Below are 61,225 nucleotides of genomic sequence, written 5' to 3'. Positions count from 1 at the left end.
AAACAAAACCAACCACAACTACCAACAGTCACAGCCCTTCCACTCTGGACTAATATGTTATCACATGTTAATTTATCAAAGTTAGAAAAATAAGGGCTTTAATCCCTGAGGAGCTACGTTAGCTGCAGCTGCAGCTGCATTCACCAGCAGCCTATGCAGTTATCACATCAATGTATAAACGTGTTTTACTTTGTTTTGGACATGTCTCAGAAGTGTAGCCAGCCCCAGGCTAATGTTACTTACCATGTCTGCCTCCACTCGCTCATCATGTCGGGTCCTCCTCGCTCGTCTCCCGGCGCAGCAGCACCTGTGGCTGCTGGGGGGGTGGCGGTGGTGATCCCCAGCACTAAAGATCCGTCAATTTAGCAGCCTCCACCTCCAGAGACTCCGGCTTTTTAATCGCTGTTTCTCAGCGCCACCCGGGCGTTTCTTACACTAAATACATTTTCAAGTTAGGGAACAGTTTCGAAGACGTTCACTATTTAACTGGCTCAGCAGCAGCAGCAGCAGCAGCAGCAGCCCGTCCACCGGCCCATTGAGGTCCCGCCCCACCCTGGTTCGTGTAACTTAGTGATTGACAGCACTGTCAGGGCTCTCTGAGCCTGTCAGCCCATGATTGATTGACAATGACAAACAATAGACCAATAATATGTGTCGATGCTGGCACACACGGCTAGCCCTCTGTAGCCTGGCCCAATTGGAAAGAATTTAGAAAAAAAAAAAAAACACAGCGGACCGGCCAGGCCGGCCCACATTGGGTCAACGGCCCACCGGGCATTGCCCGGTATGCCCGATGGCCAGTCCAGCCCTGCTCTCTCCTGTCAGGATGTCCAAAAAACTCTCTAAAGAGTCTCCAGCTGGTCCAGAACACTGCAACGAGGGTTTTGACAGGAGTTAGGAAGAGAGATCACATCTCTCCCACTTTAGCTTCTCTCCACTGGCTTCCTGTAGGATTTAGAATAGACTTCAAAATCCTTCTGCTGATTTATAAGGCTCTTAATGATAAAGCTCCAACCTATCTGAAAGAACTAATCATTCCTTACTGTCCTACCAGAGCACTCCGCTCCCAGAACGCAGGTCTGTTAGTGACTCCCAGTATCTCTAAAAACAGACTGGGAGGTAGAGCCTTCAGTTACCGGGCTCCTTTACTGTGGAACCAGCTCTCTCCATGGGTCAAAGAGGCAGACACTAACTACATTTAAGTCTAGGCTTAAAGGGATAGTTCACCCAAAATTGAAATTGCACTCATTATCTCCTCCCCCTCATGTGGACTAAGGGCTGGGAGAAGTTTCAGAGTTATCCGTGCCTTCTCTGAGTTACAGGGGGTCTTGGCGTAGCAGTGCATGTCCATATAACGGTTGCAAATGGATACCAACTGTCTTCGTAACAAAAAGACACACCAAAAAACATCCAACTACCTCCATGCTGCTCGTATGTAATGTCCGTCTTGTATTGAAGCCCCGAAATGCGAAATTGTCCCGAAAAAAATTAAATAAGTCTATATTTCAAGCTTGTTTTGTAGCGGAAGCTTCTCGAAGCTCCTGTTCCCGGTTCGTCAAATTTGGACGAACTGGGAAGAGGACGGACCCTGGTTCGTCCAAATGTGACGAACCGGGAAGAGGAGCTTCCGCTACAAAACAAGCTTGAAATAACTCTGAAACTTCTCCCAGCCCTTAGTCGACATGAGGGTGAGTAGATAATGAGTGCAATTTGAATTTTGGGTGAACTATCCCTTTAAACCAGCCTGCCCTCCCTTCCTATGAACCAGTCTGCCATCCAGTCCTCCCATTGAGCTGGCCTGCTCTCCCTGCCTCCCTTGCCTAACAGAAGCTTCCTTCTTCAGCTTAACATTTCCATGTTTCTCACATTCTCTGTTGTAAACTGTTTTCTTGTCTGTAACAACATCTATGTCACGTCTGTCCGTCCTGGGTGAGGGATCCCTCCTCTGTTTCTCACCCTGAGGTTTCTCAGATTTTTCCCTGTTAAAAGGGTTTTCCATGGAGTTTTTACTCAGTCGATGTGAGGGTCTAAGGGCAGAGGATGTTGCTACGATGCCATGTAAAGCCCTTTGAGACAAACTGTTTGTAAAAACGGGCTATACAAATAACATTGCCTTGCCTTGCCTTATACGCGGCTCTCGGCTGGAGCTAATTTCATCAACAACTTGTAATGACACCAAAGTTATCTGGGTGAGTAAATGATCGTATTTCATGCTAGAAATAAGGTCCAGATTGTAAAAAACGGCAATTACCCTTTAAATGACTACACTGGACTTTAAGTTAAGGAAACAGACGTAATAAAAGTCAATAATTTTCAAATTACGCGTTTCAAATGTCCTCACCTTTATGCCTTTTAGTTACATTTCTAAATACTGAGTTGCTGTAAACAAATATGGATCCATAGTGTTTGACAATCTGAGTCCAGAGTGACTAGAAATCAAGAACTTTCACTGCATCGATTTGGACATTTTCCAAAAGAAATCCCACATTTAAAAAACAACCTCTGAACAGACTGAGCGTGGCTGTAGGTCTTGGTTGTAGTTAAATAAGTTATCCTGAATATAATGCAAATGTACAAAATGAGGAAACGTGTCTCTGAGTTTTACACAGAATTGTTTTTGTTGCTTTTTGACTAAATCACAAACCAACAGAGATCGACTCACTTCTCTTTGTTGAATCACAGTAAATATTCTCAGCTCTACTCACCAGTATCAGAGCAAAATCCTGATGAACTTTATGTTATTTGTCTTCAGACAGAAACACAGAGGGAGATGTGCCACGAGGCTCTGCTGTCGCTCTCAAACACTTTCACTTTCAATTCAATTTTAGTTTAAAGCAGAAGTAAGTGGTCCGGTCGTTTTCGCTAATGCTGCGTTCCAGGCAGGCTTTTGAAATCGTAAATTACAGCTTCAAGTCACAACTTACGACTTTGTAGCGTTTCACGCAACCCACTCGTGTTTTTCCGACCTGTTTTACCGGTGAAAGTCACTATAACGGCCACTCGTAACTTCTGACCGGTGAACTCGTACCAGATCGAACTGGTACCACTTCACGGTCGGAAAAATACGAGTTTCCTTGAACGCACCATAACAGTCCTCGTCGCTACGTCACCACATTCACGGCGTTCCTTGGCTGCACACACAGCCCTGCATGCCGTTCTCTCTCCTCATTGGATAAAAACTGTAGGATACGAGAAAAGTTTTCTCCTCGGCTCAGTGCAGAGCAGAGTGACTGAGAGACCCGTGTTTCAGACCAAACACTCTATGTAAGTGATTGCTGTCGGAAGATATAACTATTTAAGACTTATATTAACACAAATATATCACTTACTTCTGCTTTAAGTTTCTATTGTTGTTCTGATCTGACTCACTGGTCTCTGGTGTGTGATGTCATACTGACCTCTACTGGACTCAGGGAGGAATCACATCTGACTGGCACAAACCTCAAGGAAGGGGATGACTCCACTTTCAAAATAAAACACAAAGTAGAAGGGACTGGAGCTGATGTTAGGTTGAATTTTCTGCCTGGTTGAAACACTGATTATTATTTCTACTGATTAATGATTGACATTATATCTACTGATTAAAGTCTTACATCTATGTTTTACACTGAGATTATGTTTACACTGAAGATTCTTAATGAGCACTGAACATTTATCCGTAAACTGATGATTACTGGTTAGAACTTGACACTTAATGTTTACTGAATAAAGTTCTCCTCCATAGATTAAGGTACCCTTTAAATAATGTGATGACTATTGAACAAATGTGATAACTGAGCTGAAATGTCCTGGTGAGAGCTGATGGAGCAGTGGAGAGAAAGGCCAGGATGTTTAGAGTGTTTTATTACTTTTATATTATGAAGAAACAAAGATAATCAGATGTTTTTTTTTACTATGATTATGTGTTATGTAGAAAACAAGTTTATTCAAGCCAATCTTTTAAATTTGTTGAGTAATTATAACTGGTAACTAAATACTAAAGTATGTTATGTGTGATAGACTTGTGTATTAGGCCCCACTCTTAGATGTTAAGGGGAGACACTGGAGATCTTGTTTGTGAGAAGAAAACATTCCTTTGTAACAGTTTTATGACCAGAGAGGCCCAAAGCTGATACAAACCAGGGAGGATAGGGCGAAGAACGATGCAGGTGTCCTTGAAAGTGTCAGAAGTGAGAAAATTATAGCTACCCGAGTAGGGCCGGTGATAGAATAGGGAGGTTTCTCTTTTCAGGGCGCTTGGATGATTCGCGGCCCAAGAGGCTGGGACCAGTCTGTGCACCAACGATGGGTGGGCTAAGTTTAAACCAAAGTTCCTCCCCACCAGGTTTTGACCAATAGAATTAATTCCACACACATAGTTCGAAAAAATTATGCGTCTGTAACAGTTTTGTTTCATCTTCTTTTTTTAAAATGATCCAATTCAATAAATAGTTAACTAGAACGTTGTTGTTTGTCCTCTCTCAAATAAACCAACACGCCTGACACTGACAAGAATCCTAATCATGATCACGTTTGGTCAATATCGATCAGCCACTAAGCTAATGGGGAACAACTCAGTCTGAACTGACTTTACTTATTCTTTAAGCATTATAATGTATAGTTTATAGTCTACATGACATTTAAACTGGGGCTCGTGCTCTCTCAAAGCCCTTTGAGACAAACTGTTTGTAAAAACGGGCTATACAAATAAAATTGCCTTGCCTCTAGTAAAAGGTCTGGTGACGCCCCTGATATCAATAACATTCATTCATTTATTCATTCATTCATATCTTTATTGCAGACTCATGGTCCATTTAACAGAAGTTACAATGAAAGACAAAAAATAGACTAATTACTAAAATAGCATTTTAAAAAGTACAAATAATTTCAAAACAAATTAAAATACAGGTTTTTATGCCAGTGCTCCCTGAGAATTGATGTGTAGCTGTTATGCTGTTCTATTTAAATTGTTTTAATGGTCTTTATGTAAAGCACATTAAGTTGCCTTGTTATGAAATGCGCTATATAAATAAAGATGCCTTGCCTTACAGAAAGAAAAGTATAAAAGTATTGTCACTCATTTTACAAAATGTCATTATTTATGAGATACAAAGTATTTTATTATTATTAGTGTTATTCACTGCAGCTGCTGGATTAGACTTTTTAGTATGTGTTCATACTCAGCATGCGTTCAGTTGATGTATAAGTTGATTAGTGCATGTTATTCATGTGGATATAGATATATAGAAAAATTAATTATTGTTGAAATATTTTTATTTGATATGTTCTGATGTTGTCATTCAGTGTATACATTTCATTGTTTTTCTGGCAGCAGAAGATGGAAGAAGTGATCAGATGATGGGAGAAGAGAAGAGAAGAGAAGAGAAGAGAAGAGAAGAGAAGAGAAGAGAAGAGAAGAGAAGAGAAGAGAAGAGAAGAGAAGAGAAGAGACATAGTTCCACTATGACACATTATTTACATTATTGATGATTACATTTGAAATTAAACAAATGAAGTATATGTTGCAGTATTTGGCTGAAGACAAGGTCAAGAAAGCAAGGCAGAGCTCTTTTTTCCAGGTAGGATTTTCTCAAACTTCCCTACAAGGGTCTGGGCCCCCGATGTTCCCAGGTCCAGGAAACGCACCTGGCAGTCACCACAGCAGAAACCAATTTTTTTTTATTATTGTTCAGTATTGACATGAAATATTTACATTTGTTCCCTGAATTAAAAATTATTCAAGACCTGCAAAGAACTAGATGTTTTGATCTAAACAGTTTGATTGACAGGACAGATGATCAGAGGGGCAGAGTTTTTACCTCCACCATTAGGATAAGGACTGAAGTATGGGTGTAGTTTGTCAGTGAAGCAGCAGCCAGTGAAGGAGTAGATGAGAGCTGCAGCATCTACGTCATAAAAGGAGACCAGACCCTCCTCATAATCCATAAACACCCCCACCTTCTTAGGACCAGACCTCAGATTGAGAGCGACTGAAGGGACATCAAGAGCTTCATACTCATTTCCATTTCTCAACCATATCGTCCAGTAACCATCCTCAGGACTCAGTCTGATTTCTCCCTTCCTGTTGATTGCCTCTCTGGCCACTCCCACATCCCAGTCAGTTTTTCCTTTAACCTGAACCTCAAAATAAAATCTGGCTGAAGAGAATCTCTGTTTTCCTAAAACACCGGCACATGTATCAAATCTCTCTGGGTTGTCTGGGAGTTTCTTCCACACATCACCACAGTGAACTTGTTTTCCATCATCAGACAGGATGAGCCAGGGATTTGCTGTATCAGGATCCAGAGTCACATCCACTGCAAACTGCTGGACCCTCTTCATCTCAGCCTCCTTCACCTCCTTCATCTGTCCACTGAGCGTCTCCTCCAGCTGAGACACAGCTCTCACCACAGTCCCCTCATATGATGATGGACGGACTCTGACCTGTGTCCAGTCCTTGGTGGGTGGAGCAGCTTTCAGGGATGGGAAGCTTTGGAGGAGGTGGAGGTGGTCTTCAGAGAGTGAGAGCTGCTCCACCTCAGTGCTTCTCTTCTCCAGCTCAGAGATTTCCTGTTCCAGCTCTGTGATGAAGTCTTCAGCCTGTTTCTCTGAGCTTTTCTGTTTCTCTTCGATCTCCTTGATGAGCTGCTTCAGGCCTCTGTCAACAGACTCCTTCAGAGCAGTGAAGACCTCAACACCTTCTGCTTTCTCTCTGTCTGCAGCAGCTTTACTGATCTTCACTGACTGTTTCATCTCCTCAATCTTCAGTCGTCTCTTCTGGATCATCTGCTGAGTTTCAGCCTCTGTCTTCTGCAGCTCTGCCTTCTTTCCTTCATATCCTTCTCTCAGAGGAACAAACTCATGAGTCTTGTGGTCTAAAACAGGGCAGAGCATGCAGACACATGTCTGGTCGGTCTGACAGAACAGCTCCAGAGGTTTATCGTGCTTCCTACACATCCTGTCCTCCAGGTTCTCCACAGGCTCCATCAGCTGATGTCTCCTCAGACCTGACAGTGTCAGATGAGGCTCCAGGTGAGTCTCACAGTAGGAGGTCAGACACACCAGGCAGGACTTCAGGGCCTTCAGTTTGGTTCCAGTGCAGACGTGACAGGGAACTTCTCCTGGTTTGGAAACTTGTTGCTCTGAGCTGCTGCTGCTGCTGGTTTTCTGTTGAGCTTCACGTCTGAACTGAGCAAACATCTCGGAGAAGAGAGTGTTGACATGCAGCTCAGGTCTTATTTTGAAAACCTTATTACACATTGGACACCGACACCCGTCACTAACGTCCCAGTGCTGAGTGATGCAGCTCTTACAGAAGTTGTGTCCACATGGTGTAGTGACTGGATCTGTGAAGACATCCAGACAGATGGAGCACAGGAACTGATCTTCAGACCTCAGGTTGCTGACAGCAGACATGTCTACACACTGAGGACAAAGGTCAAAGTGAGAAAAAAATGCCTAATAAAAAACACCTAAATAAAACCTAAATAATCATTTTGTGGCTTTGACCAAATCTTGGTACAATCATCAGTTTGGAGACTAAAAAAAGAAAAAACAAAACAGGTTTGTACTGTTGGCATCTACTTCTCTGAAACTATCAGTGCTGTAAAGGATAATTACCGTTTTTTACAATCTGGACCTTATTTCTAGCATAAAATACGATCATTTACTCACCCAGATAACTTTGGTGTCATTACAAGTTGTTGTGATGAAATGAGCTCCAGCCAAGAGCCACGTATATCCGTATAATGGAGTCTACAGGGCAGCAGAATGCAGCCTCTAAATAACACATTATCTGCTGCGAAACTCCTTCATTTCACCAATATTTAGTTCTGATAGGCTAGTGCTATTCCCCTCTGAGTCCGGGGTTAGCTGTTATCAACATCCAGGGTCTGTAGGTTGACCTACTAACCTCTAACCTGGATGATGTCATCTCTGAGCGCCACGCGGCTCATTCTAATAATATGAAAATCTGAAAGAACTAATCATTCCTTACTGTCCTACCAGAGCACTCCGCTCCCAGAATGCAGGTCTGTTAGTGACTCCCAGTATCTCTAAAAACAGACTGGGAGGTAGAGCCTTCAGTTACCGGGCTCCTTTACTGTGGAACCAGCTCTCTCCATGGGTCAAAGAGGCAGACACTAACGAAAGTTACAGTTGTAACTACGGTTCTATGAGTCCCGGATGACCGCCAGAGGCGGTGCTTTAAGCACTGGATAACTCCGCCCGCGCTAGCGCATGTCGAGTACGAATAACAACAATGTCACCTGTGACCCCTGCATGACCCCCGGGAGGCTATATCTTCCGGTGTCAGCAGGCAATCGGCTCCCAAAATCTGCTCGTGAACGCGCGAGGATTCTGAGTGACAGAGCGCTCTGGCGGTCATCCGGGACTCATAGAACCGTAGTTACAACTGTAACTTTCGTTCTATTTCGTCCCTCCTGACCGCCAGAGGCGGTGCTTTAAACACTGGATGACATATACCAACAGTGTCATGAAGAATCCCACAACCCACCTTACTGAAGAGAGGTCGAAGGCCCAGGGCAAAGGACCACGCCCAACGGGTGGGGAGCAGCAACATTAAGCCGGTAAAAGCGGTGGAAAGTACCCGGCGACGACCAAGAGGCTGCAGAACAGATGTCATCCAGGGGTACGCCCCTCAGGGCAGCCCAGGATGTGGAGACACCGCGTGTGGAGTGGCATCTGACCCCCGCCGGCAATGCCCGACCGTTGATCCTGTAAGCACAAGAGATGGCGTCCACAATCCAATGAGAAAGGCGCTGTTTGGAGAGGGCACAACCTCTGGTACGACCCCCATAACAAACAAACAACTGTTCCGTCTGCCGCACATGTGCAGTGGCACTGACATAGGCAGCCAGGGCCCGCACAGGACACAAAACACGCAACTCATCAGCCGCTGGGGGATCAAACCGCGCCAGGTGAATAGGGCGGTTGACATGGCCACGGGGCAGGGTTTTCGGCAGAAACGCAACATTAGGCCACAGGGTCACACTCGCACCCTCAGGCCCCCAACGCTGGCAGGACTCGCCAACAGACAAAGCCTGCAACTCCCCCACCCGCTTCGCTGAGGTGATAGCCAGAAGAAAGGCCGTCTTCAACGACAGCCACTTATGGTCAGCCTGGGCGAGAGGTTCAAAGGGTGAAGAAGCCAGGGCCTTCAGCACCAGGGAGAGGTCCCACGCTGGAACCCTCGGGGACACAGTGGGCCGCAGCCTCAATGCCCCCCTCAGAAATAGAGACACCAACCGCTGGCACCCGACGGTAGCACTGTCAATGAGATCATGCCGCCCTGAAATGGCAGCCACATACACCCTCAAAGTGGAAGGTGCACGACCGTCGTCCAGGAGAGACTGAAGAAAGTCCAGAACGGTGGTCACTGGACAAGAAGTGGGGTCCTCCCCCCTGTCAGCACACCAGGCAGAGAACCTCCTCCACTTGCACTCATACTGGAGGCGGGTGGACGGTGCACGAGCATGTGAGATGGTTCGTCGGACAGGCTCAGTGCAACCGGTCAGAAGTGTGTCGGGCCCTGCAGCGGCCAAGCCCACAACTGGAGACGGCAGGGGTCGGGGTGCCAAATCCGGCCCCCTAGCTGGGACAGGAGATCCCTCCTCCCTGGGAGACGCCATGGCGAGCTGCAGCAGAGCTTCCGCAGCAGAGGAAACCAGGGCCTCCCTGGCCAGAATGGGGCCACCAGGAGGAGGCGATGTCCCCGAAGAAGGACCCGCTGCAGCGTCGGGAGGATCAGAGGCAGCGGTGGAAAGGCGTACAGGAAGACGCTGGGCCACTCGTGCCCCAAGGCATCCTGTCCTAGAGGACTGTCCTCCTCCGTCCAGGAAAACCATAGGGGACAATGGGTTGACGCCCTCGAGGCAAAGAGATCCACCTCCGCCCTGCCGAAAACGCCCCAGATCAGCTCGACCACCTCTGGGTGTAGCCTCCACTCCCCCGGCGGGGGCTTGCGCCGAGAAAGGAAATCCGCCACCTGATTCCGATCCCCCGGGAGCCACATCGCTCGCAAGCTCAACAGATGGGGCGTGGCCCATGTCGGCAGGCGCTGGGACACCTGCAACACCCTGATGGTTGATCTGGGAGACCACTGCCCTGTTGTCTGACCGAACCAGCACATGTTTCCCCTGCAGGTGCGGAAGAAAATGGCGGAGAGCCAGGTGGACAGCCCGCAGCTCCAACACATTGACGTGCTGCGTGCGGTCCTGAGGAGACCACCGTCCCTGGGCGGACCTGCCATGCCAGACTGCACCCCAGCCTAACTGGGATGCATCTGTTGCAACCGTCTCTCGGAAGGAAGGAAGGACCCCCAGAGGAGCGCCCCCCAGTAGGAACGCCCTGTCCTGCCATGGCGCCAGGGCGTGGACACACACCCGAGACACCCTGAGCAGCTTGTGCTTGTGAGACCTCGGGTCCAGATGGAAGCTGTTCAGCCACATCTGAAGCGGACGCAGCAGCAGCAGGCCGGAAGGTATAGCAGTCGATGCGGCCGTCAGTTTGCCCAGGAGCTGCAGGAACTGAACGAAAGGCGGCCGCCTGCCCCTCTTGAAGAAAGGAAGGAGTCGGAGGATGTCGTCCACGCGTCTCTCCGACAGGTAGGCCTTCATGGCGACGGAGTCCAGAACCAGACCCAAATAGGCAGCCCGCTGAGTGGGAACCAGACAACTCTTTGCAACGTTGACCTTGAGGCCCAGTCGAGACACATGCAACAGTAGACGGTTGGTATCCCGCATCACCTGGGCCCGGGATGGCGCGCACACCAGCCAGTCGTCCAGATAAGGCAGGACCTTCATGCCCCCTGCCTGCAGAGGCGCCAAGGCCGCCGCAACACAGCGGGTAAACACCCTGGGGGACAGGGAGAGCCCAAAGGGGAGCACCCTGAATTGATAATGGTGGCCCTGGAAGGCAAACCTGAGGAAGGGCTGATGATGAGCCGCGATCGGGACATGAAAGTATGCATCTTTCAAATCTATGGTTGTGAACCACTCGCCGGGGCAGACCACACGCTGAACAACTGCTGTAGTCAGCATGTGGAACGGCAGAACTTTCAAATACCTGTTCAGGCCACGCAGGTCCAGGATGGGTCGCAGTCCGCCGTCCTTCTTGCTGACCAGGAAGTACGTGGAATAAAAACCCCCGGGATGAAGGAGGGGGTCCACCGGTAGGATGGCACCCTTGTCCAGGAGGGTGGACAGCTCCTGGGCTAGAGCTTGGGCCTTGGCCGGGTCGTCGATAGACGTGATCTTCACCCGGCCAAAGGAAGGGGGCCGGCGTCGGAATTGCAATTCGTACCCCTGGGTCAAGGTGGACACAACCCAGGGGTCCGGACAGCAGGCAGCCCAGTGACTGAGCTGCTGCTGGGAAAAGCATCCGACGACCGGCCCCGTGGCCCTAGCGCCGCTGCCCCCGGGCCCTGAAGGAACCGGAGGAACGGCGGTCGGGCTTAGAGGCCTGCTGCTGACGCGGCGAGCGGCGCACGGTGGCACGAAAGTCGCCTGTCGGCTTCCCGGTGTCCCGCTGCGACGGCCGCTGAGCAGCCTGGGGAGGCATCTGTGGAGGACGTGGAGGGGCAGATGGGAAAGCCCTCGGCCTGCTGGAGGTAGGCGTCCTCTTGTGGAGACCTGCCAGTCGCCTCCTGGTCTCACCCGCCTCAGCTGTGCGGTCCAAGGCCTCCAGGGCTGCGGAGCCAAACAGCTCACCAGGCGCCGCCGGCACCCCACGAAGGACCCTGCGAGTCGCCTCCGTCAGGGGCGATTGGGCCAGCCAGACGTGACGGCGAGTGTGGACCAGAGTGGACATGAGCCGACCCAATTCCCTCGACACCTTTGAGGAGAGCTGGTCGTCCGTCTTCCTGCGCCGTTTCCCTGCGGGGACAGCACCCACGTCTCGTGAGGCAGGCCTCTTCTGTGCAGCATCCCGACAGGAATCCGCCCCCCCAGACTGGAATGAAGGCAGACAGGAGAGTGGATCCAGTTGGGCTAGCCTGGCCAGCCTTATCGACCTCGGCATAATGCTGCAATTTATACAGGCTTCATCGGTGATGGCCTCCCGCAGGTGATCCACACCAAGGCAGGACACACACCGGTCATGGCCATCCTCAGGCTCCAGGGACGCCATACAGCTGCTACAGGCGTGCGCCATCCGGAACCAGGTGGCAAAAAAACACAAAAAAGAGACCAGTCCCTTGTATCCCAATACAAGGGACTGGAGCTATGACAAGAACCCTAATCATGATCACGTTTGGTCAATATCGATCAGGGTCGCTTCCAGCCACTAAGCTCTAATGGGCCACAACTCAGTCTGAACTGACTTTACTTATTCTTTGAGCATTAAAGTGTATAGTTTATAGTCTATGACATTTACACTGGGGCTCATGCTCTAGTAAAAGGTCTGGTGAAGTGTAGATAATACTTTAAAATAATAATACTTTTGGTATCTTGCAAATTAAACTGAAATAGTGAAAAACAACAATTCTTCATACCAGCTTGTACATTTTTTATTCACTGCAATTATGTTATTATTTAGCGGATTATAGCGTAGCATGTTGGCTGCATTTTATTTTGCATAAATCAAAATCATTGATAAGATTACATTGTTATGAACAAATAAATATGATCATGGTATGTATACCATGTATGCAAAATTAAACCAAAAGGGAAGGACAAAAAATCAACAGCACCATCAACAAACAAAAACAACAACAACAACGAAACACAACAAAGGTGAAAATTATGTATATCTTTTTTTTATTTTTATTTTATTGGTTGCATTTGATTTTTTTGTTTGTTTGTTTTATTGGCAGGGGCTGGGGGGTGTGGGGCATAGATATATAAACGTAGATGCCGCGTTCCATACTGCCGAACAGCGCCACCATGCGTCTGCTGGCCGCCATGTTGTGCAGGGCATAAGTTCTAAAGGACTGCCGTTCTAAACGCTGTAACCATGGTTGTAACCCCAGATTTTGATTAAATCTATTCACAGGCGTCATTTACGCTGGGGACGTTAACTACATTATCCTAGAAGCAGCTGAAACACTGAGCACGGCGCAGAGCTTCCTGTACGCCGCAGCCAACTCGCAACAATGTAGCTTCAATTAAGTAGTTCTCTGACTCTTTCTGTCATCTCCCGCTTTGGACAAAGAGGGATTTCAAGACGCACCCATAGACTGTATAAAAAAGACGCACCACGGTGATATGGGTGCAACAAAGTCCCTGTTAACAAAATCAACATCTAATCTGTCCCTTCAAATTAAAGTTAGTGACTGTTTGGAGCAGCAGCTGACAGTGACAGTTTCCTCATCACTAAACCTGAGCCATCAGATCCACTCACGTCGTGACGACGGGACAAAGTCTCTTATTGTATAGCCTATTCTGTGTTTTTCCTCTCTTTAACCGTCTCGTTTGAGTTTTTGCCCGGTCAACCTGCATCTGGTGCATCTGCTGTTTCTCTCGCGCTTGCTCACTCGCTCACTCTTGATCCGCATATGAATATTATATAAAAAATAAAAAGGAAAACACACAGACGCGCAAATTGAAATGGCTACTGTAGTGTAGTCTAACAATTCAGTGACCTAGAGCTGTAGACCTGTAGATATCCCCAAAGAAATTTAAATCAAACGCAACTGGACTCGGTTATTTTGTCTAGGAAGACGTTTCACCTCTCATCTAAGAGGCTTCATCAGTTCATGTAGCATCTCTGATGAAGCCTCTTGTACCTGGACAAATGAGAATGTTCTGTGTCCTGCACAATATGGCGGCCCCGCTGACGTATCGCCAGATATAGAACGCGGCATCTATGTTTATATATCTATGGTGTGGGGTGTTACACATTATTCCCAACACTACTTACAAAAAGTGGACTAGCTACTTACAGAAAGAAAAGTATAAAAGTATTGTCACTCCATCCATCCATCCATCCATTGTCCGCCGCATTATCCGAGTCCGGGTCGCGGGGGCAGCAGTCGGAGCAGGGATCCCTAGACTTCCCTCTCCCCGGACACTTCCTCCAGCTCTTCCGGGGGGACCCCAAGGCGTTCCCAGGCCAGCTGAGTGACGTAGTCACTCCAGCGTGTCCTGGGTCTTCCCCGGGGCCTCCTCCCGGTGGGACATGCCCGGAACACCTCACGAGGGAGGCGTCCAGGGGGCATCCTATACAGGTGCCCGAGCCACCTCAGCTGGCTCCTCTCGATGTGGCACTCATTTTAAAAAATATCATTATTTATGAGATACAAAGTATTTTATTATTATTAGTGTTATTCACTGCAGCTGCTGGATTAGACTTTTTAGTATGTGTTCATACTCAGCATGCATTCAGTTGATGTGTAAGTTGATTAGTGCATGTTATTCATGTGGATATAGATACATAGAAAAATTAATTATTGTTGAAATATTTTTATTTGATATGTTCTGATGTTGTCATTCAGTGTATACATTTCATTGTTTTTCTGGCAGCAGAAGATGGAAGAAGTGATCAGATGATGGGAGAAGAGAAGAGAAGAGAAGAGAAGAGAAGAGAAGAGAAGAGAAGAGAAGAGAAGAGAAGAGAAGAGAAGAGACAGAGTTCCACTACGACACATTATTTACATTATTGATGATTACATTTGAAATTAAACAAATGAAGTACATGTTGCAGTATTTGGCTGTAGACAAGGTCAAGAAAGCATAAAGGCAGAGTTCTTTTTTCCAGTTAGGATTCTCTCAAACTTCCCTACAAGGGTCTGGGCCCCTGATGTTCCCAGGTCCTGGAAACGCACCTGGCAGTCACCACAGCAGAAACCTTTTTTTTTTATTGTTCAGTATTGACATTAAATATTTACATTGGTCCCCTGAATCAGGGCCGGACTGGGAGACTTTTTCAGGCCAGGAGTCAGTCATGTAACCAGGCCACCCTGGCCTTGCCCACACGCGCACGTTCACGCCCACACCTACATGCATTGGCACGCATGTACACGCACATGCACGCACGAACACACACACACACACAGTGCATTCCAAATAGACGTTCAAATATGGGATCTATGTACAAACTAAGTTAGGAATATACAGTAACTTTTGTGTTTAGGGCTGGGGCTGGTAAATACAGTAACACAACAATCCTCAGCAAAATCCACTAACACACTTACTAGAAGAGAATAAAGGTTTAACGCAGTGCCAAGGTTACATAAAAGTCCTATCACGTGGAATGTCAACTGCCTCTTTGGCATATATTTTTATAGCCTACAATATAACCTAATAAACAAAGACAACAAAGTACAAATCAAACAATTAATCAGCTATGAGGGGACAGCCTTTGAATACATGTTCACAGAACATGCACGTGTAACATAGTTAAAGGGATAGTTCACCCTAGAATGATATTTCGCTCATTATCTACTCACCCTCATGTTGACTAAGGGCTGGAAGAATTATCAGAGTCCTCCGTCCCTTCTCTTAGTTACAGGGGGTCTTGGCGTAGCAGTGCATTTCAATGCAACGGTTGCAAAGGGACACCAGAGCTCTTCGTAAAAAAAACACACAAAAAAACATCCAAATACCTCCATGATGCTCGTATGTAATGTCCGTCTTGTGCTGAAGCCCCAAATTGCGTAATTGTCCCGAAAAAAATTAAATAAGTCTATATTTTAAGCTTGTTTGTAGCGGAAGCTTCTCGAAGCTCCTCTTCCTGGTCCATCCAAATCTCGCTTGATTCGCAGTAACCGCACTGATGCCGGCGCAAATTCCAGCCCTTAGTCAACATGATATTTTGTGGTTATTTTATACAACTACTGGTTTGTTGAGTATAAAAATATTTGAAAAAGGTAATAGCCAGATGCCAAAAACATAGCATGTATTTTATTTTAAAATGCATTCTTCTGAACTTGCATTTATAGCACATACACTCTTTTATTTTTATTTTATACACATTCTCTTTTATTTTATTCACAGATATTTCAGTACAAAAAACCACTATACGATCAACCTGAAAGTATTGTGTTTTGTTTTATTTTATTTTATTTGAACTGTAACTCTATCTCATTTATGATTGTCAATGGAAATGAGGATTTGAACGAAAGAGACTGACTGTGCCCACGAGAGGGAGAACAGCGTTACTTACTTCTTACTTCTGTCCCTTTTTGTCATACATGCAGAATAAACCGGCTGTTACTCCAACCAGCAGCTTCAAGTGTTTATTTACAGAGAAGACACACCAACACAGGGGTTACACACGCACTGATAGACGCAATGTATAATACAGTCCGAGAGTATAGTTCCTAATAAGCAATCACATAATATTGACTCGTATTCTAATACATGGCTGGGATAAATAACAGCAAGTCAGCAACAGACAGCAAAATTCAACACCACTAGTGCTTAATAGAATGGCAGCTATTACCGTATTACAAATGAGAGCCATTTATGTCAAATGACTGTGCCTGTTGGTGTTATGTCTGCAACTTGCATGTTGTTGCTCTAGAAATGATTCTGTACCTTCTGCCAACTGCTCTGCACTGTCTTCTCCTGAAGTACCTCCAGCGCTTTTCTTTTTTTTTTTACCCGGGTTGGGGTCCATGGTTTAATAGTCGAAGCCTCGACTCTCCCTCTCTGCTCGGCGCTCGCTACACACACACACCGCGACTGCAGCAAGTACCAGACACACCACACACACACCCCTTCCTCCGCACGCTGTCTGTGTGGTTGATACGGACTGTTGGGGCGGGTGTTAATCAAAACAAACCAATCGCCTTGTCCTCCTCACATGCTGCTGAGTGGCCTCTGATTGGCCAGGCCTCTCTTAGAAAAAAAAAGTCAGATAGCCGCGGCGGACTTAAAAAAAAAAAAAAAAAAGAGAGAGAGAGAGAGAGAGAGAGAGAGAGAGAGACGCAGGCCAGCAGGCCAATCATAGTCCGGCGCTTCGGGAAACCTCCCGGTTCTCCCGATGGCCAGTCCGGGCCTGCCCTGAATTAAAAATCATTCAAGTCCTGCAAAGAACTAGATGTTTTGACCTGCACAGTTTGATTGACAGGACAGATGATCAGAGGGGCAGAGTTTTTACCTCCATCATTAGGACAAGGACTGAAGAATGGGTGTAGTTTGTCAGTGAAGCAGCAGCCAGTGAAGGAGTAGATGAGAGCTGCAGCATCTACGTCATAAAAGGAGACCAGACCCTCCTCATAATCCACAAACACCCCCACCTTCTCAGGACCAGACCTCGGAGTGAGAGGGACTGGGGGGTCATCAAGAGCTTTGTACTCATTTCCATTTCTCAACCATATCGTCCTGTAACCTCTCTGAGGACTCGCTGTGATGTCTCCCTTCCTGTCAATCGACCCTCTGGCCACTCCCATATCCCAGTCAGTTTTTCCTTTAACCTGAACCTCAAAGTAAAATCTGCCTGAAGAGAAACTCTGTTTTCCTAAGACACAGACACATTCATCAAATCTCTCTGGGTTGTCTGGGAGTTTCTTCTTCACATCACCACAGTGAACTTGTTTTCCATCATCAGACAGGATGAGATGAGCATTTGCTGTATCAGGATCCAGAGTCACATCCACTGCAAACTGCTGGACCCTCTTCACCTCAGCCTCCTTCATCTTCTTCTTCTGTCCACGGATCGTCTCCTGCAGCTGAGACACAGCTCTCACCACAGTCCCCTCATATGATGGTGGACGGACTCTGACCTGTGTCCAGTCCTTGGTGGGTGGACCAGCTTTCAGGGATGGGAAGCTTTGGAGGAGGTGGAGGTGGTCTTCAGAGAGTGAGAGCTGCTTCACCTCAGTGCTTCTCTTCTCCAGCTCAGAGATTTCCTGTTCCAGCTCTGTGATGAAGTCTTCAGCCTGTTTCTCTGAGCTTTTCTGTTTCTCTTCAATCTCCTTGATGAGCTGCTTCAGGCCTCTGTCAACAGACTCCTTCAGAGCAGTGAAGACCTCAACACCTTCTGCTTTCTCTCTGTCTGCAGTATCTTTACTGATCTTCACTGACTGTTTCATCTCCTCAATCTTCAGTCGTCTCTTCTGGATCATCTGCTGAGTTTCAGCCTCTGTCTTCTGCAGCTCTGCCTTCTTTCCTTAATATCCTTCTCTCAGAGGAACAACCTCATGAGTCTTGTGGTCTAAAACAGGGCAGAGCATGCAGACACATGTCTGGTCGGTCTGACAGAACAGCTCCAGAGGTTTATCGTGCTTCCTACACATCCTGTCCTCCAGGTTCTCCACAGGCTCCATCAGCTGATGTCTCTTCAGACCTGACAGTGTCAGATGAGGCTCCAGGTGAGTCTCACAGTAGGAGGCCAGACACACCAGGCAGGACTTCAGGGCCTTCAGTTTGGTTCCAGTGCAGACGTCACAGGGAACTTCTCCTGGTTTGGAAACTTGTTGCTCTGAGCTGCTGCTGCTGGTTTTCTGTTGAGCTTCACCCCTGAACTGAGCAACAACCTCGGACAGCAGAGTGTTGATCTTCAACTGAGGCCTTGAGTAGAAAATCTCTTTACACATTGGACACTGACACCTGTCACTAACGTCCCAGTGCTGAGTGATGCAGCTCTGACAGAAGTTGTGTCCACATGGTGTACTGACTGGATCAGTGAAGACATCCAGACAGATGGAGCACAGGAACTGATCTTCAGACCTCAGGTAGCTGGCAGCAGACATGTCTACACACTGAGGAAAAAGGTCAAAGTGAGAAAAAATGCCTAATAAAAAATACCTATCTAAAACCTAATTAATCATTTTGTGGTTTTGACCAAATCTTGGTACAACAGTTTGGAGACTAAAAAAACAAAAAACAAAACAGGGGCCAGATCATAGACTGTAAAAAGAATGGACGTAGCACCCGTGACGTCACCCATTGGTTTTGGGGAGTCGTTTTTGTGACTCCAATATGGCGGCCTGAACAGCGCCATGTTGGATTGGCCGGCCGAGAACCCGCCCACTGGCCTCGAAGCAGCTGTCCACGGAGCTGCTCGGACCTGTCACTCAACGTTTCCGCGCCCTAATTGGCCAGAGTTTTAACCTAATAACAGCGAAACGGTAGAGTTAAAAAAAAATCACCCCCCTCAGAGTGTGTGCGGGGGTAGAAACTATCGATTGAGACAAAAAAACGTTCTGACACCAGGCTTTTAACATGTTTATTGAGGATGTAAAATCGGCGATTTTAACATGGGGGTCTATGGAGAATGCTGCTTTCTGACACCAGCCCCCAGAGGAAGCCGAGGGGATTGCAGTTTTTTGAACGCGGAAGTGAGCTTCACTTCTCAGACCGACAACTGCCCCCTTGGGCCAGATTCACAAAACGTTCTTAAGAAAAAAACCTTCTTAAAGGGATAGTTCACCCTAGAATGATATTTCGCTCATTATCTACTCACCCTCATGTTGACTAAGGGCTGGAAGAATTATCAGAGTCCACCGTCCCTTCTCTTAGTTACAGGGGGTCTCGGCGTAGCAGTGCATTTCAATACAACGGTTGCAAAGGGACACCGGAGCTCTTCGTAAAAAAACACACACAAAAAAACATCCAAATACCTCCATGATGCTCGTATGTAATGTCCGTCTTGTGCTGAAGCCTCAAATTGCGTAATTGTCCCGAAAAAAAATTAAATAAGTCTATATTTTAAGCTTGTTTGTAGCGGAAGCTTCTAGTCTTCTTCTTCTTCTCCTCTTCCTGGTCCGTCTAAATATCGCGTGATTCGCAGTAACCGCACTGACGCCGGCGCAAATCACGCGATATTTGGACGGACCAGGAAGAGGAGAAGAAGAAGAAGACGAGAAGCTTCCGCTACAAACAAGCTTAAAATATAGACTTATTTAATTTTTTTTCGGGACAATTACGCAATTTGAGGCTTCAGCACAAGACGGACATTACATACGAGCATCATGGAGGTATTTGGATGTTTTTTTGTGTGTGTTTTTTTACGAAGAGCTCCGGTGTCCCTTTGCAACCGTTGCATTGAAATTCACTGCTACGCCGAGACCCCCTGTAACTAAGAGAAGGGACGGTGGACTCTGATAATTCTTCCAGCCCTTAGTCAACATGAGGGTGAGTAGATAATGAGCGAAATATCATTCTAGGGTGAACTATCCCTTTAAGTGTCATTTTTTTCTTAACTTCTGTCTTAAGAAGAAAAAAGAGAAGAAGTCATATTCTCCAAAAAAGTTCTTAAGTATTTTCTCAACTTTGTTCTTAAGTTTCTTCTTAAGAAAAATCTTAAGAACAAATGGTATTCTTGAAATCAAAGTTCTCAAATTTGTTCTTTACTTTTTTCTTAACTTTAAGACAACCTTGACCTGTCTTAAATTCCTACTGTAAATGACCTTTAATATGAGCATAGTATTTTTATAAATGTGTTTTTATGTTTACTTAGTAACATTCTTTAAAGCCAGGCTTTTATTTTTTATATATTAAGCAGACGGATATTCAGGGCTTTTATTTTGAAAGCGTCTCGCCGAGACCTCGTACACATCCGGTGCTTCGGACTTTACCGGCAGAAGGAAAAGTGTGTCTGCAAGGCTAAAAGAGTGTCTTCAATGCTAAAAGCAAGCAAAGTGTGTCTAACCCACATGAAACGCCCTAGCACCTGGCTAATAAGGGGCACAAGGTTTGTTTTGTTACCATTTCATGCTATATTTGTGTCCGGCTCGAGTTTGGTTGCCGTGGATATTTTCATGCATAAAACGTATTGTGGTTAGCGGTAGCTACTATTAGCATCGGCGAGCTGCCGTGTCGGTCTGTATTGAAGTGAGATTAAGCTATAAGCTAACTGGTTGGTTGTTTTATTAATGCAACAGGACGTATTTTGTCTGTTTTATATGCGGTCTGCTAAGGTTAAAAACTGTTTATTGGGTTAAAAACGAACGGTTAAAAATGCTAATTTCATGTCAAATATTGTTTTATATTGCACTCTATGTGAGGTTGTCTTTCAGTTAAAATGTGAATTTTCCCTCATGACTGTAACATCAATCGTAGCAGTTAAAACATATATTTAAATTCATGGAGTAAAACCTGTGAGTCTACAATAAGTTTATTAGATAAAAAGAGAGTTAACTTAACTTACATAATTGTTTGTGATAAAGGCAGTTAAAGGTAATTTCAAGTAAGAGTAAAGGTAACTGTATTTTGTTTTCTTCTTTTCATAGCTCTTACGGTGTGTTTGCATTGAATACGGTCCAAGGAATAAACCATTGTGAACCATCAGTTTGAGAGTCCGACCATCATTTAGCCGGGGATGCTACAGTAAGAGCTTCACCTCATCCGTCACATCACGCCGCTGACCAAGGACAACTGTAGAGGGACCTGATGTGATGGTCAAGGATTGTGGTACCTGCTCACAACATGGAAGCATCAGTAAAGACGCCTCCAGACGACAGAGACTCCGAACAGATGAAGGATAAGGATACTGAAGAGGAGGATCTCCGTCGCTCTGGTCGCCTACGGAATCCCACGGAAAAGATGCTTGCATTTCATGAGGAGGAGGCCCACAAAAAGGAGAAAAGGTTGACTCACATTTATGAACAATGGAAGATCCAGGCACGTAAGGCTAGAGAACAGTTAAAGTTAAACATTCCTGAAAGTGACATTGCAACTCTTATAGACACACTAGAAGAAGGAAAAAACTGTGTTATAAACCTGTACATAGACATCAGAGCTCACCTCACTCCATCTAATGAGACAAGACGTCGTATTGATGCCTGTGAGGCAGTTACAAGGGACATTGTTAAAATTGCTCTTGAAAGGATATCAGGCATAGATGAAGAATTTGATAGTGAAGCAGTAAAGCAGCGTCTTCATGAGCTTCTTAACAGAGACTATGCTCACTCCATCTACGGATCCACAGCTTCACCTCCAAGTCAACACTCAAGTAAAGGTTCAAGTCAACACTCTGTTATAGCAGCAAAAAGAGCAGACGCTGCAGCAGAATTAGCAGCAAAGGAAGCAGAGTATGAAGTGTTATTGAAGGAGGAGAAACAAAAAGAAAAGATTCAAGTCTTAGAGGAGAAACAAAAAGAAAAGATTCAACTCCTAGAGGGACAACAAAGGAAAGAACTTGAAGCTCAAAAACGTGAGTTGGAAAGATTAAAGGCAGAGAAGGACATTAAAGCTGCACGAGCTAGGTTCACAACTTATGATTAGGAAGTAATGCAGGAAGCAAGTGTTCATTCTGTAGATCAGATGAGAACGAGAGAACATCAGTTTGTGTATCCTCCTCCTTCAGCTCTCATCCAGCAGCCCACTGATATCACAGTGACAGCATCACCTGCAAGGACAGATGTAAGTTATCTGGCTCAGGCAGTCCAAGATAGCATAGCTCTGAACAGGCTCCCAATGCCAGAACCGTCTGTATTCACTGGTGACCCTATCCAGTTCATTGAGTGGAAGGCTTCCTTCACATCCCTCATAGACAAAAAGAACATTGCTTCAGCTGACAAATTACATTATTTGAAAAAATATGTAGGAGGTCCAGCTCGAAAGACACTTGATGGCATATTTTATAGAAATGATGATGACGCCTACAAAGATGGATGGAACCGTCTCAACCACAGGTATGGTCAGCCGTTTGTTATACAAAAAGCATTCAGGGAAAAACTAACAAACTGGCCAAAGGTCCATCCAAGAGATGCTGAGGGACTTAGAGCATTCGCTGATTTCTTACACTCATGTCTGGAAGCCATGCCTTATGTTAAAGGTCTGGACATTTTGAACGATTGTGAAGAAAACCAGAAATTGGTCCAAAAGCTACCTGATTGGGCAGCATCACAGTGGAACCGCAAGGTCACTCAAGTCATGAGAGTTGACCAGGAGTTTCCCAGCTTCCAGGAGTTTGTCTTCTTCATTGTAACGGAGGCAGAAATTGCATGTAATCCTATTACTTCATTCCACGCTCTCCACTCATCAGAGGCTAACTCATCACGTCATCTGAAAGAAAAGAAATGTAAATCCAGTGTTTATCACACACAGACAGTTACAGAGAATGAAACACAAGGACAGTTAAGAACAGGTTTAAAGCCACCATGTGTGTTTTGTCAAGACAGTAAACATCAACTTCATCGCTGTCCTGAGTTTAAAGGGAAAGCTCTGGAGGAACGACGGAAATATGTGAAAGAAAAGAAGCTTTGCTATGGCTGCTTGAGGACGGGCCATAACGCCAAGGACTGCCGCAATAGACATTCGTGCGACAAATGTAAAGCAAGACATCCTACGCTTCTCCATGATGACACCTACACCAAGCCCAAGCCCACGTCAGTCTCAAATCAAAGTAACACAGAGGAAACAGCAACCACATTGGCTCTCAGTGTGGCAACTAAGGAGCCATCTACCAACACTTCAATGATAGTGCCAGTGTGGGTTTCTTCTGTCAGCAATCCAGGTACGGAAAGACTTGTTTATGCGCTGCTTGATACCCAAAGCGATACAGTCTTCATTGACCAAAAAGTCAGCAATAGTTTACAGACTGAAACTCATCCTGTAAGACTGAAACTAACAACCATGACAGGAAAGGATGCATTAATGCATAGTCAAAGAGTGTCAGGTTTGAGAGTGAGAGGTTACTGCTCTGCTATCCACATTGATCTCCCCCCTGCTTACACCAAGGACTGTATACCAGTGAATCGAACACACATTCCTACCTGTGACACGGCACGGAACTGGAATCATCTCATCAAAATAGCAGATGAAATCCCACCACAGCTGGAATGTGAAGTCGGTCTGCTGATCGGCTACAATTGCTCAAGGGCACTGGCACCACGGCAGGTAATCCTTGGAGGAGATAGCGAACCATATGCAGTTCAGACGGATTTGGGGTGGAGTATCGTAGGCTGTTCACCTCACCACAACTCACCAAGCATCACCAACATGTGTCACAGAGTTTCAGTCAGAGAGCTACCTCCAGTGACCCCAGCTGAGGCACTCAGGGTTCTCGAGTCTGACTTTAAAGATGCCAATAAGGACGGAAAGACTGTGTCTCAGGATGACATCCGCTTCCTGGATGTGTTAAAGGAAGGGATCAAGAGGAACATTCATGGACATTACGAGATGCCACTCCCCTTTAAAGAGAGACCCTATCTCCCTGACAACAAACTGGCGATGGTACGGCTCAGTCACCTTAAAAGAAAGCTGGTGAAGGATGACAAGTACAAAGAACATTATGTGAAGTTTATGAATGAAATCATTGAAAAGGGTGAGGCAGAGGAAGTTCAGGATCAAGGGAAGGAAAGAGAGAAGTGGTACATTCCTCACCACGGAGTGTATCACTCGAAAAAACCTGATAACCCTGCAGACATCGCATCTAGGGGATCAAGCGCAAGTGAGATTCTCACATCAAGCTGGTTCAAAGGACCTCAGTTTCTATGGGAGAAAGAGATACCTCTAGCTACAGATGTTAGCGCAGAAATACAGATTGGAGATCCTGAAGTCAAGAGGATTCAGACTCTAAACACACAGACACGGGAACAGCTGAGTCTCTCAGACCGCCTGTCAAAGTTTTCTTCGTGGTCAAAAGCAACTCAGGCTGTCGCTCGTCTCGTTCGTCGTGTCAGACATGATAAGTCAACAGACCACAGCACCGTCCAAGAACGAGAAGACGCACGCTGCATCATCATAAGAGACTTACAGAGACACGCGTATCCAGAGGAGTTAAAGTTGCTCAGTAAGGTAACTCAACTTCCCTCTCAGAGTAAACTGTTTCAGATGGATGCTTTTCTTGATCAGGATGGACTCCTCAAGGTGGGAGGAAGACTGAAAAATGCATCACTCCCTACCTCACTGAAGCATCCAGTGATCATACCAAAGAGTCATCCCGTCACCAAGGCAATAATTGCTCACTGTCACGAGAAAGTCCAACATCAAGGAAAAGGCTTGACTATTAATGAGATCAGATCAAATGGATTCTGGATTCCAGGAATCAACAGAGCTGTGGCAACGCATCTGCATCAATGTGTTACATGTCGAAAACTCAGAAGATTCACAGAGGAGCAGCGAATGGCAGATTTGCCGTCTGAGCGTGTGGATCCATCACCACCTTTCACCTATTGTGGAATGGACTGTTTCGGTCCGTTTTTCACCAAACAAGGACGCAAGGTACAAAAGAGATACGGACTGCTTTTCACCTGCCTTTGCTGTCGAGCTATCCACATTGAAATGTTAGACGACATGTCGACAGATGCCTTCATAAATGGACTTCGTTGTTTCATTGCAATAAGAGGAGCAGTACGTGACATAAAATGTGACCAAGGAACGAACTTCGTTGGAGCTAAAAATGAACTGAATGAAGCTCTCAAGCAATTGGATGCTGATCGTCTGACTACGTTTTTGGCTGAGAAACAGTGTGACTTCAGCATGAACGCTCCGCATGCAAGCCACGCTGGAGGCGTATGGGAGAGACAGATCCGAACGGTGAGGAATGTTCTTCGTTCAACTCTTTCACCCTCATCAGGCAGGCTGAACGATGCCTCTCTACGGACATTCTTTTATGAGGCAGCAGCTATTGTGAACAGTCGTCCACTCACTGTTGACAACTTAAATGATCCAGATAGTCCAGAGCTGCTAACGCCCAATCACCTGCTCACCATGAAACCCACTGCAGCCTTACCACCTCCTGGCAGATTCATCAGAGAGGACATGTATGCTCGGAAGAGGTGGCGCCGTGTTCAGTACCTTGCAGAGCAGTTCTGGGGCCGGTGGAGAAGAGAGTATGTGTACAACATCGCCACCAGACAACGCTGGCATACTCCAAGGAGAAACCTCAAAGTCGGTGACATCGTGATGGAGAAAACAGAAGATCAGCCTCGCAACGAGTGGAAATTGGCTAAAGTTGTAGAGACAGTGACTGATAAAGATGGACTAGTGAGGAGAGTGAAGATTCGTGTTGGAGACCAGAAGATGGGAAAGGAGGGACAGCGTTCTGGCAAGCCATCCATCGTTGAACGTCCAGTGCAGAAGCTGATCCTGCTCCTAGAGACTGTTTAATCACCCCCTTCACTTCACAACCTATCCTTTACAGTATGAAGAGTTTATGGACATTTTTGACTCAAGCACTAAAGGTTAAAGGTCACATGGTTTAGAAATCATTCATGCTTTACATCTAATAAGGGGATGAAAAACCAGTAATGATTTGGTGGGAGTGTAAATGACCTTTAATATGAGCATAGTATTTTTATAAATGTGTTTTTATGTTTACTTAGTAACATTCTTTAAAGCCAGGCTTTTATTTTTTATATATTAAGCAGACGGATATTCAGGGCTTTTATTTTGAAAGCGTCTCGCCGAGACCTCGTACACATCCGGTGCTTTGGACTTTACCGGCAGAAGGAAAAGTGTGTCTGCAAGGCTAAAAGAGTGTCTTCAATGCTAAAAGCAAGCAAAGTGTGTCTAACCCACATGAAACGCCCTAGCACCTGGCTAATAAGGGGCACAAGGTTTGTTTTGTTACCATTTCATGCTATATTTATGTCCGGCTCGAGTTTGGTTGCCGTGGATATTTTCATGCATAAAACGTATTGTGGTTAGCGGTAGATACTATTAGCATCGGCGAGCTGCCGTGTCGGTCTGTATTGAAGTGAGATTAAGCTATAAGCTAACTGGTTGGTTGTTTTATTAATGCAACAGGACGTATTTTGTCTGTTTTATATGCGGTCTGCTAAGGTTAAAAACTGTTTATTGGGTTAAAAACGAACGGTTAAAAATGCTAATTTCATGTCAAATATTGTTTTATATTGCACTCTATGTGAGGTTGTCTTTCAGTTAAAATGTGAATTTTCCCTCATGACTGTAACATCAATCGTAGCAGTTAAAACATATATTTAAATTCATGGTGTAAAACCTGTGAGTCTACAATAAGTTTATTAGATAAAAAGAGAGTTAACTTAACTTACATAATTGTTTGTGATAAAGGCAGTTAAAGGTAATTTCAAGTAAGAGTAAAGGTAACTGTATTTTGTTTTCTTCTTTTCATAGCTCTTACGGTGTGTTTGCATTGAATACGGTCCAAGGAATAAACCATTGTGAACCATCAGTTTGAGAGTCCGACCATCATTTAGCCGGGGATGCTACACCTACGGTGAATAGGTAAAGCTCTAAAATCACCTTTTCCAACACAAGTTCAGACTAGGTCATATTTGTGCCCAAAAATAAATGTTAGACTTATACATATGAAATCCGTTTTAATTATCACCTATGGGCTTCTAGTCCTGTGTGGTGGTTGCTTTGTTTTGTTGTGCACAGGGTCGTTTCTGGGTGGAGAGCGACAGAGCTCAGGTCAAACTACGTGGAGCAGAGTAGGAGGCTGAGGGCTGCTAGCTGCACTAACTTAGCTGTCTCTGCTAGCACGTTTCTCTCCATCAGCAGCAGCAGTCAGGACTGCAAAGAAAAAGAAATACAGTCTGAGTGAAGCGCTGGAGCCGCGGACCGATTCCCGACCGACACAGGGTACTTGTAGTGAGCTAGCTCGATGCTAACTAGGGGAGCGTGCCTATGTTCCCACAGCCCTATGTTCCCTCAGCCCTATGTTCCCTCTGGACTCTCTCTACCTATCTGGACTCTATCTATCTGGCCTGTCTAGCCTCTACCGGGTCTTTTTACTAAACTTAACCAACTCCTTTCTTAATTGCCTAAACCCAACCAATGGTGGGACCAAAGGGCTGAGGGAACATAGGGCCTAATTTTCAGTGACAACAAAAGTTAGAAATGAGGGAACATAGGGCTGTGGGAACATAGGAATGACCCCCTAACGAGCGGTTAGCATCCACCGCTAACACCGTCTTCCCAGCTCACCGCAATGGCATAACATAACACCGGAGGCTCCTGTGACGGTCGGCTATTGGCCCACGGCTCCAGCGCTTCACTCAGACTGTATTTCCTTTCCTTTGCAGTCCTGACAACGACTGCTGTCTGGGGCAGGAGGCTACACAGCTTAGCCCGAGGGGCCCAGTTTCAATGTTTTGTTTACAAACTGCAACAAACAAAACTCCAGACTCTACCTGCTATGCTGTTTGATGGTGCATGCAATGCAATGACGTATTTTAATAAATTCTTAAGTAGGAAAAATAAGAAATTCGTAAGAAATGACTGTTCTTAATACAGTTCTTAAGAAAATATTGAGGAATTGCACTTAAGAACTTTCTTATTAACTTCTTAATTTTCTTCTTAAGACATTTCTTAAGATCTTTCTTAAGAACATATTGATGAATCCGGCCCCTGGTTTGTACTGTTGGCATCTACTTCTCTGAAACTATCAGTGCTGTAAAGGATAATTACAGTTTTTTACATTCTGGACCTTATTTCTAGCATAAAATACGATCATTTACTCACCCAGATAACTTTGGTGTCATTACAAGTCGTTCTGATGAAATGAGCTCCAGCCGAGAGCCGCATATATCCATATAATGGAGTCTACAGGGCAGCAGAATGCAGCCTCTAAATAACACATTGGGCTCTACTTTCCTGGCAAAACTCAGGGGGGGGGGGGGGCGCAGCGAGGTGAACCCTGGCGCAGCCGGCGCAGTGGTATTTTCCTCCAGTGCAACAACATGCGCAGCGGATTTGATAAATTGGCAGACTGCTGTGCGCCGAGATGGGAGTGGTCGCGCAGCAGGGGGAGGTGTCGACAGATTCACCTTGGCGCAGTGACAATTTGTTGCCGATAGACCGCGCGGAGAGTGCGCCGAAAGCTCGCCAGCTCCAACCTGGTCTACTCTCAGCGCAAGGCGAAGCGCAGCCAGCGCAGTGGTATTTTGACTGCCCAGCTCGCAGTGCGCACACCTCACCAAGACCTCACAGGCAGGTTTCCACAGTTCCAGGCACATTTAAATAATAATAATAATCACAATAACCCCTATTTATTGTAACTATCTGAATCAGCACATACACGTATATCTATATCGATTGTCCCGTCACACTGATGACAGATCAAAGGCTGTCGGCATGCGTAATGGAAACTCAGCCTGACTGAATTAACACAGATGAAACCAGGGAGGGACTGAGACAAAAAAGCAGCCGTGGATGTCCCAAGAGCAGGACTGTGAGGGTCGCTGCAGTGTTGACACTACACACTGTGCCGTTGCGATGATCCGCTATATTTATTTATTTACTTATTGATTTATTAGCGGGCGAGCGCCGCATCGTCACGCGACCATAACAAATAAAACTGAAAACAAATAAACTATCATCTCTCACAGCAAACCACAATCAGCCTCGGCATCAGATAGTGAGCAGATATTCACATCTCCCCTCTCAGGTAAATTCTAAAGAAAAAAGAAAAAGAGAGACGCTCCATGATGCCTCCATTACGCACAGCTGTTTGTTTATGTTGTGATCTGTGCACACGGGTTTAAATATAGGTTACTAAATATGAGTGTCTTTATTAATGGAAAAGGTGTGTGTGTGTTTTTGTTTGTTTGTTTTTTTACTGGGCAACAGCTCTCAACATGTCAGAGCAAACCTGGATAACATCATAACCTCCTCCCAGACTACTTTTGCATCATCAGCCCGTGAGGTCTGTTCGCGTGACCATATATTCGGACTAGGGCCGGTTCTAGGCATAGGCGATATAGGCGGTCGCCTAGAGCGCCAACTGCTGGAGGGGCGCCGCCAGTCAAGGGGGGAAAAAAAAGAAAAAGATAATAATAATGATTTATGTCCGCTGGCGCCCCCTCACTTTGTGTTTTCTTTGTAGAAAAAAAACCCCAAAACAAATAAATAAACAATGACAAACATGTTCCTAAATTGTGTATAGTCACACACAGCAGATACTACAGCAGGAATGCTCTCAAGCCGTTTTCTCGTTAGAAACGCCCACATTTTTAATTAGATGTGTGGCACAAATGCCGACGCATTTGCGCGACCGTCTCGATATGTTTTTTCTTTTCTTCATATTTCGGTCATTTACGCAGTAGAAATGCGGTTCAACTACTGTGATTGAGAGACTCTCTTCAAAAACGCACGGCCACACGCCCTTGACGACCTGTCAATCAAAACAACAACTGTGAAGTGCTTCGAAACAGCAGAGTCGTTCAGAGGGATAGAGAGAGAGAGAGAGAGAGAGGGAGAAGCAGTGAGGAGGATGACGGTGCTTCAGAGGTTTAAAGTTCTGACTAATTTGATGAGGAAGATTATGAAAAAAGAAGAGAGAGAGAGACTTCAGCCTGCTCAGGCAGCAGGGCCAGTGGGCCACAGCTCCAGATCAGCTCCAGCTCTGTATTCAGACCTGCTGAGCTATCAAACTAGTTTTTTATTTTTTATTTTTTTACCTCTCAAACAGTACCACAGTGACAACACATATAGGGTACATTATATAGGCTAAATATTGGACATTTTGTGTGTTTTTTGTCTATTTAGTTAATATTTGGAGAACATTTCTCATTTAGGGCTTCACACATCTCATGAAGTTTGAAATGTAATGTGAAGTCAATATTTAGCTTCTGTTATCCCACATTTGAGACATTGGTGAGAATGACAGTTAGGCCTAACATTTATGCTCAAAAAGCAATTTCACACATTTTTTTCTACACTTATAGCCTTATATCAAACAGTATATTCCACTGCTTTTGAATCCCAGACTTCCGTATACCCATTTCAAGCACCACAACAGTTTGTTCTCATGATTGTGAAGAGACTGATTTTTTCATATCTTCACCCAGGATTTACTCAATGCAATTTTACTGATTGTATGTGCAAGTTGTGTATCTCAGGGTCAGAGGGGACATAGAGATACACTGCTATGTTATCGTTATGATCATTATGATCATTGTTGGGGGGGGGGGGGGGGGGGGGGCGCTTGAGAGTAATCTTGCCTAGGGCACCAAAATGGCTAGAGCTGGCCCTGATTCGGACACTGCGAGCTTGGACCGGACCAGAACATCAGTTTCCTCCCGTCTCACTTGCTGTGAGAGATGATAGTTTATTTGTTTTCAGTTTTATTTGTTATGGTCGCGTGACGATGCGGCGCTCGCCCCCTAATAAATCAATAAGTAAATAAATAAATATAGCGGATCATCGCAACGGCACAGTGAGTGGTGTCAACACCTGCTCTTGGGACATCCACGGCTGCTTTTTTGTCCAGTCCCTCCCTGGTTTCATCTGTGTTAATTCAGTCAGGTTGAGTTTCCATAACGCATGCCGACAGCCTTTGATCTGTCATCAGTGTGACGGGACAATCGATATAGATATACGTGTATGTGCTGATTCAGATAGTTACAATAAATAGGGGTTATTGTGATTATTAATTGCAAATTAATGTGCCTGGAACTGTGGAAACCTGCCTGTGAGGTCTTGGTGACGTGTGCGCACTGCGAGCTGGGCAGTCAATTGCCTCCCTCTTCCACGGTGAAATCAAACTTGCGCCTCGCGCGCGGCGGATTTAACCCTCTATTGCATGAAATATTACTAAGGCATGGTAAAAAATGTTTTGCATGTTTTTATTACTTAAAATTGCCTAAATAACAGAAATATTAAAAAAAAAAAAAATCTAAAAAATTTTTTAAGGGGGGGTCGTTGGTAAATTGTTGCCATATGGCAACAATATGCAATCGTGGAAAGTCCCATAAAATCAACATTTTTGACCAAAAACTAATTTTATTTAAAGCAAAACTCAACAAATCCATCTCATACTCAACCAAACCTAACAAACAAACATTTATACAATTAAAACATTGTATAATTTCAACAGTTATCTTAAATGTCTGAGAACCTGGAACCCGTCTCAATGAAGTACATTGAATCACTCAATTTATTTCATTTCATTCAGTTATCTAGAAGATATAAGTGCAAGTCCATTTAGATAATATGTTACAAAATACCCTTAATCACAAAATATTAAAATATATAATGTTTTTACCTTTAAAATATAAGAAAAGGTTGTAAACATAGTCTCAGGGTAGGTTCATGCTATGTAAGTCAATGGGACTCCATTGCGTTGAATGCACCAGGAATTTTCCATATTTGCATACTGTTGACATATGGCAACAAATGTATTTTAGCATATTACAAAAATACTATTACATCAAAACTGAATTAAATGTTAAAAAAATAAAGTTCACTTTCCCCAGATAGTGATTTCAATTTTTTATTTGATGAAAACTTTCCAAAATTCTGAATAAAAGACAGTCTTCGGGAGGCCCGCACAGTGATGTTTACATGGCAAATGTCCATGAGCAAAAGGGACTGGCAAACAGGATATCTTGGTAATTTGACCTCATAAATTGTATGCCCTTCAAAGTAAAAGCCCCCTTTTCACACCTAACTGTAAAAACAAAACAAAAAATCATAGCTTTTTAGAAAAATTAAGATTAAGTAATTGTTGCCATTAGGGATGGGCATGATTAATCGATGATCGATTATTGATCATTAAGAATTTTATCGATCACGGAAATTTTTTATCGATTTATTATAAGGGATCATGTAGAGGGCAGAGGTTGTCATGGAGAAATAAACCACGGGTTTATTTTTTCATAACAACCAATAAACTCCATATAAGTATTATTATACAGGCCTATTATTATTATTACACGGTTTGAGAGTGAAATCATTCATTAAAGCAGAAGTGAGTGGTCCGGTCGTTTTCGCTAATGCTGCGTTCCAGGCAGGCTTTTGAAATCGTAAATTACAGCTTCAAGTCACAACTTACGACTTTGTAGCGTTCCAGGCAACCCACTCGTGTTTCTCCGACCTGTTTTACCGGTGAAAGTCACTATAACGGCCACTCGTAACTTCCGACCCGTGAACTCGTACCAGATCGAACTGGTACGACTTCACGGTTGGAAAAATACGAGTTTCCTTGAACGCACCATAACAGTCCTCGTCCCTACGTCGCCACATTCACGGCGTCCCTTGGCTGCACACACAGCCCTGCATGCCGTTCTCTCTCCTCATTGGATAAAAACTGTAGGATACGATAAATGTTTTCTCCTCGGCTCAGAGCAGAGCAGAGGGACTGACAGACCCGTGTTTCAGACCAAACACTCTATGTAGCCTAAGTGATTGCTGTCGGAAGATATAACTATTTAAGACTTATATTAACACAAATATATCACTTACTTCTGCTTTAAATATGACGGGGCGCTTGTGTCGCGGACTCGGTGCAACAGAGACGAGAGCTGTGACACCGCGGCTCCGCCCGCTCTGATCAGCAGGTTTGATTTTCAGCAGCCTCCACTCTCTCTGTAAGTTACAAGCTACAAGTCATGTATCTAACATTACAATTAGTCCGAAGCTGTTTAACGACGGTTAAAATGAAACTTAAGGTAAATATCCTGCATAGTTTGTTTCTCTTTGCTGTGCCGCGCTGATCAGAGCGCCGCCCCGCCGTGTGTTGGCCACAGAAATAATAATAAAACACACGCTTTCACAGTTTAAAAGTGCTTGTGATTTTTTTTTGTACAAGTGCAGCCAAACACGAGGCTGAAGAGAGGGACAGCAGAGCTGCTCTGACAGCTCAGCTGCAGGTGAACCAGGCAGCGCAACGGTGCTTTTTTTTTTTTTTTTTTTTACCTAAATGATGCCGGCACCGTCCCTACAGGTGAAGCACAAGCACACAGACGTCCGTGTACGTTGTTGTCTGACCTTCTTCCTTCACGGGGACTGCCCTGGATTACTGGCATTACGCATTCTGTTTTTAATTATGAATATTAATATGAATATTATGATATTCATATTAATATGAATATTAGTATTCATATTAATATTAAAGGAGTATTATCGCAAATCCAAATCCTTAATTCGGCCACTAGATGGAGCCAGGCGGAGCTTATGAGATATAAACAAGTGGGCAGCTGTCAGAGAGAGAGAGCAGCCTCGTTCAGTCCCCCCCCGCCCCCCCTCCTTCTCCCTCCCCCCTCCTCCTCCCTCACCAGGCTGAATGAACGTGCAATCGCGGGAAAAAGAAAACTCGCTAGTGGAAGCGGCAGCTCTACGTCGCGCACAACCACAACAACGAAAACAACAGCAACTGAAACGTCCTCCTCCTTAATAACGCTGAGAGGACAGCTGAAGAAAGACACAGGGACGTGGAGACAAAGTGTTCTACCAGCGATTCAGTGACTGTGAGCAGCCTAACACTGCTACATTACTTACTGTTGCATATTTGTCCGGTTCGGGGGTCGGATTTGCGAGTTCCGAGTGCATTTTAACGCAGCAAGCGCCGGGCCGGCTTGGATCATAACAAAGACAAATGCTGCATTTGCCCCACGGACACTATACTGTTGGCGATTTTTTTTGTAAATTTAGTTATGGCTCCCCCCGACCCATCTTTTGCATATGTCAGCTTATTTTATGCTATTACTGCTGTATTTGCGATAATGCTCCTTTAACGATTCATCGATAATTGATCGTTAATTTTCCCGAAGATCGATCAAAAAGATTTCTTCAAATGCCCATCCCTAGTTGCCATACTGCAACACTATGCAATAGAGAGGCGAGGAGAGGAGCTCATTTGATTGGTGAAGATCTGACTCGGCTGTGTCAAACCCACTCCACGCCTTCTCTCCTCCCTCTATGCCACTTGCGCCGGTGGGAGGGAAGGAGGCGGGATTGCGCTTCGCCGTGCATTGAAGGAAAATTGCAAACTGCTCCTGGACACGTCCCGTTGGCGAAGCGATGGCGAAGCGCAGGGAAGATCCACTGCGCCTGCGCTAGTTTACGGAAAATAGAGCCCATTATCTGCAGAGAAACTCCTTTAGATTGCCTTTAACATCTGGCCAGGGACAACGGACGAAAACTAGCCTTGTTGGTTAACTCTGGCCCACTTACAGTTTTTCTTTTAACTCTGTTGATTAGTGGTGCACTGTCCCTATGAAATAAACTAATAAATAAATCTGACCTGGATGATGTCATCTCTGAGCGCTGCCCAGCTCATTCTGATAATAATCATTCTGCTTCGGCATTCGGGTCCATTTTTAGCTCAACTAGCCGGAGCTTTAGTGAGTCCAGGTTGAGGAGAGGAAGCCTGTGGAAGCTGAACTTCGTCCAGCTGCTCATTTTGTTCTGACAAGTCAGAAACACGCAGAAACGGGCCATAGCATTAGCGGTAGCAACAAGCCGCTCTTGATAACAGCTAACCCCGGACTCAGAGGGGAATAGCACTAGCGTATCATAACAAAATATTAGTGAAATGAACAAGTTTCTCTGCAGATAATGTGTTATTATTACATTATCCGGAAGCACTCACTGTTATGCGGATGATACCCAATGTGGTATATGGAGCCAGATGACAGAAGCCGCCTCATCAATCTGCAAGACTGCCTGAAAGACATTAAATCCTGGATGTCCTCTAACTTCCTGCTACTGAATTCAGATAAAACCGAGGTCATCATGTTTGGACCTAAACACCTCAGGGACTCGTTCTCTAATCAGATCACTACTCTAGATGGCATCACCCTGACCCCGAGTACAACTGCAAGGAACCTTGGAGTCATTTTTGACCAGGACCTTTCCTTCAGCTCCCACATAAAACATGTGACTAGGACCGGTAGCTCAGGTAGCTCTGAACCATTTTATAGCTACGCTGCTATAGACTTAGACTGCTGGGGGAAACATCTGGTTACATGGAGCCCTCTCCTCTCCGCACATTTTGAACTGTCATTATCATTATCTGTTGGCCTTGGTGTCTCGCATTCTCTCTGTGTTTCCACAGATCCACCAGAGCTCCATCTCCCTGCACCAACCGCCGCCTGCATCGCCCCCTACCCCCCCTCTCCGATGCTGTTAAAGGGATAGTTCACGCAAAATTCAAATTTCACTCATTATCTACTCACCCTCATGTCGACTAAGGGCTAGGAGAAGTTTCAGAGTCCTCTGTGGCTTCTCTGAGTTACAGCGGAAGCTCCTCTTTCCAGTTCGTCCAAATTTGACGAACCGGGAAGAGGAGCTTCGAGAAGCTTCCGCTACAAAACAAGCTTGAAATATATTATATTATATATATAGACTTATTTAATTTTTTCGGGACAATTTCGCATTTCGGGGCTTCAATACATGACGGACATTACATACGAGCAGCATGGAGGTATTTGGATGTTTTTTGGTGTGTCTTTTTGTTACGAAGACAGTTGGTATCCATTTGCAACCGTTATATGGACATGCACTGCTACACCGAGACCCCCTGTAACTCAGAGAAGCCATGGAGGACTCTGAAACTTCTCCCAGCCCTTATTCAACATGAGGGTGAGTAGATAATGAGAAATTTCAATTTTGGGTGAACTATCCCTTTAAACCAGCCTGCCCTCTCTTCCCATGAACCAGTCTGCCATCCAGTCCTCCCATTGAGCTGGCCTGCTCTCCCTGCCTCACTTGCCTACCAGAAGCTTCCTTCTTCAGCTGTTAGCATTTCCATGTTTCTCACATTCTCTGTTGTAAACTGTTTTCTTGTCTGTAACAACATCTATTGCACGTCTGCCCGTCCTGGGTGAGGGATCCCTCCTCTGTTGCTCACCCTGAGGTTTCTCTGATTTTTCCCTGTTAAAAGGGTTTTCCATGGAGTTTTTCCTCAGTCGATGTGAGGGTCTAAGGGCAGAGGATGTTGCTACGATGCCATGTAAAGCCCTTTGAGACAAACTGTTTGTAAAAATGGGCTATACAAATAAAATTACCTTGCCTTGTCTAGCTTTATTTAGAGGCTGTATTCTGCTGCCTGTAGACTCCATTATACGGATATAAGCGGCTCTCGGCTGGAGCTAATTTCATCACAACGACTTGTAATGACACCAAAGTTATCTGGGTGAGGAAATGATCGGATTTTATGCTAGAAATAAGATTGTAAAAAACGGCAATTACCCTTTAAATGACTCCACCCCCTGGACTTTGAGTTCAGATAACAGAAGTAATAAAAATCAATCATTTTCAAAGTAGGACATTTCAAATGTCCTCACCTTTATGCCTTATAGTTACGTTTCTAAATACTGAGTTGCTGTAAACAAATATGGATCCATAGTGTTTGATAATCTGAGTCCAGAGCCACTAGAAATCAAGAACTTTCACTGCATCAATTTGGACATTTTCCAAAAGAAACAACCTCTGAACAGACTGGGTGTAGTTATATACGTTATCCTGAATGCAAATGTAGCTACAAAATGAGGAAACGTCTTGTTGCTTTTTGACTAAATCACAAACCAACAGAAGTCGACTCACTTCTCTTTGTTGAATCACAGTAAATATTCTCAGCTCTACTCACCAGTATCAGAGCAAAATCCTGATGAACTTTATTTTATTTGTCTTGGGACAGAAACACAGAGATCTCTCTCGGTTGTTGCTCTGAAACTATTTTACTTTCGATTCAGAACCCGTTTAAGTTTCTGTTGTTGCTCCACCCATCTGACTCTCTGGTCTCTGGTGTGTGATGTCATACTGACCTCTACTGGACTCAGGGAGGAATCACATCTGACTGGCACAAACCTCAAGGAAGGGGGTGACTCCACTTTCAAAATAAAACACAAAGTAGAATACAAGGGACTGGAGCTATGACAAGAACCCTAATCATGATCACGTTTTGTCAATATCAATCAGGGTCGCTTCCAGCCACTAAGCTCTAATGGGCCACAACTCAGTCTGAACTGACTTTACTTATTCTTTGAGCATTAAAGTGTATAGTTTATAGTCTATATGACATTTACACTGGGGCTCATGCTCTAGTAAAAGGTCTGGTGAAGTGTAGATAATACTTTAAAATAATAATACTTTTGGTATCTTGCAAATTAAACTGAAATAGTGAAAAACAACAATTCTTCATACCAGCTTGTACATTTTTTATTCACTGCAATTATGTTATTATTTAGCGGATTATAGCGTAGCATGTTGGCTGCATTTTATTTTGCATAAATCAAAATCATTGATAAGATTACATTGTTATGAACAAATAAATATGATCATGGTATGTATACCATGTATGCAAAATTAAACCAAAAAGGAAGGAAAAAAAATCAACAGCACCATCAACAAACAAAAACAACAACAATGAAACACAACAAAGGTGAAAATTATGTATATGTTTTTTTTTTATTGGTTGCATTTGATTTTTTTGTTTTATTGGCGGGGGCTGGGGGGTGTGGGGTGTTACACATTATTCCCAACACTTACAAAAAGTGGACTAGCTACTTACAGAAAGAAAAGTATAAAAGTATTGTCACTCATTTTACAAAATGTCATTATTTATGAGATACAAAGTATTTTATTATTATTAGTGTTATTCGCTGCAGCTGCTGGATTAGACTTTTTAATGTGTTCATACTCAGCATGCGTTCAGTTGATGTGTAAGTTGATTAGTGCATGTTATTCATGTGGATATAGATATATAGAAAAATTCATTATTGTTGAAATATTTTTATTTGATATGTTCTGATGTTGTCATTCAGTGTATACATTTCATTGTTTTTCTGGCAGCAGAAGATGGAAGAAGTGATCAGACGATGGGGGAAGAGAAGAGAAGAGAAGAGAAGAGAAGAGAAGAGAAGAGAAGAGAAGAGAAGAGACAGAGTTCCACTATGACACATTATTTACATTATTGATGATTAAATTTGAAATTAAACAAATGAAGTACATGTTCCAGTATTTGGCTGTAGACAAGGTCAAGAAAGCATAAAGGCAGAGTTCTTTTTTCCAGTTAGGATTCTCTCAAACTTCCCTACAAGGGTATGGGCCCCCGATGTTCCCAGGTCCAGGAAACGCACCTGGCAGTCACCACAACAGAAACCAATTTTTTTTTTTATTGTTCAGTATTTACATTAAATATTTACATTGGTCCCCTGAATTAAAAATCATTCAAGTCCTGCAAAGAACGAGATGTTTTGATCTGAACAGTTTGATTGACAGGACAGATGATCAGAGGGGCAGAGTTTCTACCTCCATCATTAGGACTAGGACTGAAGTATGGGTGTAGTTTGTCAGTGAAGCAGCAGCCAGTGAAGGAGTAGATGAGAGCTGCAGCATCTACGTCATAAAAGGAGACCAGACCCTCCTCATAATCCACAAACACCCCCACCTTCTCAGGACCAGACCTCAGAGTGAGACGGACTGAGGGGTCAGCATTAGCTATGTACTTATTTCCATTTCTCAAACATATCGTCCAGTAACCATCCTGAGGACTCAGTCTGATTTCTCCCTTTCTGTCAATCAACTCTCTGGTCACTCCCACATCCCAGTCAGTTTTCTCTTTAACCTGAACCTCAAAGTAAAATCTGCCTGAAGAGAAACTCTGTTTTCCTAAGACACATAGACTAGGATTGAATCTCTCAGGGTTGTCTGGGAGATTCTTCCACACATCACCATGATGAACTTGTTTTCCATCATCAGACAGGATGAGTTTAGGATGTGCTGTATCAGGATCCAGAGTCACATCCACTGCAAACTGCTGGACCCTCTTCATCTCAGCTGCCATAATCTCGTCCATCTGTTCACAGAACGTCTCCTCCAGCTGAGACACAGCTCTCACCACAGTCCCCTCATATGATGGTGGACGGACTCTGACCTGTGTCCAGTCCTTGGTGGGTGGAGCAGCTTTCAGGGATGGGAAGCTTTGGAGGAGGTGGAGGTGGTCTTCAGAGAGTGAGAGCTGCTCCACCTCAGTGCTTCTCTTCTCCAGCTCAGAGATTTCCTGTTCCAGCTCTGTGATGAAGTCTTCAGCCTGTTTCTCTGAGCTTTTCTGTTTCTCTTCGATCTCCTTGATGAGCTGCTTCAGGCCTCTGTCAACAGACTCCTTCAGAGCAGTGAAGGCCTCAACACCTTCTGCTTTCTCTCTGTCTGCAGCAGCTTTACTGATCTTCACTGACTGTTTCATCTCCTCAATCTTCAGTCGTCTCTTCTGGATCATCTGCTGAGTTTCAGCCTCTGTCTTCTGCAGCTCTGCCTTCTTTCCTTCATATTCTTCTCTCAGAGGAACAACCTCATGGGTCTTGTGGTCTAAAACAGAGCAGAGCATGCAGACACATGTCTGGTCGGTCTGACAGAACAGCTCCAGAGGTTTATCGTGCTTCCTACACATCCAGTCCTCCAGGTTCTCCACAGGCTCCATCAGCTGATGTCTCCTCAGACCTGACAGTGTCAGATGAGGCTCCAGGTGAGTCTCACAGTAGGAGGTCAGACACACCAGGCAGGACTTCAGGGCCTTCAGTTTGGTTCCAGTGCAGACGTCACAGGGAACTTCTCCTGGTTTGGAAACTTGTTGCTCTGAGCTGCTGCTGCTGCTGGTTTTCTGTTGAGCTTCACATCTGAACTGAGCAAACATCTCGGAGAACAGAGTGTTGATCTTCAACTGAGGTCTTGTTTCAAAAACCTCTTTACACATTGGACACTGACACTTGTCACTAACGTCCCAGTGCTGAGTGATGCAACTCTGACAGAAGTTGTGTCCACATGGTGTACTGACTGGATCAGTGAAGACGTCCAGACAGATGGAGCACAGGAACTGATCTTCAGACCTCAGGTTGCTGGCAGCAGACATGTCTACACACTGGGGACAAAGATCAAAGTGAGAACAAATGGCTAATAAAAAATACATACCAAAAACCTAATTAATCATTTTGTGGTTTTGACCAAATCTTGTTACAATCGTCAGTTTGGAGACAAAAAACAAAACAAAAGAAAAACAGGTGTCTACTGTTGGCATCTACCTTGAAACTATCAGTGCTGTCAAGGGTTATTGCCGTTTTTTACAATCTGGACCTTATTTCTAGCATAAAATCCGATCATTTCCTCCCCCAGATAACTTTGGTGTCATTACAAGTGGTTGTGATGAAATGAGCTCCAGCTGAGAGCCGCGTATATCCGTATAATGGAGTCTACAGGGCAGCAGAATGCAGCCTCTAAAATAACACATTATCTTCAGAGAAACTCCTTCATTTCACCAATATTTAGTTCTGATAGGCTAGTGCTATTCCCCTCTGAGTCCGGGGTTAGCTGTTATCAACATCCGGGGTCTGTAGGTTGACCTACTGACCTCTGACCGCTAATGCTACGGTTCGTTTCTGCGTGTTTCCGACTTGTCAGAACAAAATGAGCAGCTGGATGAAGTTCAGCTTCCACAGGCTTCCTCTCCTCAACCTGGACTCACTAAAGCTCCGGCTGGTTGAGATAAAAATGGACCCGAATGCCGAAGTGGAATGATTATTATCAGAATGAGCCAGGCAGCGCTCAGAGATGACATCATCCAGGTCAGAGGTCAGTAGGTCAACCTACAGACCCCGGATGTTGATAACAGCTAACCCCGGACTCAGAGGGGAATAGCACTAGCCTATCAGAACTAAATATTGGTGAAATGAAGGAGTTTCTCTGCAGATAATGTGTTATTTAGAGGCTGCATTCTGCTGCCCTGTAGACTCCATTATACGGATATACGCGGCTCTCTGCTGGAGCTCATTTCATCACAACCACTTGTAATGACACCAAAGTTATCTGGGTGAGGAAATGATCGTATTTTATGCTAGAAATAAGGTCCAGATTGTAAAAAAAACGGTACTTCCCCTTTAAATGACTCCACACTCCCTGGTCTTGAGTTCAGGAAACAGACGTAATCAAAGTCAATAATTTTCAAAATGTCCTCACCTTTATACCTTATAGTTACGTTTCTAAATACAGAGTTTCTGTAAACAAATATTGATCCATAGTGTTTGATAATCTCAGTCCAGAGCCACTAGAAACCAAGAACTTTCACTGCATCAATTTGGACATTTTCAAAAAGAAATCCCACATTTAAAGGACAACCTCTGAACAGACTGGGTGTAGTTATATAAGTTATCCTGAATGCAAATGTAGCTACAAAATGAGGAAACGTCTTGTTGCTTTTTGACTAAATCACAAACCAACAGAGATCGACTCACTTCTCTTAGTTGAATCACAGTAAATATTCTCAGCTCTACTCACCAGGATCAGGGCAAATGTTCACAAAATCCTGTTGAACTTTATTTTATTTGTCTTGGGACAGAAACACAGAGATCTGTCTCGGTTGTTGCTCTGAAACTATTTTACTTTCGATTCAGAAGCTGTTTAAGTTTCTGTTGTTGCTCCACCCGCCTGACTCACTGGTCTCTGGTGTGTTTTGTCATACTGACCTCTACTGGACTCAGGGAGGAATCACATCTGACTGGCACAAACCTCAAGGAAGGGGGTGACTCCACTTTCAAAATAAAACACAAAGTAGAATACAAGGGACTGGAGCTATGACAAGAATCCTAATCATGATCACGTTTGGTCAATATCGATCTGGGGCTTCCAGCCACTAAGCTCTAATGGGCCACAACTCAGTCTAAACTGACTTTACTTAGTATAAAATATATAGTTTATAGTCTATGACATTTAAACTGGGACTCGTGCTCCAGAAAAAGGTCTGGTGACGCCCCTGATATCAATAACATTCATTCATTCATTCATTCATTCATTCATTCATTCATTCATTCATTCATTCATTCATTCATTCATTCATTCATTCATTCATTCATATCTTTATCACAGACTCATGGTCCATTTGACAGAAGTTACAATACAAGACATCCAAGAGGTGGAGAATGAAATGCATTTTGTGTTCTACTGTCCTTTCTGTGACTTTATAAGACAAAAACTGTTTAGTAAGGTAGATCCAAATAACGAATTTGTGTGGTTAGACGATGCTGAGAAGTTAAAACATCTTTTTCAGTTGCATTTTCTTTATTTCTTGAATAGGCCTGGGCAATGAGACAAAGAGCGATTTATAGTTGAGTACTGAAAGTAATCTTACATTGTTTATTTATGTCACACCTGTGTGGCAGCAGGTAACACCAACAGGAAGGACTGTCTAGTCTTTTTTTTGTATTTGTTATTAAATGTGTGGTGGTGGCATGACACGAAAATAAAAAAATCATTCATTCATTCATTCATACAAGGCAAAAAAGACACAGATGACTAAAATAACACTTTAAAAAGTAGCTAGAAATAATTTCAAAACAAATTAAACTACAGGTTTTTTATGCCAGTGCTCCCTGAGAATTGATGTGTAGCTGTTATGCTGTTCTTTTTAAATGGTTTACTAATGAACAATTTGGTCTGTTTATAAAAACTTTTTTTTTAAAAGTGTTATGGTGCCTTCATGTGCTATGGTAATTATGGTAAATACCAAAAGGCGACGTGAAAAGTGCACATGAAAACCCTCTCATGTGATATTTTCCACTGGGCAACTCGTAGAATTTTTTGATGCCAGAGCTGCCGAGATGAGATAACCTTTGACCTTTTCAACATGGCAGCGAGCAACGCAAGATTCGTTAGCTGGATAAACTGTCTTCGTAACAAAAAGACACACCAAAAAACATCCAAATACCTCCATGCTCCTCGTATGTAATGTCCATCTCTTGTCTGTTTAGTGTCGGAATGAAAAACACCCGATTATTTAAATTACACGACTTTTACTTTTTATATGTATATAATTCAAAGGCAAGTCATTTATATGTCTTTATTTCACAGTCTGAAGGTCCATAGGAAAGACAAACACAACACATCAGACACACCACACGTACAATAAAAGAGAATAAAGCCGAAAATAAATGAATAAAACTTGCATAGTTGATATGAAAAATTGGAAATAGCTACTATAAAGTTAAAAAGAGACAACTGTACCAGTGTCTTTATTCGTTTGTGCTTTACACAGCGTCATAACAACATGTTTGTAAAAACAGTTTACAACTCGGAATAATGTGGAAACATGGAGATGGGAAACAAAAGCTGATGAAAGCAGCTTTAACAAGAGTAAAAAATATAAAATAAATGTTTATTTTAACTCCAGAGTGAAGGAGACGCACAGCTGTTAACACTGCGTCATCATATGCTTAGTGCCAGTGAAGGCGATACAGACCCCCTCAGGCCATGACAGAGGTGTCATTCAACCTGTTGTAAGTCGATGTACCATCACAAAAGTTATGAAAATATTATTTGAAGGTTGAAAAGTTCCTTAGTGTTGGTTTAAAGTTAGAAAAAATACACACATAAAGGGTCCTCCCAATCTTTTCTCAAGATATGGAGGCACTTTCTTGAGTATTATGACTCCTAACAAGAACCCCTTGATAATTGAATTGAATTGAAAGTCTTTATTGTCCACTGCCGTGGAAATTCATCTTTGGCCTCATACAAGATAAAAGAGACATAATAGTCATTCACAATAAGATACACAAAAACACACAAGACACAGGACACACAAGAGCTTCCCGCACCTTTCCCGTCTGTTAAGGAGCATAAAAAGATCCAGGTGAGTAAATAAATAAGAGTAAAATAAGTAGTGAATAATGAAAAATAAATAAATAAATAAACAGCTCTCAATATCAAAGTCACCTGATCCTGGTTGATTCATTAATTTGGTTTAATTTGGTTTAGCAAGACAATTGATGTAGGTACAAAGGATTTCTTGAAAATGTTTCTTGTTGATACAGGGACCCTGAATCTCCTTCCTGATGGGAGTCTTTCAAATGCTTGATTTAGAGGATGTAAAGGATCCTGGGCTATCTGTGAGGCTTTCCTCCTAGTCTGAGTCGTGTAAATTTCCCCTCGCTGCCTCTGGGGGTTCAGTATAATTTTGCTAGCTGTGTTTATAATTTTTGTAAGTTTACTTTTGCTTTTGGCCCCCAGATTCCCATACCAACATGTGATGTTGTATGAGATTATGCTTTCCAGCAGACTGGTGTAGACCGTCTTCAGCACTCTCCTACTGACCTCAAAGCTGTTAAGTCTCCTTAAGAGAAACAGTCTCTGGGTTGCTTTCTTAAAAATGTGGTCAGTGTGTTCAATAAAATTCAAATTTCTATCTAGGATGATACCAAGATATTTAAAACTACTGACTATCTCAACATCTTGGCCTCCTATTTTAACTGGCTGACATGTAGGTTGTCCAGCCCTGGCCCTCACAACAAGTTCTTTGGTCTTAGTAGAATTTAGGAGGAGGGCGCTCTCCTCACACCAGGCCACAAGGCGGTGTATATGATCAAAGTAGGCCTAATGAGTAGGGTGGAACTCATACACATACTCCTGCAGTATTGCATTGGTAGACATTCACTCATTTCTCATGTCCTCACATTTATACCTTATACCTATGCTTGATTAGACTCCAGGTCCATTAAAAGGAAACAAACAACACACATACATTTTACACAACCATACACAATCATACCAGTGTTTCCACAGAGCTGATGACATTAGCATTATGACTGCATTATGTGAACCATTCAGTCAGCAGATACATTTGTACATAAGTTTTCTCAAAAGAGCATGAAACAAATGTATTTGTAGATAACAAAACAAATCACCAGCGCTGCACAATCTAGGTTTTCCTTGCAAAATTTGCAAACAATCATTACAGGCAACTTGAACATGCATTTTTAAACGTAATCCACAATGGGGCAGTAGAGGGGTACAGTATAGTGATACTGCCACACAGGAAGTGAACAACAGGATGACATTCAGAATGAGAAAATTGATGACAATCAATCAAAGTGTGAGTAAGACAGCTCTGATACTGAGTAAATGTTCCTGTGAACCTGATGTTGTCTGGAACAATATGCTCCTGGTAGGGTCTCCCATGGAAAATTGGTCTCAGGCTAGGGGATAGACAAAGAATGGTTCAAAAAGAACCCATGATAGAATCTAGACAGAGAGGTCATCCTGCCCGGAGGAAGCCCCGGGCCCCACCACTCATAGGAGGAACTACTGGGGTCGGGTACACTAAAAGATGGGTTGCAGTGACGTACTGGTTATGGTTTGTCCATGATAAACACCATGTTCGAACATAAGGATGCTCATAAGCGTACATGGTACCAGAGTACTCTAGGACGAAAGTCAATGGTTAATTTTGTAATGGTATCATCTGACCTGAGGCCACATGGTCTGGACACTCCTCTGGTGAATAAAGGAGCTGAGTTGTCAATTGATTGATAACTGGTGATGATCTGGTTCAGGTGGAGGGGGGATCCTCTAGACAGACCTGGTAAACTGAACATCTGGAGGAGGCCTCTACCCAAGAGAACTTCAACTCCTATCTCCAACAGAGCTTCTCTGTCATCCCTGTGGAGGCAGGGAACTCCGAATCAGAGTGGTCAATGTTCAAAACCAAAGTAGCTGCAGCTGTGAGCTGCAGTGTTAGGGCCATAGGTACCTCAAGGAGTGGTAACTATCGAACATTGTGGCCAACACCGGTGGTCAGGGAAGCCATCTAACTGAAGAAGGAGATGGATGAAGATGGACTTGTTGTCCCAGGAGACTCTGGAGGCAGTTGCAGGGTACTGACTGGCCTGAGGATTGGTAGACTCAGCCATGAGGGAGGCAAAGCAGTTGATGTAGGAGGAGTTCAGAGAAACCATGGAGAAGAACTTTTGGAAGGCAACAAGGTGCTTATGGAAAACCATCCAGCATCTCAAGAGAGGGAAGCGGGGGACAATCCAAGCTGGAACCATGCTGAATGCGACTGAGGAGGTCACTTTGAGAAACTCCTCAACCCAACTGGTCCATCAAATCCACCCTGTGAACAGAGGCAGAGCTGGAGGACAAATTGGGATCAATATTAATTGCATAAGGAGTATATGTGTTGTGCACACAAGCGCATGTGATTGGGTTTCAGCCATAGGTTAAGGTGGCTTTGTGTGTGATAGTGAGACTGAAAGCCCTGCCAGTGAGACTGTGATATCACTTGCCAAATATGGTATAGCAAAAAACAGAAAACTGCACCAGATGATTTTGAATACACTAACCATTACCTGTGTACTTTTTCTCCATTTTTCATCCTCATATCTGTCCTTGGTAAAGGTGTGTTTGGCTCTGTGGGAAGTTGAAGTCCTCTATCTGAACGGGACCTCTCCGAACAATATCAATCCCTTGGTCACTGGTAGTAGTTGTGGGACTATCATTATGTGGTTCATGTTCTTCAAAGGATCCTGTTTGGACATCACCCTGATGGAATCATCAGCCTATGACCTTCAGCACTCACTGGACTGATTTGCACCCTTTTGGGAAGCGGATAGGATGAGGACTAGCACCTCCGAGTCTGAGGCCATGGTTCTCAGCAGCAAACAGGTGGACTGTCTACTCTGGTTGGGAATGAGTTTTTGCCCCAAGTGAAGTAGTTCAAGTATCTTGGAGCTTTGTTCACGAGTGAGGGAACACTGGAGTGTGAGACTGGCCGGAGAATCAGCGCGGCCATAGTGGTATTGCCACAAACAAAGAGCTGAGCCAAAAGGCAAAGCTCTTGATCTACTGGTCTTCCTACCCTTACTGTACCTTTGATTATAAGCAATGGGTCATCACCCAAAGAACGAGGTCATGGAAATCGGCCAAAATGGGTTTTGCTCAGACCCCACCCTGCCGTAGAGATAAGGTGAGAAGTTCAGTCATCTATGAGACACTGAGAGTAGACCCATTGGAACCAGTTGAGGTGGTTTGGGCATCTGGTGAGGATGGCCCTGGCATGTCCAGCTGGGAGGAGGCCACGGGGCAGACCAAGGAGTAGGTGGAGAGTTTATATCCCCGGCCTGGTCTGGGAATGGCTCAGGATCCCCCAGTCAGAGCCAGCCAATATCGCCGGGGAAGCTTCCATGCTCACCCGCAGCGGATTCAGATGTTGGTGGAAGCAGAAAATATTCAAATGAAAACTTTAAAAGTTGAAGTGGAGAGGGGTTCCATGTAAAAAGCAGTTGAACACGGGTCAGTTGGTCCTAAGAGATTGGTAAACACCAGGGTGTGCACAGTTGAGCCTGAGCAGAGGGGCCTGGTGTCGTGTTTGCAAACTGCAGTGAACAAATTTACTAACTCTACCTTTAAACATAGGGTGGGTATAATCTGAGAGGGGAATTGAATTTCAAGAGAATTAATGTCAGAACAACTCTGAAAAGTATGTGCATTACAGTCTGTGGGTGCAATTGTGGAAAAATCTGGAGAAGGAGCTCAAAAAGTGCACATAAAACTGTAAAAAAAAAAATTATACAAAAACATGTTTCTAAAAATAAATATTAGAATGACAAAAAGTAGGTTGGACTATTATTTTGACTAAACCTCTGCCGACCTTTTTAATTAAGGTAAAAATGTGGCATAACCACAGGAAAAATCCTGCTTAGTTCCTCTTTAAATTGGTGCCATGTGGATTACAGCTGAATAATCAAATTAAAATGTATGAACATTGTTGATATCTAGATTATATGTTTTATATTTAATGTTTATTTGACACGAATTACCACATCACATTACATAACGTGACTTCACATTAACACGCTCTGAAACAGGTGAAAACAGCTATGAAAATAATTGGCACTAAAGAGTACCCGACCCTTCAGTCAATTTATGAAGGCACAGTGGTAAATCTGGCACATAACATTTTAAACGATCCTTTACATATTCTGTATCAAGAATATGAATTATTGCCCTCGGGGAGACGATACAGAGCAAGCAGATGTAAAAGCAACCGCTATAAACTCTCTTTCCTCCCAACATCCATCCACCTCTTAACTCATTGGCTGCCATTGACGTCTATAGACGTCAATCTAATTACAACCGTTCACTGCCATTGACGTCGATAGACGTCAATTGCGTTTTACAACGGGAAGGGCTGGAGGATGGTCTGGCGGAGCTTGTCCATCAATATCAGGCTTGTAAACTAGTGTAATGACGTGTAGGTGCCCTGTAGGCCCTGTAGGTGGCAGCAGTGCCCTCTTTGGATGAGAGATCAGCATTGATTATGAGAAGAAGAAGCGAGATGACAAGAGATATGCTAAAGAAACTTATGCACGGAGCCTATGTGTTCCGCACGTCGGCACATTATGTACCGTGTGTGTCGCGGTAGTTCGGAAAGGAAGAGGGTCGCGATCGTGAGAAAACGACGGAGATCATTGAAAAAGACACCGACGACCGACACCGACGCTGGACACCGGCGATCAAGCCGGGCCGAGCGGCCGGTGAGAGCAGCAGCTGACGGTGCGTCACCACAGACCAGAGCCCAGCTCAACTGACGGCTCGGTGGACGTGACCCGAGCGATTCCATCCGGATCAACCAGGAGCAGCAGAGACCCGTCCCCACGCTCCAGAAAGACATGAAGGTAATAATATAATACATCAATGGTAAAAATAATAAAATAAACTAACTTGCTAGCGAGCTAACTTTTACTGCTTAGAGAAGGGCGGATCGCTTTGATCGGAAAGGTTAAAAAAAAAAAACTCCACATCACACTTGACTACATCTAAGAGATGTATTTTTATGGTAATTCTATATATTTCTATAATTTACAGGTGGTGGATCGAGCAGTGGTCGACCATGGGGCAGAGGTCATGTGACAGCTACAAACGTACAAAAAAGTTAATGCATTTTTACTGATATTTGTAAATAAATTATTATTTTGCCATCAAAAGTCCTTTCTCAGTGTTGTTTTTGTTGTTTTATAGAAGGAGAACACTGTTCAGATGTGTGAGGTGTCACTAAAGCAAAAAATATCAACGTCAAAGTCACTGTTCTGCTTGACATGTTTCTTTCCACAAAAAGCTTGTTTTCTCAGTGTTTTGGTCAAAAACTGCTGTTTTTGGCGAAACCAGCCTACGTTCTACTGCTGTTTACAAAAGAACGGAAAAAGGTAGAAACAAACTTTTTTTTCCTATTGAACAAAGAGAGTCTACTCTTTCTCTTGGTAGTTTCGGTGTTTATATAGTCATAGAACACAATATTCTGTGGGTCTTATAAGATCGTTCAAAATGCTCTAAAACGGCTGGCAGTATGGGGCTCTCTGATCTGAAAATGGCTGGCAGCCAATGAGTTAAACAAACCACCTGCTAAATCTGAAATAGATTTTATTCTTTTGGAGATAAGTTATCCATTGGTTTTTAGGATTTTTTAGAAGGCAAGGCTAGGCAAGGCAAGGCAATTTTATTTGTATAGCCCGTTTTTACAAACAGTTTGTCTCAAAGGGCTTTACATGGCATCGTAACAACATCCTCTGTCCTTAGACCCTCACATCGACTGAGGAAAAACTCCATAGAAAACCCTTTTAACAGGGAAAAATTGGAGAAACCTCAGGGTGAGCAACAGAGGAGGGATCCCTCACCCAGGACGGGCAGACGTGCAGTAGATGTTGTTACAGAAAAGAAAACAGTTTATAGTTTCAGTACTTATTTATTTTCATATTTATTGTAGATTCCTTTCTTGGTTGCAATCAAGGCAACAAGGGCTGTGCAATATCTGGTCTATGAACTGTACCCACTCAGGAGTGAAAGGAAAATGTTTTGATGTTATTTAAATGTACTGTTATGTCTATCTTGTGTTTTTATGGTATGCAGCTGCTGGAGGCATTGACTGTACAAGGCAAATTTCCCTTCGGGGACAATAAAGATTATATTGATTGACTGATTGATTGATCTTTTTCTCATGCCACGTCACACTGTTTCACTGCAGCTGCTGGATTACATTTTTTAGTGTGTGTTCATACTCCGCATATGCGTTCAGTTGATGTATGAGTTGATTAATGCATGTTATTCATTAAATTATTGTTGAAATATTTTTATTTTATGTTTTCTGATGTTGTCATTCAGTGTATACATTTCATTGTTTTTCTGGCAGCAGAAGATGGAAGAAGTGATCAGATGACGGGAGAAGAGAAGAGAAGAGAAGAGAAGAGAAGAGAAGAGAAGAGAAGAGAAGAGAGCAGCAGAGACAGAGCTCCACTACAACACGTCACATTATTTACATTATTCATGATTACATTTGAAAATAAACACATTTTGAAGTACATGTTGCAGTATTTGGCTGTAGACAAGGTCAAGAAAGTATAAAGACAGAGTTATTTTTTCCAGTTAGGATTCTCTCAAACTTCCCTAGGGTCTGGGCTCATCCTCCCAGGTCCAGGAAACGCCCCTGGCACCACAGTAGAAACTAAAACTTTTTACATTGTTCACTATTGACATTAAATATTTACATTTGTTCCCTGAATTAAAAATCATTCAACTCCTGCAAAGATCTAGATTTTTTGATCTGTACAGTTTGATTGACAGGACAGATGATCAGAGGGGCAGAGTTTGTACCTCCATCATTAGGATAAGGACTGAAGAATGGGTGTCGTTTGTCAGTGAAGCAGCAGCCAGTGAAGGAGTAGATGAGAGCTGCAGCATCTATGTCATAAAAGGAGACCAGACCCTCCTCATAATCCACAAACACCCCCACCTTCTTAAGACCAGACCTCAGACTGAGACGGACTGGGGGGCTAGCATTAGCTATGTACTCATTTTCATTTGTCAAACATATCGTCCAGAGACCATCCTGACGACTCGGTTTGATTGTTCCCTTCCTGTTGATCGACTCTCTGGCCACTCCCACAGCCCACTTAGTTTTTCCTTTGACCTGAACCTCAAAGTAAAATCTACCTGAAGAGAAACTCTGTTTTCCTAAGACACAGACACTAGGAAAAAATCTCTCTGGGTTGTCTGGGAGTTTCTTCCTCACATCACCACAGTGAACTTGTTTTCCATCAACAGACAGGATGAGATTAGGATGTGCTGTATCAGGATCCAGAGTCACATCCACTGCAAACTGCTGGACCCTCTTCACCTCAGCCTCCATGACCTTCTTCTTCATCTGTCCACGGACCGTCTTCTCCAGCTGAGACACAGCTCTCCCCACAGTCCCCTCATATGATGGTGGACGGACTCTGACCTGTGTCCAGTCCTTGGTGGGTGGAGCAGCTTTCAGGGATGGGAAGTTTTGGAGGAGGTGGAGGTGGTCTTCAGAGAGTGAGAGCTGCTCCACCTCAGTGCTTCTCTTCTCCAGCTCAGAGATTTCCTGTTTCAGCTCTGTGATGAAGTCTTCAGCCTGTTTCTCTGAGCTTTTCTGTTTCTCTTCGACCTCCTTGATGAGCTGCTTCAGGCCTCTGTCAACAGACTCCTTCAGAGCAGTGAAGACCTCAACACCTTCTGCTTTCTCTCTGTCTGCAGCAGCTTTACTGATCTTCACTGACTGTTTCATCTCCTCAATCTTCAGTCGTCTCTTCTGGATCATCTGCTGAGTTTCAGCCTCTGTCTTCTGCAGCTCTGCCTTCTTTCCTTCATATTCTTCTCTCAGAGGAACAAACTCATGAGTCTTGTGGTCTAAAACAGAACAGAGCATGCAGACACATGTCTGGTCGGTCTGACAGAACAGCTCCAGAGGTTTATCGTGCTTCCTACACATCCTGTCCTCCAGGTTCTCCACAGGCTCCATCAGCTGATGTCTCCTCAGACCTGACAGTGTCAGATGAGGCTCCAGGTGAGTCTCACAGTAGGAGGTCAGACACACCAGGCAGGACTTCAGGGCCTTCAGTTTGGTTCCAGTGCAGACGTCACAGGGAACTTCTCCTGGTTTGGAAACTTGTTGCTCTGAGCTGCTGCTGCTGGTTTTCTGTTGAGCTTCACGTCTGAACTGAGCAACAACCTCAGAGAACAGAGTGTTGATCCTCAACTGAGGTTTTGTGTAGAAAACCTCTTTACACATTGGACACTGACACCTGTCACTAACGTCCCAGTGCTGAGTGATGCAGCTCTGACAGAAGTTGTGTCCACATGGTGTAGTGACTGGATCAGTGAAGACATCCAGACAGATGGAGCACAGGAACTGATCTTCAGACCTCAGGTTGCTGGCAGCAGACATGTCTACACACTGAGGACAAAGATCAAAGTGAGAACAAATGGCTAATAAAAAATACCTACCAAAAACCTAATTAATCATTTTGTGGTTTTGACCAAATCTTGTTACAATCATCAGTTTGGAGACAAAAAACAAAACAAAAGAAAAACAGGTGTCTACTGTTGGCAGTAATTGCCGTTTTTTACAATCTGGACCGTATTTCTATCATAAAATACCATCATTTCCTCACCCAGATAACTTTGGTGTCATTACAAGTCGTTCTGATGAAATGAGCTCCAGCCGAGAGCCGCGTATATCCGTATAATGGAGTCTACAGGGCAGCAGAATGCAGCCTCTAAATAACACATTATGAAACTATTAAGAGAAACTCCTTCATATAGGGGTAGGATTAGATAAGTTTATATAGTGGGGTCGTTTAAGGCTCAGTCATTTCAAATTGGTGTTAAAGTTTGGTTTTCACTCCCAAGTTGAAGTTTAGGGTGTATAGAACAATTTGAGTCCGAGTGTCAAACACACAGATAGAAAATGGCCTCTAGGGGGCGCCGCAAAATATGTAAACTGCTACAACTTTTGATTAGATTATCCAATTTTAATATATGATGTATGTATGGATTCAGAATTAAAAGGAGAAACTGGTATACCAAGCATTTGGTGACCAGATTAAAAATAAATACACTTTTAGCTCAATATATTAAAAGGACACAAGCAAAATTGTGCTTTTTTTGAAGATAAAGTCTGGAAATGTCCTCAAAGTTGCTATGAAACGTGATTTTTAAAATTATTGGAAATAAAGGCTGTGTGGTGACTCAACTGGATTTAAGATTGGTGTTCAGAATATCCATATAGCACAAAGATAGCTAGGATACCCATACACAAATATGGCTGCATATAGCCTACGTGATATGAAGTACCCAACTTGCCTGCCTTTTGTTATTGTTGCACTTAATTATTTTGCTGCTTTCAACCCTGGGTTGCACCAAGAATGTCTGAAAATCAACTCAATGAAAGCAGCATAGTAGGACCCATCCTGCCTCATTCATATACATCTGTACCTCCTGTGGGCCGAAATCTTGTTACCCAACCTCCAGTTAAAGTTGTGCAGCCAGTGGTGAGAGGTTCATTCGATGCAGAGAGAAAGCATGAAGAGGCATGGATGAATGCAGTAAATGACACCCTCTATGTCAATTCTGATTTAGAAAGTGGCACTCCAACAATGTGGTCTTCATTCCATGCTGCTCGATCTGATGTTGTTGGACAGCAAGTTTGTGGTGATGTTAGGTGGGCTCCACATTGAAATGTGAAGAGGTGAGGTGAAGAAGGCCTGGGCGGGGTTCGAACCCCAGACTCCCGGGTAAGAGTCATGTGCGCTTACCAGTCACCCAAAGGGACATCCCCTTGGCCAAGTAGCCAGGGCGCATGATCAGTTGGAGGCATAGTGACAGGACCTGTCAACTGTCACACATAGGAGATCTTCTGCGTGGATCTGGATGTTCCTGAAGCCCTGAAAGAAGCTGGGCTAGTGAATTCATTTCTGAAGGCATCCAATGTGATGAGAACAAGATATGCCCATCAAGTTACTGTTGTGGTACTTCAGCCTTCTAAAGCGAGCCTATGAGGACAGTGGAACTGGGATGGTCCTTGAGGACTGGGTTGAGAGAGTTGCCCATGAGAGCCCAACATTCTCCTTCTGGCTGCTTGTGTACAAGTACCAACAGAGTATCTTCATGTTCATACGAGCACATCGCGAACGGAAGATCAAACCCATAGTCACAACCCTGCAGAAGCTTGTACCTCTGGTCTTTGCTCTCGACCGTCATAACTATGCCCGGTGGCTTGCAGTCTTTATAAAGGACATGGAATGTCTCCCAGATAGTATCCGGGCAGAATTAGAAAAGGGACATTGGACAGTAACTCGCAGCAATCAGCGTTTTTCAGCTATGCCGATTGACGAAGCACACGAGCAAGCCAACAAAAAGGTGAAAGGAGTGGGTGGCATAATTGACCTCACAGAGAACCCGGACATGTTGGAACGCTGGATTGTGACTTGATGGCTGGATGGCTGGATGGCTGGATTGATTGATTGATTGATTGATTGATTGATTGATTGATTGATTGATTGATTGATTGATTGATTGATTGATTGATTGATTGATTGAAAAAAGTTACTCCTGATCCTAAATCCATACATACAAAGACTATGGCTGTTTTGCGGCACCCCCTAGGGCATAGAATAGAAGAGTGATGAGCATTTCAATTTCAGTTTAATCACCACACAGTCTTGACTTAGTAATGAAATAACATTAATAAGTACAATTCCTTAGCAACTGTGAGGATATTTTCAGACTTTATCTTTAAAAAAGCATAATTTCGCTTGAGTCCATTTAATATTTTGGGCTAAAAGTGTATTTATTTTTAATCTGGTCACCAAATGTTTAGCATACCAGTTTCTCCTTTTAATTCTGAATCCATACATACCTCATTTGTTAAATTTGGTTAATCTAATCAAAAGTTGTAGCAGTTTACATATTTTGCGGCACCCCCTAGAGGTCATTTTTTATCTGTGTGTTTGACACTCGGACTCAAATTGTTCTATAGACCCTAAACTTCAACTTAGAAGTGAAAACCAAACATTAACACCAATTTGAAATGACTGAGAAAAATTACACATGCATCCGACCCCACTAATACTTCTTCCTACTCCTTTTCGCTCATGTAAACTGCGTTGCTTCTAAGATGTTACTTTTTTGTGTATACAATTTTGCTGTTCACTTATTTCCTTATTATATTATTATTTTATCTGATTTACATGATCGAAATAAAGATATCAATCAATCAATCAATTCATTTCACCAATATTTAGCTATGATAGGCTAGTGCTATTCCCCTCTGAGTCCGGGGTTAGCTGTTATCAACATCCGGGGTCTGTAGGTTGACCTACTGACCTCTGACCTGGATGATGTCATCTCCGACCGCTGCCCGGCGCGGCTTGTTGCTAAGGCTAATGCTACGGTTCGTTTCAGCGTGTTTCCGACTTGTCAGAACAAAATGAGCAGCTGGATGAAGTTCAGCTTCCACAGGCTTCCTCTCCTCAACCTGGACTCACTAAAGCTCCGGCTAGTTGAGATAAAAATGGACCCGAATGCCGAAGCAGAATGATTATTATCAGAATGAGCCGCGCGGCGCTCAGAGATGACATCATCCAGGTCAGAGGTCAGTAGGTCAACCTACAGACCCCGGATGTTGATAACAGCTAACCCCGGACTCAGAGGGGAATAGCACTAGCCTATCAGAACTAAATATTGGTGAAATGAAGGAGTTTCTCTGCAGATAATGTGTTATTTAGAGGCTGCATTCTGCTGCCCTGTAGACTCCATTATACGGATATACGCGGCTCTCGGCTGGAGATAATTTCATCAGAACGACTTGTAATGACACCAAAGTTATCTGGGGGAGGAAATGATCGGATTTTATGCTAGAAATAAGGTCCAGATTGTAAAAAACGGCAATTACCCTTTAAATGACTCCAGTGGACTTTGAGTTCAGATAACAGATGTAATAAAAATCAATCATTTTCAAAGTACACGTTTCAAATGTCCTCACCTTCATACCCTATAGTTACGTTTCTAAATACTGAGTTGCTGTAAACAAATATGGATCCATAGTGTTTGATAATCTGAGTCCAGAGTGACTAGAAATCAAGAACTTTCACTGCATCAATTTTGACATTTTCAAAAAGAAATCCCACATTTAAAGAACAACCTCTGAACAGACTGGGTGTAGTTATATAAGTTATCCCGAATGCAAATGTAGCTACAAAATGAGGAAACGTCTTGTTGCTTTTTGACTAAATCACAAACCAACAGAGGTCGACTCACTTCTCTTAGTTGAATCACAGTAAATATTCTCGGCTCTACTCACCAGTATCAGAGCAAAATCCTGTTGAACTTTATTTTATTTGTCTTGGGACAGAAACACAGAGATCTGTCTCGGTTGTTGCTCTGAAACTATTTTACTTTCGATTCAGAACCTGTTTAAGTTTCTGTTGTTGCTCCACCCGTCTGACTCACCCGTCTCTGGTCTCTGGTGTGTGATGTCATACTGACCTCTACTGGACTCAGGGAGGAATCACATCTGACTGGCACAAACCTCAAGGAAGGGGATGACTCCACTTTCAAAATAAAACACAAAGTACAATACAAGGGACTGGAGCTATGACAAGAATCCTAATCATGATCACGTTTGGTCAATATCGATCAGGGTCGCTTCCAGCCATTAAGCTCTAATGGGTCACAACTCAGTCTGAACTGACTTTACTTATTCTTTGAGCATTAAAGTGTATAGTTTATAGCCTATATGACATTTACACTGGGGCCCATGCTCTAGTAAAAGGTCTGGTGAAGTGTAGATAATACTTTAAAATAATAACACTTTTGGTATCTTGCAAATTAAACTGAATCAATGAAAAACAACAATTCTTCATACCAGCTTGTACATTTTTTATTCACTGCAATTATGTTATTATTTAGCGGATTATAGCGCAGCATGTTGGCTGCATTTTATTTCGCATAAATCAAAATCATTGATAAGATTACATTGTTATGAACAAATAAATATGATCATGGTATGTATACCATGTATGCAAAATTAAACCAAAAAGGAAGGACAAAAAATCAACAGCACCATCAACAAACAAAAACAACAACAACAACGAAACACAACAAAGGTGAAAATTGAGAAGTCACGTGATCAGCTGGACAAGATGGCGGCTTAGGTCGAACTCGCTCAACCCAGCATTGCTATTTTTATTGATTTTCACCGTTGTGACAACTATTACTTTTCTCTTTTGAGTGCACCACGGACTATCAATACACCATGACGGATTCGAGCAAGAAATTTGAGCCAGGGCTTGCTGTAAAGACGAGAGGGATGTCCAACATGGAGGCCATTGCGGAAGCGGTACTTGAAAAACAACGTGGCTACCTGGAGACACGCTTCGACAAACTTCAGCAGATGGGAGAAAACACGGAGGCAAAGTTGGGAGCCATTCAAGCTGATTTATTTTCTCTGAACGAGAGTATCGGCTCCGTCAATGTGGAACTGGACAAAATACGGTCAGATGTTGAAAGTAACCGTGGGAAGCTAACCAGCTACGAGGCCACGTTGGAGACCATGCAACTTAAGCTAGCGGACATGGAGGATCGGAGCAGGCGCTGCAATGTCCGCGCCATCGGGTACCAGAAGGGATCGAAGGGTCCAACACGGTCCAGTACCTCACAAAATCGCTGCCGAAGTGGTTCCCCACCCTGGGCAATCTAGACGGCGAAATCATGCATGCTCACCATGTGTACAGTGACAACAGAAAGAGATCTGGGCCCCGCACTCTAATCTTTAATACGCTCCGGTACACAACACGCCAACTTATCCTTCGTGCAGCAAAGAAATCCCCGCTCACAATGAATGGACGGCCGGTTCGCTTGTCACCCGACTACAGCGGCTACACTGTCAAACGGCGACAAGCTTTCACTCAAGCCATGAACATGGCCCGAGCCAAAGGAGTGGAGTTCTTCCTGCTCTACCCCGCCACACTGAAAGTCAAAGCGGCCGGCAAAACGGAGGCTTTTCAGGCCGAGGATTTCATCAGCTCCCTCCCGGCGCCGCAAGTCCCACCTGCAGCTGGGAATGATGACTCGGTGCCTGGACAACCAGACGAAGCTGCGGGCTAACCTTGTCGGAACTGAATCATTCTACACGGTGCCTGGATTAAAGCGCTGACCATCACTCAGAGCTTCTACCACAGTATGGTTTGTTAATCAGAGTGTGCAACAGGTTTTCCTTTTTCCTTTCTTTTTATGATCAGCGAGATGTGACATCTCTAGCCTGCCTTGCATCAGCAGTTAATTTATAATCCTTTTGGTCCGTAATTATTTTTATATTTTGATGCTTAAGCTACAGGCTCTTGTTTTCCTTCTCTAAGAACAGTACTGAGCACACCGCCACCTTATTTTTGTGTTTTGTTTTGGACATAGTTTGCTGCTCATATGCTTGGTTAGTCATGGTCACTGCAAGCAGGAAAGATGAGGACAATCTAAGGCTAACCCTTGCACTTGGTTATCTCTAAGTTATGTTTACTATGGACTCAGTTCATCTTATTGCTCAAGTGTCGCTGCTCCTCCTTTTTTTTCCTTTTTTTTTTTTCTTTTTTAATTCTAATATATACTTTTCCGGCCTCTGTTATTTGCTCACCAATTTAAGCTGCGTGTATGAGTGCCGGGCATGGAAGTAACGCTAACACAAGACACTCCTAGAATCTTGTTGTTGTTGTTTTCTTTTCTTTATTTTTTTTCAGTATTAAGTAAGGAAAGTTAGTTAGTTATCTCTGCTGGTGGCAGCTCATCCTGTCCTGATATCAACTGTTTTGTTTATTATTTGCTGGGTTTGAGGTTGAAGGTTGAACCTTTGCGGCCCCATATCCATACTAGATCACGGATCAACATATCAGGGTTTTGTTATTATTTTTTGGCCTAGTTATTTTGAGCCTTAATGTTCATTGGGTTTTACATGTTATGTTGTTTTTCGGGCACCATCAAGGGTTAATGGGGGGTAAGGCACACACATTTTGTACGCCTATCTGTCAGTGTGGGTCAGTTTACCACAACTGCTGGCTCTATATTTTATCTTTGGGTACATGGTCGTTAACTTTGAGTTCAGCATGCAGTAATGGGTGATTTATCCGTTTTGGTTTGGAATTGCGATGGGTTAAATACACCACACAAGAGGACCAGCGTCCTTACTCTTTTGCGTCGGCGGAAAATTGACCTGGCTCTCCTACAGGAGACGCACTTGTTAAGCAGAGACTCTGGTCGGATGGCCAACAGATTTTACCACACAATTGCTTCCTCTTCAGCTGAAACGAAAAGTAAAGGAGTAGCTATTGTTTGTAAACGTAATCTAAATATTAAGGTGTTGGATGTATGGGCGGACACCGCAGGAAGGATAGCAGTAGCCGGTAACACTTTACAATAAGGTACACAAAATTAGAGTAGTTAATGAGTAACTAATGAAGAACTAATGAGGAACTAATGAGTAGTTAGTGAGGAACTAAGCTACACAAAATTACAGTAGTTACTGAGGAACTAAGCTACACAAAATTACAGTAGTTACTGAGGAACTACTGATTAATTAACTATTAGTTAATGGTCAGTTCTTCAGGAACCCCTGATCAAATTTCAGAGTAGTTACTGAGGAACTAATGAGTAGTTAGTTAGGGAAATGAGATACACAAAATTACAGTAGTTACTGAGGAACTAATGATTAACTAACTATTAGTTAATGGTCAGTTCTTCAGGAACCCCTGATCAAATTTCAGAGGAGTAGTTAATGAGGAACTATTAATGATCAGTTCTTCATTAACTCATGATATCATTTCATAGAAAGTTAATCACAACTTGATGATTAGTGAACTAGTTACTTCATCAGTACAGAATCATTACTCAATAAAATGTCCAGTAGTTAACCTTTATGACCTAAAGTGACACATAATGAGTGGTTTTTCATTTCTTCATCTTCATCTTTACATTAGTAGTTCCTTAAAAAAATCACAGACAGCAGGATTCTTGAGAAGATTTTATTCATTAATTTCAGACCACATACATCAATATGACCATCCATTTTGCCTTTGAAATAAATATGATAGTTTGTCACATGTTTGGTAGGCTAAATTAATGTATCATGGGGCTGTGTAGTACTTTATACTGATCACACCGTGGTTCACAGTAAAGTTGTTTGAGGTGCACAAAATTTAGAGTAGTTATTTACTATGAAACAAATTTGGAATGAATGAGGAACTCAATATTAGTTAATGGCGAGTTCTTCAGTAACTCCTAATCAAATTACTGAGGAACTAACTATTACTTAATCATTAGTTACCCTTTTTGTGTACCTTAAGGTAAAGTGAGACATCAAAATGAGTAGGTAATGAGTACTGAATCATTACTTAGTCATTAGTTACCCTTTTTGTGTACCTTATAGTAAAGTGAGACATCAAAAGGACTAGGTAATGAGTACTGAATCATTAGTTACCCATTTTGTGTACCTTATAGTAAAGTGAGACATCAAATTGAGTAGGTAATGAGTACTGAATCATTAGTTACCCTTTTTGTGTACCTTATAGTAAAGTGAGACATCAAAATGAGTAGGTAATAAGTACTGAATCATTACTGAATCATTAGTTACTATTTTTGTGTAAGGTACACAAACATTACAGTAGTTACTGATGAACTAATGAGGAACCAAAATAATAATTTGCCTCCATGTGCACCAAAATGACATAGAATGTAAAACAACAACAAAAACCTTTGTAACTTACTTGCTTAAAAAAAAAAAGTCATTTGTCTTTTATTTTGGAAACAAGATCTTCAATTCCGGTGGCTCACCTGTGCAGCTTTACTGTGAGGAGCAGTGAATTCATTTGACAACGATGAGAGAAGTAATGGACAGAGCAAGGAAGAGCAGAAGCTCCCATCTCAACTATATCAGAGACGTTCTATATCTCAAGGATGAGGATGTGACCGTACAGTATAAGTACATTTTAATGGTATCTCTCTCTTTTTTTTTAATATATACAAATTCGGTAAGATTGCTCCTCAAATTTACTGTAAGATAACTTTGTCCAAAGTGAATTTAGCCC

General features: G+C 43.6%; 2 protein-coding genes across 2 annotated transcripts; both read right to left on the bottom strand.

The window, feature by feature from the left end:
• Positions 1-5,748: 5,748 nt before the first annotated feature.
• LOC310990252 (uncharacterized protein) lies at positions 5,749-18,634 on the bottom strand (the record flags this gene model as incomplete). The annotated part of the gene is given in 5 exon segments (XM_083977557.1): positions 5,749-7,395; positions 8,847-11,303; positions 11,422-11,949; positions 16,991-18,052; positions 18,056-18,634. Coding segments are annotated over 5 exon segments (6,273 nt in total).
• A 20,066-nt stretch (positions 18,635-38,700) lies between these two features.
• On the bottom strand, positions 38,701-52,542 carry LOC310990163 (uncharacterized protein; the record flags this gene model as incomplete). The annotated part of the gene is made up of 2 exons (XM_083977434.1): positions 38,701-40,398; positions 50,902-52,542. 2 exons carry the CDS (start codon positions 52,540-52,542, stop codon positions 38,701-38,703), a joined length of 3,339 nt encoding a protein of 1,112 aa, XP_083833560.1.
• Between the last annotated feature and the right edge of the window lie 8,683 nt (positions 52,543-61,225).

This window comes from Trachurus trachurus (assembly GCF_905171665.1).
Source record: "Trachurus trachurus genome assembly, chromosome: 1".
NCBI lineage: Eukaryota > Metazoa > Chordata > Actinopteri > Carangiformes > Carangidae > Trachurus > Trachurus trachurus.
Note: the sequence above shows the minus strand (reverse complement) of the source record. Positions and strands in the feature narration are given on the sequence as shown.